We start from the raw sequence: 72,089 nt of genomic DNA, 5'->3' as shown, positions 1-72,089 counted from the left end.
TCTCTCTTCCCCCAAATCAAAATTTGTTCTCAGGAACGAATTTGAATCTGAGTAAGTAGTGCACAGGAAGGTATAAATGACTAAGAGGTTAAATCTGTTATCTCACCTCATAATATTTGCATTTTAATAGAGGACAAAGCATTCTGTATCTACTCATCAGAGTGTCACTGCTGACTACAAAAACAGAAGTTGAGTTGTTCATTATTTACCCATAATTATCATATATCTACCAAAAGGGGGAGGGCAGTTTGATTTGATTCTAGGTGGATTCAAGTAACATGTTTAACTGAACAAAGGTAGCTAGGTAGATAAAGACCTCAGCCAGGAGTCAGGAAGGCCTAAATTCAAACCCAGCCTCATATACTTACTAGCTTTATGACCCTTGGCAAGTCATTTAACTTGTCTTTGCTTCCTCAACTACAAAATAGGAATAGCACTTCTTCCCAGGGTTGGTATGAGAAAATACTTATAGAAAAAACTCAACACAATGCCTGGCACATAGTAGGTGCTTAATTAATCTTTATTTCTTTCCTTTCAGAAGAGCCAGGATGCCATAGTGGATAGGGAATTCAAAGAGTTGGGTTTGAATCCTCTCTCTCTCTCTCTCTCTCTCTCTCTCTCTCTCTCTCTCTCTCTCTCTCTCTCTCTCTCTCTTTCTCTCTTCCTTCTTTCTCCATTTACTTATTTATGCGACTTTGACCAGGTCACAACTTCGCTGGAACTCAATTTCCTTGCCTAGCTCTAAATTTTATTCTCCTAAGAAAAACCTTTCTTCTCAAATTTTCTAGTCCACTCAAATTTACAGACCATAGAATTATCTAGCTACTATCAGCAGTCATCCTTACAAACAGGAAAGGAATGGTATTTAAATGTCCAGACCATGAAATCACAAATGATGCACACATCTTAAATATGTATATTTTTAAAAATTTTGGATTAACAAGCATTTATTTTCTCACCTTCCCTCCTTCCTTTCCCCCAATTGAAACAAAAAAAAAAGAAAAAAAGAAAAAAAGAAAAAGAAAACCTTTGTAACAAGTATGCAAAGTCAATTGAAGCAAATTCCCACATGGGTCAAAATATAGACATTTTAAATATATGTAGCTTTCCAGAGGTTGACTCATGAGTTTCTAGATTTTGTACTATCCCTCTCTTGTGAAAACTCCAATCTATATTCCCTTCCACTGCCAATATACCAAGAGATACATAAGAATGAAAAGCATTGCCTAATGGTACAGCAGCAATTATTTATGGAGACTGATGGTTCTCCCATTTTGTATGCCAGGTATGTCAGTCAGACAATAATTTTTTAAGTGCCTACTATGTGCCAGACACTGTGCTATGTGTACTGGGGATACAAAGAAAGGTAAAAGGCAAAAAGCTCATAATCTAATGAGAAAGAAAATATACAGCTGATATAACACTTTCTGGACAGTCAACCAATATTCCAAAATATTTTCAAATTAATTCAATTTGGAGGGGGAGGTACAGGCTATATGGGAAGAGAGGAAAGTCCAGACTTGTGATTTCATTAGTGTAGGGAGCTCTCAATGTACAACTCTTTCCACTAATGCAGATCAGAAACTTCTTTGTAATTTTTAGCCTTAAAGTGGTTTCTCTGGCATTAAGAGGTTAAGTGACTGATCCACGGTCAACAACCAGCATATATCGAACCCAGTTCTTCCTGAATTCAAGATCCATTGTACTATGGGGTCTCAACCCGCTTCAATAATAATGTCAAATAAATTTTCCTAGGTATCTTAAGTTATTGAGTTCAGCTGATGCCACAGATCTGAAATTAGTAGGAGGGAATATTGGTCACAAGTGGTCATAGCATTGAGAGCCCAGTAATCATAACAGAGCCTCAATTCCTGCTTTTACATGTTTAAATAAATATAATCAGGGCCCTTGTCAGTAAAGTTAAATATTGGATAAATCCCTTTCTTCTTTAGGCCACTTTAGTTGCTGTTTCAGAAAACACAAATGGCTAGCAGGAATGGGACTTTTTGTAACCAAATTAATGGCAGTTAAGTGCTTCATGTTAGAGCAATTTGACCATCTTCATAGGGCTAAAATCATTGTGCAATTGTTGGTACTGGAGTAATAAGTCCCCTGTAGACCATGGTGTGAGGGCAGAAACTGGTAGCAGCCTGCATCAGCACCCAGAAATTCTGGCTGTGCAGAGTGAAATACATCCTGTTTCCCATGACCTCATTCACCATACCTTGAGATCCAAGCAATGTCAAGATTATGGCAAATCAATTAATCCCTAAAACAATCATTGTGACACCAAATTATGTAAAAGGCAAGAAGTTCACAGTATTTCCCCACTGAGAACCACAGATCATGGATCCCAAAGCAAGGGGCCTTCTATTGATAGTTACCACCATTAGTATGATAATGTCTGATGTTGCAAAAGCATCTTTTTCTGGCAGGACTGGGTTCCATTCTAGCAATACCTGAAACAAACTAAATCAAAGGATCATAGAATCATTGATTAGAGTTGCAAAAGATCTTCAAAGCCATGTAGTCTAACACCCTCATTTTGCAGATGAGAAAACTAAGGTGAAAGGATTTGTCCAAGGTACTAAGTTGCAGGGGTAGACTCCAAACCCAGGTCTTCTAGCTCCAAACCCAGATCTCTTTCCACCATAAGCCAGGAGATGGCTTCCAGGGGTGGGGAACCTCTGGCCTCGAGGCCATATGTGGCCCTCTAGGTCCTCAAGTGTGGCCCTTTGACCGATTCCAAACTTCACAGAAATGGGATTTGTTCTGACTGAATCCAAACTTCACAAAACAAATTTCATTTCTATGAAGTTTGAATTCAGTCAAAGGGCCACACTTGAGGACCTAGAGGGCCACACGTGGCCTTGAGGCCACAGGTTCCCAAACCCCTGGCTTAGACACTGAATTTCTCTAGACTTCTAAACTAAATCTGAATAGATGAAGTAACTGTTTACAGGTGCTTCACCACCAGTCATTTCCCTCCTGCAAGGTGGCAGCCTACCTCAGCAAAGACAAATTTTCTACTAAGGATTGACTCAAGTCATTCTATCTCAGGTTTGCTGAAGTCACTTAAACATGTTTGCCATGACTTCCTCAAACATAAAAAGAGAATAATAATAGCACCTAACTCACTGGGTTCTTGTGAGGATCAAATGAGATAATATTTGTAAAATGTACTTGGCCAAACCTGGCACATAGTAGGTGCTATGTAAATGTTTATTGCCTTCCCCTCTCCACTTTGAGGTATTGTAGTCTGTATTTCTGATAGCTGTTGAAGCAAAGCAGCTACTGACTCCTCTATGGTCTGAGGGCTTGGAGCAATGATGAATGGAACATTAGTATCTTGCTTCTTCTCCCTGCCAGATGAGGAAGATGACTGCCTTCCAGATCAAGCTCTAACTTGGAATACGTGAGAGGAAGGGTAAGAACCATGGGTCAAAATAGCCAGATACCAACCAATGTCCTGTGGGTTGGGAGAGAATTTTCTACTGGCATAGCAGAGTGTCTTATAATGATGTAGCAAATGATTTCAGAGAAGAGCTTAGACTAAATTAGAGTCCAGAGATGGAATGCTAGCTCGACAAGGAGGTCTAAAGAGGGAAGGATCAAAGGGGATGAATTATTGGGTTCAGCAACCTTAAGGCACTATGCTGCCCTCATTCCATCTTTAGTTCTATATGCTTTCTTTTTAAGCTGAAGAACATGGCATTAGCTCTACATCCTGATGCAGTTAGGTCAGGGAATCCCAATTTGAGGTATGCCTGCCACTAAGGGGTTGCAAGAAACATGTCAAGGGGGTATAAGGAGCATTTAGCAAATTACCATATCTTCCTATTGAAATATTGGCAAAATAGAAGTGCTAGCAAAAAAAAAATGCTGGATGGAAGAGAGAATGGTGAGGTGGCAGAGGACAGATGACAAGGGAATGCTACAGTACATCTGAAAATTGTGAAAGAAACAATTGGAGGAATGATTCCTTCTGACTGAACTAAATTAATGAAGTTTAGAAATGAAACTTTTTCACCTTGAGCTAGAGAAAATCATTCACAATGATCCAAAGAACAATGAGCTAATTGATTGCTTTTATAACTAGAAACTCTAAATTAATTTCCAATAAATTAAGTTACAAAATTATTAGAGGCATTATTACCAAACATGCTCATAAGGCTTAAATTTTCCATAACAATTATCTCTGTGGATTAGAATTATATCTTTTCCTCAATCATATCCAAACTGAAAGCTGTATATAATATGAGATATCTCTTTCAAAGACTATACTGAGGATAAAGCTGTTGGTTGACAAGAAAATGAGTCAAGGATTTCACCAATTTAATTGCCTGTATTTTGATAAACATTTAATAACTTTAAGCTATGTGTACCAAATGAAGTTTTCTTTATAAAATTAATCTTATTTTATTTATTATGTGCATATTCATGTTAAGCTCTAGAATTTACATCCTTTAATATTGAATGGTATACAGGAAGATTTACTGAAAATAAAGTTAAAGGAACCGAAAAAGGTTAGGAAGCCCTAAACTAGGTTACAATAGCAGCTGACGTTTATCTAGGCGTTAAGTGCTTTATCCATAGAACAATCATGCTATCTTACTTTACTTTTCCTCCCTTTCCCCTTGAAGCACAGATACACAAAGAAAGCATGGCATACAGGCCATGGCCACAAAGTGGGACAGGACTGTTCAATTCCACAAATATTTATTAAGCACTTACTAGGTACTGTGTACTGGGCATACAGACAAAATCAAAAATCCCTATTTTCAAGGAGCTCAGAAGGCAGCACAAAAGTAAGAAGAGAGGGACTACATTTCCTATTACATCCTGGACTTCAAACAAGTTTGACTGAATTTCACAGAACTTAGCCTCCCTGAGACTGTACTTTGGGGCAGAATGATTATATTATGAAGGATGGACTCTAATTGGTACATTTAGATTTCTGAGAAGATGGAAATATAAAAGATCTTTTCTGCTGGAGTTCCTGGAAGAGGGAGAACATCTAGCATTATGGTGGCAGTGTCCAAGAAACCAAAAAACTCTAGCATGTTACTGAGAACCCCTCTAACAGAGAGAAAAGGTGTCTAATTACAGAAGAATTGAGGCAGCCAGCTGGAAGGGTCTTTAAGAAATGACCCTAAAGACTTCAGTAGACCTTCACTCCAGCTGTGCTGAAGCCTAAAACCCTTCTGCACTAAAACAGTAGCTTTGTAAGCAATTATTTCCCAAATATTCTAAGGAAAGGGGAAAAATAAATGTCTACAGTGCCACCACACCAAACCCAAAACCTTGGGAATCCAAATTTGAGTGGCACACAGAATACATATACTAATGGATGTAAAGACTCCATTTATTCCTTGCAAAAATTCTATCAGGCTCTAGAGATATTATCATACAAAAGAGCTAGGACTAGAAGAAAAGGAACAAGCATTTATTAACCACCTACTATGTATCAGGCACTGGGCTAAGTGTTTTGCAACTATCAGCTCATTTGATCCTCAGAACAACTCCAGGAGATAGCTGCTATTATCACCATTTTACAGTTAAGGAAACTGAGCCAGAGGTTAATTGACTTGCCCAGGGTCACACATCTAATGAGTGCCTGAGGCCATATTTGAATTCAGGTCTTCCTGACTCCCCAGACCAGAACTCTAACCACTCTACCACCTAGCAATCCTTAATTTTCCTGACTCTATGTAGTTCAGTGAGCTATTCACACTGGTGTACCCAGGCTCAGCTTAGAAATAAAAAATAATTCTGAAAATATTATATTTTGTAGCTGACTGTAGATCTGCAGAGCAATGCATCTGAAAGTCATTTTCTGAATAGTTTGTATCTCTGTTAAATAATTAAGTCCCTCAAAACTTTCTTTTCATATTTTTCCTTATGAGTCAGTACAAATTCAATATTAGCATGGTTACATTGGCAGGCCTACCTTCCATTGATGTCACTAAGTTAAACTGCAGTCTTTTCCTGTTAACAAGGACATAAATAAATAGTTGGAACTGAAATATATTAATTTAGACTGATGTAGAGTAGTCATTCTGTCTTCTTTATCAAATCTGAATATTCTGGCTTAATCTTTCGGGTAGAAAAATCACATATGCTAAGTATCATCTAAAAGGCAGATAGAAATGAGAATAACTTTTTTTCACTAGACATAAAATCAATTTTCAAGACTTCAAGATAGAATGTCAAATCACTTAGAGAATAAAATCATCAATTCCTCTTCTAAGTTTCTGTAGAATGGTAACTGATCTAAGGAAGTTTATCTAGAGAGACTTATGAAAACCATGAAGTTATTTCTTCCTTTAAAAAAGAACTGAGGTCTAAAAATAATTTGGGTATAGGTGTATTTTACTTAACTCAGTGATAGCATAAACCAAATTTATGCAAATGAAATTTAATAAATTGAATCACTCTTTCCCATTTGTTTCCACTATATTTTCAGATATATTTTGGTTTTTTTACATTGCTATCTATCTGTCTCAAGATGATGAACTAACCTTACTCCTTACCAAGACCTCTACTTGTTCAAGCAATCCCATTTCATGCTGTCTTCTCCAAAACAGATTGAGTCTTCTGTCATTCCTACTCTTTTCAATCTCTCCCTTTCTACTGGCTCGATAGCTATATGCCTCCAAACATGCCCATGTTTTCCCCATCCTAAAAAATTCCTCATTTGATCCTTTCATCCCTGCTATCTCTCTTCTGCCGTTTGTAGCTAAACTCCTCTAAAAAGTCATCTCCTATAGATGCCTCCATTTTCTTTCCTTTCACTCTCTTCTTAACCCTTTTCAATCAAGCTTCTGACCTCCTTGCTCCACCAAAACTGCTCTCTTCAAAGTTACTAACGATCTTAGTTGCCAATCCAATGGCCTCTTCTTAATCTTCATTATCCTTGATCTCTTTGCAGCCTTTGACACTATTGATCACTCTCTCTTCCTTAATACTCTCTTCTCTCTAGGATTTTGAGACATTAATCTCTCCTAGTTCTCTTCCTACCTATCTAACCATGCCTTCTGAGTCTTCTTCCAGATAATGTCTCCTAGTTCTACGTATCACTCAGGGTTCTGTCTTGGACCTTCTTCTTTTCTCCCTCCAATATTACTTTACATGGTGTCTCATGAGCTCCCATGGATTTATTATCCATATGTTGATGATTCTTAAATCTACCTATCCTACTTCAAACTCTCTCCTGCCTTCCAATCCCACATCTCCAATCACCTTTCAGCCATCTCAAAGTATATGTCCAATAGACATCTTAAACTCAGTATGTCCAAAATAGAACTCATCCTCTTTCTCCCTAAAATCTCCCCCTGCTACCTTCCCTAATACTTCAGAGAGCAACATCATCCTCCCAGTCACTCAGGCTTGGAACCCAGGAGTCATCCAGGATTCCTCACTCTCTCTCACCCCTCATATCCAGTATGTTGCCAGGGCCTGTCAATTTCACCTTTGCAATATTTCCTATATGCCCCCTTTTCTCCTCTGATATTGCCACTACTCTAGTGCAGGCTTTTATCACTTCATGCTGTGATCACTGCAATAGCCTGCTGTTGGCCTTCCTCAAGTTTCCCTCTATTTCAATTCATCCTCCATTCAGCCACTAAAGTGATTTTCAGGAAGCACAGATCCAGTCATTGTCATCTCCTCACTCCAGAGGCTCTTCATTACCTCCAGGATCAAATCCACAATGCTCTGTTTGGCATTCAAAGCCCTTTATAACCTAGCTCCCTCCTACCTCCAACATGTACTCTTCAATACTACTTCCACTAACAAGACATGCATCTCTCAGCTTCCAGCATTTTCTCTGTCTGCCCTCCTGCTTTGCATGCTTTCCCTCCTCCATTCCAACTACTGACCTCTCTGGCTTCCTTTGAATCCCAACTAAAATCCCATATTCTGTATAAAACCTTTCTCAATCCCTTTTGATTCCAGCACCTTACCTCTGTTAATTATTTCCTATTTATCCTGTATATAGTTTGCTTTGTATATATTTGTTTGCATATCATCTCTCTCATTACATTGTAAGATCCTGGAGAGCAGGGACTGTCTTTTGCCTCTTTTTGTATCCCCAGAACTTAACAAAGTGCCTGAATTATGGTAGGTATTTAATAAATGTTTATTAATTGAAAAGACAGTGATTCCTAAAACTTTGCTTTTAAATTTCTTTAACTTATACTAACTTCTAACTGATATTCCGAAAGTAAATTTGTGAATCAAATTTCTGCTCTTTGTGGGGCGGAGGGATGTAATTTTGGAAAATATTCAGAAATGTATGAGTGCCAATGACTGCTATCTTTTCATTATACTATCCATAACTTTTTGTCCTTTTTAATATTGATAGATAGAATAGCTGATTCTTTTCATTAAAATTATTAATAGTGTTTTATCAAGTTCCTTCTTTGACATATCAAATAAATTGAGTTAAATAATAATCATTCATAAAACTAAGAACTATGCTTCTTTCCTCAACATAGGAAAAAAAAACCTAGAAAAAAAATTTGCAAAACAATAAACGTAAATAAAATCACACTTTTAGTTCCTTCCACATTTTGTGTATGGGTTTGCACAAGTATATACATACATACATATGCCAATGAAATCTTGTTAAAGGAGAGCTTTCAAACAGAAAAGACATAAAAAAAAACTTGGAAAGACTCATGTGAACTGATAAAAGTGAAGTGAGCAAAACTGAGAGAACATTTAAACAGTAACACCAAGATAATCAACTGTGAAACTTAGTAACTCTGATCAACACAATGACCCACCACAATTCTAAAGGACTCATGAGGAAAAAATGCTGTTTACCTCCAGATAAAGAACATATGGACCCAGAGTTCACATTAAAGCATATGCTTTTTTTCAGAACATGGCTAATATGGAAATCTGTTTTGCATGATTTCATATTTATAATGGGTTTTATATTTCTTGCCTTCTCAATAGGTGGGTGAGGGAGAGTATTTAGATTTAAAATTTTAATTTAATTCAATAAAAAAAAATTTTTAAGGGAAAAGGCATAGCTAGAAAAGACAGAAAGAAATCACCAAAAGGCAATTGTAAGCAGTCTAAGGAATATGTAGAAGAGGAGTTGGCTTCATCATTACTAGGCAGGTAGCCTTAGTTGCCTTGGTGATCCTCAGGACCATGACATGGCACTATGTGAGTTAGTCATACAATTTTTAGCCAGAGACCACTACCTTTTCTGTTGCCATACTGAATTATTATGCAACTCCAGTTCCCTTCCTCATAGTCCCTTTAAAGATGCAGACCAAAGCAACTGCCCCAGAGATACAACTTGGCTATGTATTAGGAATACAGATATGAGATAGTTTTTATAAAGTGAAAATGGTTTATTGAGGTCATAAATGAGATTAAAGAGAAATAGCAGGTTATCTACTCATAGTTGGAATAAGATAAAGAAAGTATTAAGATATTTCTGTAATAAAACTAGAGGTAGAAAGTGCCAAACTCAATCCTATGGGTTATTTCTAAGAATATGTGATGATTAGATTATGAAAAATATATATTTATGTATTACTATCCTTCACCTTCTGTTCAATTTATCAAAAAATGTGGAAAGCTGCCTCTTAGTGATATTGGTTTTCTTCCTTTTGTGACTGGAAAATTGACCATTAAAATCTTTTGGTAGTTTAGCTCTCAGAATATATACTGAACTTGAAAGTTTGCCCTTACAATCCCTGAAAGAAGAAGCATAATAAATAAGAACTGTGAAGTTCTTTGGACAGCAATGATGCAGTGCAAGTATTTGTCCAGGCACCAGTTGAAATTCAATGCTATCTTTTGTCAGGTCAGATTATGAAATAATAAAAGGGGAATGGTAGGAATGGGATAGTCCTGGTAGCCTTCATTACATTTCTTTCTTTTAAATCTGATGGCGTTCTTTGTCCTTTAGCTTTGTAACAGAAAGACTCACTCAACCATTTTATATTGATGAATAAAACAAAAATCATTGAGGAGTGTACTATGGGGAGCAAGTGTTCTTTTTCAAAAGGTAGATCAGATGACCTTTTGACTGTAAAGTCACTTTTATTTAATAATATTGACTTCAAAGGAAGAGTAAATGCGAGTAGAATTAGCTGTAATATGTAGCTCTGGAAAGTTGTTTCATTTTATTGGAAGATAATAAAACTCAAGCTTTGCTTAAAAACGCCTTTACTAGTTTTATTTAGGACTTCAAGAAGATCTAACAAAAAGTAGCAATTCATAATGCCCTTAATGAGAGTTTAAGGCATTTTTGAAATTTTCGAGTGACTTGCAAAGTTAAACCTATTTGTAAGTTTGCATTTGAAAGGCTGTTGATACCAGGAAGCTTGCCAGGATGTTTGACCACTTGGCAGTGTAATCAGTTGTTCCAGCAAAATTACTGAAGGCTATGCATGGCCTTGTTGGCAAATCTCTCTTGGTGATATGGAAGTTGTCCCATTTATGATGAAAACAGAGAAAATGCCTAATAGCATATCACTGATGCTGGCTACATGAGATAACAAGCACAAAAGTAACATCCAGTTTACTGTAATATAAGGATTATAAGCAATGTATCAGCTTCGTGGGACTTCACACTGAAAAGGTCATCTGCTTATTATTAGCACTTTGTTGCTAAAATTGCAACTCTTTAATTAGGAACAGATATTTTGTCTTCTCTTTGTTCTAAATCTATCCAGTGTCCAGTACAATGCACTAAATGATAAATGAAAAGTTTTCTATTAACAGCTGTAGTGATCAGAAATCTACTGTGTCAAGATATTAAGAGACATCCTGTTTTCCAGAGCTAAGACCCAGCAAGCAGGCTGTGCTAGAATTGTTTCTGTTTATGAAGTCCTACTATGAATCAAACTTGTCACATCGTTGCCATTGCCCTTTATTGTCAGGGCTATAGCTCACCTAGCCACAGGTGTAAGTTTTGCGAACTCCCCACAGGGGAAATGCTCTGGCACACGTATCCTTGCTTGCAAGTCATTTCCCTTTCTTTGAAATTAAACTTCTGTTAGATTCCTGTCTCTAGCCTGCTTTGTTTGGCTCTAGCCATCCACAGGTTAGAATCTGGTTCTGTTCAGTTGAAAACTGGCTTGGGCAGTTATTGACATTAAATGTGTTGCTAAAAGTAAATGAGAAGTTTGGTAATTCTTATTTATTCTTGAAGAGTGGTTTACCCAAATGACATGATTTAGTCCATTCAAAAATGCTTTAAAATGCTCCAAGGAATATAAATTTTGATCACTGAAACCTCACAAGATATCCTGGGGTTTGAGGGCTAGATTTTTTTTTCTTTTCCCAGCTTATTTATTCTATCATTTTAAAAAAACTGGGTCAATTAACTCTTTTGTCCCATGTAGTTTCATTTATGATTTCTTGAAATAGAGCTCAAGAAAACCAGGCTTTGATAAAGCCCATTGGAATGCAAATGGAGCTACTTGACCATGCCTTAAACTCAAATCACCCTGACTTTCATTGATTGGCCAGAAATAGGTCCCAGTCTAAGCCTCACTTTGTCATTGTTCGGGTTTGGATGATTCAGGTAAGTGTAAATAGCAAGTATTTCTGTTCTGGCCAAAAACTTTGAAGGAATGTTCTTTCTGGTTTTTTATTTATTTATTTATTTATTATGAATAGACAAACTAGGCCATCTTTTGCCTCATTTTTTATGTAGTCTTGAATCACTGAATGGGTGTTGCCTCAGACAAACTAAAACTTGGGAAAGACCTTAGTCCAAGATCTCCCACTGCATCTGTGGTCATCTCTAGTCATCCTTAGCTATGTCTTGCCACTAGACTCAGATGGCTTCAGAGCAGAAAGTGAGGCTGATGACTTTGCACAGCCTTGCCTCACTTAAATCCAATTCACTTGCAAGTCAAGACATCACCCTCCTGATGTCATTGGTCCTCTCTGAGAAGGAAGGACAAATAACAACAAAATGTTCCAAGGAGGGGTAGTTGGGTGGCATAGCAGATAGAATACTGGCCCTGGAGTCGGGAGGAGCTGGGTTCCAACCTCAGACAATTATTAGCTGTGTAACCCTGAGCAAGTCACTTAACCTCAATTGCCTCCAAAAAACAAATTAATTTCATTAAATGTTTTTAAGTAAAAGATACAGACCTTGAAAGAAATACTGAAGATTGTTGTGAGGTTTACTAAGTCTTTTCAGTAACATAAGATCAAGTTAATCTGTGATATGTAAGAATACTAGGGTAGCCTTGCACTAATTGGAAAAGTCATTCATAGGGACTTAAGACCTGAAAACACACCTCTAATCTTTCTCTGCTCTCGTGTCCTGACCATATTAAAAAGGAAGCACAGCTTGCTATACATAGCTGTATAGAGCAGATAGCACTTCTTTTTTATTTGTAGAGTCACTAGTTAGGTGGGTAGAATTAAAGGTGGCTATCATGGTATGAGAAAAGCCTTTGCTATGAAAAGATTCTGAATTTATACTAGTAATAGCAAAAAATGCTAATATAATATGCAGTTTTACCAATAATAAATGAATGTGATCTCTAAACAAGTTGCAAGGCTCTAAGGTACCACATCATTGATTTTCCTTAAAACATAAGAACCATGAGAAATGACACAATGTTAAGTAACTAGTGATAGGAAAAGGTACCTAGCTATTTGTACTCAAATTTTGCTCAAAAGTCTATCTCCTCGTATTCGTTTTGCAAATATTGGTAAAGGTATTAAATGTATATATTGACATTTAATAAAGACATTATTGAGCATAATTGGCTTGTATAATAAATATTCTAAGCCTTCAAGTAGTTGAAAAATATTTGTATTTCTAAATATTTAAATTTGTAAAGTATTTCTGAAATGCAGTGTTAAGTACTCCGCCTTGGTCAGGAAGCTCTAAAACTCTTTTAGGGCAAAAAGCCACCAACATCTAAGCAGATACTCAACAAAAGCCAGCATGGTACCTCCAACCTAAAATTATTCACTCTTTTGACTTTTTATTTTTTGCTGGTGTTGACTTGTAGTATTTGAATTAAGCAACTATCTGATCTAATGTTAAAAAATTATTTTAATTTTTATTAAGATACTTATTTCCAGACTACTTTCTCCTATCTCCTTAATCCTTTCCTCCATCCCCACTTATTTCTCTGTTAAGTTTGATGTATTTCTACACTAAACTCTAAGTGTCCAATTCTCCTTGATCAGTTTCAGATGAGAGTGAGGTTCATCTAATGCCCTCACTTCTGTACCCCTTCTTGTTTTGTTTACTCTTCTTCTCACATGCCCCAATAATGAAAAATGGGAAGTTCCACCCCTTTATTCCCCCCTACACAAATGCAATCCTTTTATACTTCCCACCAATTCCTCTCTTAAAACCTTCAGAATGCTCAATCCACTCTCAGATTTCTGTTTCCTTTTTCATCCTATTACTTTTTGAAGACATTAAGGCTCTGAAGGGACACTTTTCTCTTCTCCCCTACCCTCCCCCTTTACAATGTTAGCACTGCATCATCTTCAGATTACTCGAATTTAACTTTCTATGCTTCTCTTGACTCATGTTGAACTTGAATTTCAAAATTTCTACTCTGCTATGATGTTTTCATCAGAGATACTTGAAAGTCCTTGATTCCATTAAAGGTCTCCCTGTAGGATTATACTCAGCTTTCCAGGATGTTGTTTATTGTAAGCCCACATCTTTTGCCTTTTGGAATATTATATTACAAGATCCCTTTTCATGTATAGTAGAAGTTGAAAGGTATTGTGTGATCCTGACTGTAGTTCCTTGTGATTTGAACTCCCTTTTTCTGTTTCAGTATTTTTTTTCCTTATTGCAGAAACTCTGGATTTTAGCTATACTATTCCTAGCACTTTTTCTTTTGGGAGTTATTTTAGGAGGATATCTGTAGGTTCTTGTAATCTTCACATTGTCCTTTGGTTTTGATAAATCTGAGCAGTTTTCATTTATAGTTTCTAGAAAGATATTGTCTATGCTTTTGTTGTTGTTAATCATGGTGTTCAGAAGTCTGTGATTCTTAAATGATCTCTCCTTGATCTTTTTTTAGGTGAGTTCTTTTTAAAAGCAGTTACTTTACATCTTCCAATTTTTCAATCTTTTGATTTTGTGCTATTTCTTATTGTCTCAATTGTCATTGATTTGCTTGCATTGTTCTAAGTTTCAGGAAGTCTATTCTTTCAAGTAGGGATTACCACTTTCTGTCCTAACTTTTCTATTCTCCTTGCAATTCTTTCCTCCAGAACTTATATTTCATTTTTTTATCTTTTGCTTCATTTCTTCAGGAAATTCATGTAGTCCCTGAAGGAAATTATTTTTTTTTCCTTTAAGTCTCAGCTTACAGCTGTCATGGAGTACTCTCCCTTCTAGGCAGGATTTGGGGGGCATCTCTGGGTCTACAATAATTCTTATCATGATTGATGTCTTCTTCAATTTACTTATTTCTCCAGCCTTAATTCCTAGACAGAGATCCTGTGCCAGGACCAGGAGTCACCTCTTTTGCTTTTGGGTGGGATCGTTGGCCCTTTTGATGTAATATTGTGTGATTAACTGTAAATTACTTAACTCTTCTCAGCAATACAATGATCCAAAACAATTCCAAGAGACTCATGATGGAAAATGCTATTCACATCCAGAGAAAGAAACTGATTGAGTCTGAATAGAGATTGAAGCATACTATTTTCGCTTTTTCTTTAATTTTTGTGGTTTTCTTCCTTTTGCTCTGTTTCTTCTTTCCCAATATGACTACTATGGAAATATGTTTTACATGATTGTACAAATATAACCTACATAAAATTGCTCACCATTTTACAGAAGGAAAGGGAGGGAGGAAGAAAATTTGGCACTCAAAATTTTATAAAAAATAAATGATAAAAACTGTCTTTACGTGTAATTGAAAAATAAAATACTATTTTTTTTTAAAAAGTCATATTGCAAGAGGTGGAGTGAGTATAAGGTGAAAAAGCATATGCATGAGAAGTAAACAACTTGTTCCAGGAGCATTTTTTTCCCTCTTACCTCACTATAGTGGGGAGGAGAGGTGACTTGTAATAACTGTTTAGTCAAGCAAAACAAATTGCCATATTGCCCATATGCATAAATTTGCTTCATTCTCCAGAGTCCATCACTTCAGTCAAGGAATGGTAACAATCTTCATCACTGGTCATATGAAATTATGGTGCTTACCAAAATTCTTGAATCAAAGTTGTTCATTTTTACAATGCTGTTAGAGCAAAAATTGTTCTCCTGGATCTACTCACTTGCTTTAATTAAGTCAATCATGGGAATGACAATGTATAATCAAGTCACAAAAGAAATTAAAAAACCTTCAGAGCTCTAAACAAGTGTAATGGCATACATGACAGTATTCTAGTCAATAGAAAATTATGTGCAAATTGACATTACAAAGAGTATTTAACAACGTTCTTCTTCAGCAAACACAACATTTAGACAATCATGGAAAGCCAATCATTACAAGCCTGTACACAAATTGATAAGACCTTAAATTGAGGGTATGTTTGTGTATAATAACATTCCCTTTTATGTTGAAGAAAATAGATAGGTAATCTATAAAAGTCCCACTGAAGTTGAAGCCTCAAGGCATATCCTACAATAAGTTTTGAATTACTGCTTTGACTTTTCTCTTTTCATAATGATCATATGCTTCTCTTTAGAAGTCAAGTCAGCAATAGCCTTCCAGCTTATTTTCCTGCAATTAAAGCATTTGTGAATTTGCTCATAGAAAATAAACTGACTTTCAATGCAGAAGAGTATTCAGACATACCAGGTGAACTTGTTTGAAAATTTCATGTTATTCTGTGTGACCCTGGGCAAGTCACTTAACCCCAATTGCCTAAAAAAAAAATTTCATGTTATTTTTGTAGTCTTAATTCTTTACTTTTTTTTTTAAATAGAAAAGCAATATCAAACTGGAGTCATTTTCTTTCAAGTAAAATCTTGGCTTTGTAGAATTACCTCTGGGTCCTTTGTGGGTTATCTTTGGATGCTTTTTAGAAATGTCTTTTCTCTAATTTATGCATTTATGATTTCCTTCTTCATGTATTGGTTGTGGTATTCAGGAGTTTACTTTTAAAATAATTTGATTCAAATCCCAAGTGAATGAATTCAATTCTTTTTCTTTCTTAGAAATGAGGTCACTATCAGAATTGCTGGCTTCATGTGGCAAGTTCCTCAGTGAAAGCCTTATGTGGCATATTTCATCACAAGTTGCGGAACTTAAGGTAATAGTTTTCACCATTTTTATCCATATTGCAACTCTTTGGAATTAGATTTGAAATGTCATTGTGAAGAGGTCTAGAGGTTTAGAGGTTTGGGGGTGTTGCTGGGAACCCCGATATTGCAACGCAGGGCCCTGCCTGAATGAATTCAACTCAAATCTTCTAGCCAGAGGAAAAGTTTATTAGTGATAAAACACATAGGCCAGGTGACACCTGTAAGGATCAGTAGGCATAAGAAAAGTTCAGCCTTTGGAGCATGAGAGATTCTCAGGCCCTAAATGGGGGCCAGGGTGGAATTTTTATACACTGAAGTAACTTCGGGTGGCCAGAGAAGGGGGCTGGGAAAAGAGTCTAGGTAAGAATTCCGATTGGGAGGTCTGAGAGATTGAATAGACAATGGGAATAGATAATAGAGGGAACTGGAAGTGTTTTATAGGGCCTGTAATGAAGGGAACTGGAAGGCATCTGGGTGAGGTCAAAAGGTGAGGCTAGGGCTTTCAAAGGGAGATAAGGGGAGTTGATAAGGAACTGTTTGAGACCAGAGTAAGGGCTTTCTGGGCCCCATAGACAAAATGGAGCCAGATTCTTTTAGGGAGAGGGGCAAAGGTACATCTGAATAAGATTAAAAGGTAAGGCTAAGGCTTTCAAAGGGAGATGAGGGGCTGGGGCCTGTAGACAAATGGGAGTCAGATTCCCTTTGGGTCAAGGGGCTAAGATCTTGGCTTGGGCCCATGCCCATCAATTGTGGACGTGATTAAACAAAACATGTTGCCTAGAATTTTAGTTATTTCATCACTTTTAATAACAGCCACAGAATTTTAGAATGGGAAGGGACCTTTTCTAAACCATACAAGAATCAACTCTAGAATATTCCCAAGTGGTGGGTGCAGAGATAACATGTGTACAGTGATTTGCGAACTTCAAAGCTTTTTAAATGTGAACTTTTATGATGATGACCATTAATCAGCAAACAGTTAGTTACTCAGCACTAACTCTGTGTCAGGCACTAGACAACAGGGGCCATCTCCAATCCTCCTGATCTATAGCAAGCCACTGAACCCAGATGGCTCTGGAGGAGAAAGCAACTTTGGTGACTTTGCACAGCCCTCCTTCACTTAAATCCAATTCACTTGCAAGTCGTAGCATCCCCTTCCAAAAGGAAGGACAAACAACAACAAGGTCTTTGCCATCACAAAGATCTGCTATAAATATTTTTGTACAGGTAAGTCCTTTTCTTCTCTTAGATTGCTTTTGGGGAGATGCATATCTTCTGGAGGTAGTCAGCTTTACCAGATTGGTATATGGAAGTGAGAGATAAGAAGCTAAACACAAAGGGTGGGGTTTTGTTTGTTTTAAACACTAAGTAAGGGGGAAGTTCTTTGGGGCACAAAAGAAAAAGGAGGGTGGAGTCTTACACGGAAGTGGTAGGGAGGTTAGAAGGTGGTAGTTTGAGAAAAGAGTCAACATCAGCAAGCCTTACAAACTACAAAATGTTATATGAGTTATGAACTAGAAGTTGTGATTTAACCAAAAACACAGGGTTAGTGTGCAGAGATAAGGCATGGAATTTAACAGATTCCAAAGAATAAGAAATGACTATCAGAGGGCAACGTGAATACATATGAAATACTAAGTAATTTGGAGACCAGAAAAGTTCAAGACACTAGTAGGCGGAAAGTGGAGGAGCGGCCAGGAAAGCCAAGGTCAAGCATGAAGTGATCTGTAGTGGAAACTAGGGATTGGGAGAAAAGGGGATGTAAAAAGAGTAAATTCCAGGTATGGCGGGCAATCCATGCAAAGGCAGGGAGAACGTCTTTTTATGTTCCTTCATAATCAGCATTGAGCACTCTCTGGCGATCCCCGCAAAGCGGTGTCAAAAGCTTCAGCACGTTTCCTTTGGGCAGCAGTTCTTCCCCAGAAAGAGCCTCCTTCCTTGTCCCATTCTGCTTCTCGCACAGACAGCGTCCCGGGAGTGGAGGGGCCGGGAAGCTCCCCATGCAGTTCAATGCTCCCTGTCTCTCCTCAGCCCTTCCCGTAGCTTCTGGGTCACCATGGAGATGGGGATGGCAGCCAGGCTCCGCCTTCCCCCTCGCGGAGCAGCATAGGCGGGCCTCTGGTTCATAACAGCCCGGGACCTGGAAACATAGACCTTACCCTCGGAGCCGGATCCAGAGCCGGAGCCGGAACCAGAGCCGTCCACGTCAATCGCGGCAAGCCGGCAGCGTTTCTCCCACTCCCGGCGCGGCCCACCCCGCTCCTCTCCTCCGCCCCAGCGCCTCTCCCACAATGCTCCGCGCCGGGCCTGCCAGGCCACGCCCCCTATTCTCATCGCCCCGCCCCGTCCTGCCCAGAGGAGCGGACCGGGCTGCTGGCCTGGGGCTCAGTCTCGTCCGCCTCCTCTTCCTCTCCTTCGTCCTCCTCTTCCTCCTCCTCCTCTGGCTTCCTCCTGCGGCCCCCTCGGCTCCGCTCCCCACGCCGGCCGGGTGGCTGTCGGACTAGTATGTACTCCACCCTCTCCCCCTCCGCCGCGGATTCTCTTTCCACCCGCTCCCTTGTCCTCCCGGTCCCCGAGCGGGTGGGCTGGAGGTCGGGGCCGCTCAGGGAGGGGGAGATCGGGGCGGGGATAAAGGCGGAGGCGCCCGGCCCCCGGGAGGGAAGCCTGGGCCTGAGAGAAACTGCCCCGGGGGAGGGGGGGAGCGGTGCGGCTTGGCCGGAGGAGGCCCCGGATCCCTGGGAAGGTGATGCGAAAGTTGTAGTCTCCTCCTCTCCCTCGGCTGCGGGCCTTATCTTCTTCTCGGCCCTCTGCCTCCAAGTACCGTGCCCTCGCCGCCGGCCTCCGCTCGTCCTCCCCTTGCAGTCCCAAGTTAGGCTTCCCTCGCCGGCGAGGTCTGCTCCCCATCCTCCCTCCTAGCATGCTTCCCACGCCTCCTGGCCCGCCGGAGGACTCCGCTGCCCACTCCCGCCGGACCCGGAGTCTGGCCAGCCCCGCCAGCATCTCCCAGTCTCACTCCCCAGCCTGACTTCCCCTGTCCTTGGCAGAGAAAGGGGGGTTCTCCACCCTGGACGTGGGGGGGGGGGAACTATGAGGCTGGCTCCATCCTTCTTAGTTTATGATAGATTTGCAACCTGCTGCAGTCAGGTTCACCCGGTCCAGGAACTGAGATTTGGACAAGAATGCTAACAGAGGTCACAGTGTACCTGAGTCCAGGTTCTTTCAGTTTTAGTAATTAGTTTTGTTTTGTGTTTTCCTTGGCATATTTCCAGCCTCACTATTTATTCCTAGTTTGTGTGGCTGTGCATGGGGGGGAGAAGGGAGGAAATGGATTAGAGCCAAGGACCAGTAACAAACAGGTAAGGAACATAACACAAACATACGTTTAAAAAAAATAAAACTTGAGTTAATAGTAATAGCTAGCATTTATATTGCACTTTAAGGTTTGCATAGGGCTTTACAGATTTTAATCTCATTTTTTCCTTACAATCCTGTGAGGTAGGTGCTATTGCTAAAAAGAAACTGAAGCAGGCAGGTTATATGGCTTGTCCAAGGCCACAAAGCTACTAAGTGAATTGTTTGTTCTCTGTCTACTTTCCAGACTAAGTAATGGAAAAGACCAGAAGAGGGACTGACAATTGACAATACTGTTTGATTTTTGTGAGGATGATGATAATAGTTAGCATGTAGATGGTACTTTGTTTTCTCCCTTGATCTTCACAACAACCTTGTGAGATAGATGCCATCATTATCTCCATTGAAACTGAAGCTAAGAATGGTAAAATGCTTTGTCCCTTGTCACACAGTTAATGAGTGTCTGAAGCACTTTTAATGTAACAGCACAGTGTTTGGCAAATTGTAGGCACTTAATAAATGTTTGTCAGTTGATTAATTGGTAACTTATTTTACTCTTTTGTCAGTTAACAAGCATTTACTTTATCTTCCACTTTTGTCCAATTAAAAAAGCAAACCTCTTATAACAAATATGCATAATCAAGAAGTCTATTTGTTTTTCAAGACTTTGTGACTAAAGTATGTTACTCTGAATACACTGTTATCAAAGTGAAGTTGTTTTTGCTATATTAGATTGTAAATGCCTGTGATTGTGATGTGAATTTCATCTTATATGCAAGAAGTTTGTATGTAACACAATACAACCACTAAACTTTTAGTTACTAATTGAGTTTACTTGAGTAGTCAAGAGACAGTAGTCTAGCATGTAAATTACTACTGAAAGTAAATTGAGAATATTTTTTTAAAAGTTAATATATTCAAACCTTTTTCTTGGGTGGGGTAGCTAGGTGGCAGTAGATCTGGAAGATTCATCTCCATGAATTCAAATCAGGCTTCAGACACTTAACTAGCTGTGTGACCCTGGGCAAGTCACTTACCCCTGATTGCCTCGCTTTCCTTACCTGTAAAATGAGCTGGAGAAGAAAATGGTAAACCACATCCTATTTTTGTCGAGAAAACCCCAAATGGTATCACAAAGAGTCAAAGCTGAAATGACTGAAAAACAAAATTTCTCGGGCAGTTGAGGGGACTGACAAACTACTTTACTGAGCCTTTTTTCCCCAGCTTCCTAAGAAACATCTTGATAAAACTGAAACTTAGTTAAAATGATCATCAACTGAAGAAGAAAAGAAATTGGTGAACATTGGGACATTCAGGTCTTAAAATCATGTGTAGGATTTCTCTTGATCATTCTTGGTATTCCATGGGAGCACTAGCTGTTCATCACCTTTTGACTCCCTGAGTTACTGCACAAAACTCCATCTGGTTTCTAAAGCAGAGCTGTTCCCTTAAGTGAGCCTAGGGCAGGGATGGGAAACTGGCAGCCTCAAGGCATGTGTGGCCCTCTAGGGCTTTTAGGGCAGCCCTTTGACCGAATCCAAACTTCACAGAACAAATCCACTTAATAAAAAGATGTTCAGTAAAACTTAGACTCAGTCAAAAGGCCACACCTATGGAGGGCCACATGTGACCTTGAGGCTACAGGTTCTCCACCCCTAGCCTAGGGGATTCACTTTATTTGTCATACAGACAGGTATAGCCATATAGCACATCTAAAAGATATCATTTGATAAAGAAATAAGTTCTGTCATTTACTTTTATGGTTGAAATAGATTTTAAATTCCTGATTTCCTCTCTTCAGGTTACAGTTTTTACAGAAGACCATTTTTAAAAACTTCATCCATGGACTAGTATGGACTACATCTCTCAAAGTTCAGTAGTAGAATTAAAAGTTCAATCTGAACTGGCTGTATACCCTCATATTTACTTGAATTAGAACTTATGTAAGAAAAAAGATGGAAGGCTGGTTAAAGAAAGATTATGTTATAGACAAGAAAAGGACTTTTCTCTGTTTGTTAATTTTAGTATATCTCACTGCTTTAGTCTACACTGATAAGGATTTTTACAGTTTACTTGGAGTATCTAAAGAAGCAAATAGTAGAGAAATAAGACAAGCATTCAAGAAGTTGGCATTAAAGTTACATCCTGATAAAAACCCGGTAGGTGCAAATTATTTTCATACATCTTTGATTACGTTACTGAAATGATAGCTGTGTTTATAAAACTTTTAGCTCGTTTTGAATGTTTTTTATCCTATAATAAATTTAGAATTTCAAGTGATGTATATTGATACATTAGCACCCACAATGTACATTTTTCATTTGCTATATTAGAAAAGAAATACTGTATTTAATCATTGTAATAGCTGAAGAACTGTTAATAAGTACATTCAGTGGTTTATGCCAAAATATCCCCCTTATATTATTTATGGAGTTTTGTTCAACTATTAATATAAAAGCATCAGTAATGCAGCCCTTGAAGGGAAGCTGGTTATTTGAAACATTTTAGAAAATAAAGAAATTTTTTCTCTTCCATGTTGGAAGGTTGTGTGTGTGTTTGTGTATAAGAGAGAGAAAGAGAATATATTATTACTTAGAAGAAGCTCTTAACAGTGATAAAGAGTATTTGCTCTTTTTTTCCTGGTACAATTTGGAGAAAACAACTTGAAAGAGTTTATATACAGCTTATAAACTGAGTATCAGTCGAGTATATTAAGGGTATTATATGCCCTAAACTGTAGCTTCAGATATTTTTGAGGAATAAAAAACAATTTAAAGTGGATTCACAATTTACTACTTCTAATTCTTCCACTAGATTAATTTTTTCATATTTCCTTAGGGTAAAGGAAGAAGAAATCATGGGTAGGTTGTACTTTAAACAACTTTGTAATTGGGAACATTCTGATTATATGATAGAGTGAAACAATTCAGGGCAGTTTGAATTATATGTATTCACAAGTTCTACATTCTACTTTATTTGATTTTTTGTTGTCATTTGTCTTTTAATAGAATTTATTTTTACTTCTTTTAAGTTCTCAAATAAAAGTTTTCTTTCCTTTTCTATATCATTAATCTAAGCCTGCCATGTAAAAAGTGTCATTAAAATGACAACTTATACCTAGAAAGTTTTATAAGTCGTCGCTAATGAATAGTATTTCAAAGACTTATATTGAATTATTTTTAATTCTCAGGTGCATTGGTTTATATCTTTTCTGTGAAAAGGTACTATATTGTCAGATGGAAAAAGTGAACTATAATTGATTGTTGCTGCCATGATTTATGTTTTTGGTTAGGTTTTAGGTAAGGTGTCCACATTATTTTTTTTACAGGATTTAGTCTTTTTTTTTTCCACTAGTTGGCCCCATTTGGGGGCAGAGGTGAAAGTGAAATAGAGGCAGGGATGTGCAGGTAAATATTTAACATTTGGCTTTCCGGGAAGAAAAAAAATGGACACAGAACAATACTTTTAAGCTTAATAGGCATTATTAACTTTTTCTCATCACTTTCTCAAGCATAGGCAATTATTAAAAAACAATAAATGAAGCTCTGATTTGTAGATTGTTAGCTGATTTCCAAGGTGCAAGTGTTCATAATGAAAGTTAACAAACCAGTTTGAACTGGTTCCACCACACCCTTAGGTACAGTAGACATTTCTCATTTTTCTCTATCATTCTCATGCTTTGTGACTTTTGTAAGAACATAAAAATTGGTTTCAACCTTTGTCATCTTCGTTCATTTAATACTTCTACTTTTCCAGGACTTCTTGAATAAAATCTCTAGCAGGGTTGTAAAGTGATAAACCCAAGTTCATGGCTTTGTAACCTGTCTCTGCCATTTTTCTTTACTAGAATAACCCAAATGCTCATGAGGAGTTTTTGAAAATAAATAGAGCGTATGAAGTATTGAAAGATGAAGATCTTCGGAAAAAATATGATAAATATGGAGAAAAAGGACTTGAGGATAATCAAGAAAGGGGCCAGTATGAAAGCTGGAACTATTATCAATATGATTTTGGTAAGACGCTTTATGATAACTTCACAAATTTTGTAGTTCTTATTTAAGATTATTTTGAAGGCTTTAGTTTTTATTTCGTACATTTTAAAGCACCATAAAATAACTCTTAACTGATCTGTGTTTACTTTCTTCTCCCATTGTTACAGTATCATTTTATTCCAATAAAATGAAAATACCTCATTACATAGACATTATTGACATAATTTTGAGGTACTACATCTTCTAGTTATTGTTTTAATTAAAATTGTTGGGGGGTTTTTAAATCCACGGTAAGTTGATCTTGTAATATCCTAAGAATAGATCTGTTGAGACATTTCCACGAATATTTGCAAGAAGCAATTCTTCTAATAAAAGTCAGGGGTTACCTTGAATTTAGTTGTAGGATAAAGCTCTATATTAAACACTCCATCCTTCATGTCTGCCCTAATAAAATCCTGTGGTTTGAGAAAGTGGCAAAAATACAAAGATTGAGCTTAGATGAACAGAGACATAAAAGGGAAATGACATCCAAAAGTCAGAGCAAGAGAAGGAGAGGAAAGTAGAAGAAAATGGATAGATTCAGACCCCAGCTCTTAGCCACAGTACTTAGGAGTTCTCAAATGCAATCTTAGTGTGCTTTTGACATCAAACTAAATATAATTTGGCAGCTTTAGAATATAAAATAAATCAAGAGGAATTTTATGTCTAGATACTTGTTCTTCAGTGCAAGAATCTTCAAATAAATTCTCATCAGCATCACTGTGTTTAGTATCATGCATGTTTACAGTTGATAAGACTTCATAATTAATTTTTGCCACTTTGTTGAGAGGCAGCATGGCTTAGCAGTTTTGGAGCTGACACTGAAATTCACGTTCCACATCCAACACACACTGGCTGTGTAAGCCTTGTTAAGTAACTTCTCCTCTTTGTGCCCTCCCATAAATCTGTAAGTAGCATCTAGATAGTTCAGTTGATTGACGACCTGGAGTGAGACCTGAATTCAAATACAGCCTAAGATATTTACTAGCTTTGTGACCTTAAGCGGTTTACTTACCACTATCTGCCACATTTTCCTCATCTATACTAATGATTTACAGGTCCAGTAAAAAAAAATTGTTTTGTTATCGTGAATACTCCTAACATGGAATTTAATTTTTGAGATATAAATAAATTATTCATTTATCATATTGTTAAGTGATCATAATGCTATATATGTGGTTAGCATTAGAAAAATTACTAAAATATTTTAAAACATTTTTTTGGATTGAACAAATGTTAAACATGTCAAAGGGAAAGTTGTTTCATGATTAATTTATATAAAAGTTAATGTATTAAGCAGTCATTTTCAGGAAATCCTTGTATTCGAGTTTTATTTTTCACTCATTAAATGTGTTACTGATAGTATTCATTTTGGACTTTTCCTTTAGCATTTCTGTGCATGTTCTTTTCAAGTGTAAGTAAGATTTAGGATATTCTGATTTTGTAGTAATCAGTACTTACACTTCGCTTTAAGTGCAGTTTATATTTTATTTTCTAATTTGTGTGTGTGTGTGTGTGTCCTTTTACAACCAGGTATTTATGATGATGATCCTGAAATTATAACCTTGGACAGAAGAGAATTTGGTAAGGCTCTAGGAACATATAATTTTATCAGAGCACTGTGATGATGATGATGATGATGATGATACTGTCATTAAACAAAACTAATGTTGTCCACATTTTAGACAGTTTTTTATGCAGGTTTTTACTTTATGCTGCTAAAGTGGCAAACAGTTTGGATCTGTGGTCTATTTGAATTGGTAGAAGAATGAGGCAGGCAAAATGTCCATTTTTTGAAAATTACATATTTTGGAACATATCCTCATCTTTTGAATTATTATAAAGTACTTATATTATTTCCATTATCCCTATATCAGTGACATCACAGGTCCAGTCCCAATCCCACTTTAATTGTACATTAAAGGTTACATCTTTTCTTATTTATTTTGCGCCCCTGAACTATATTCAAATCAAATTTATAATTCCACCATAAATTAATAACAATGTGGCTTTGGACGTTAGAACCTTCCATTTTTTTTTATTCTGTAAATATCTTGACATCCTCTTATCTTTAGGAGAAATATAATTCATCATGATATTTATTTTTAATAGCTCAATCTATAAAGCTTCGTGTATTAGAATGCGCAAAGTACTTTTTTGGTAGTGTTTAGTTTTTTTTAGCATTCTGAAGCAGCAATTCTCAAACATTTTAGTCTTGGGACACCTTTATACTCTTGAAAACCTATTGAGGACTCCAAAGAGGTTTTGTTTTTGTGGGTTACATCTATCAATATTTACTGTATTAGAAATTAAAATTGATAAAATTTTAAAATATTTTCTAAATCATTTAAAATAACAATAATAAACCTAGTATATGTTAACAGAAATTGCATTTATGGGGGAAAAAACCCTATTTTCCAAAACAAAAAAAATTATTGTAAAGTGTCATTATTTTACATATTTTTACAGATCTCATTAACATTTTGTTCAGTAAAAAAAAAACAGCTAGATTCTAATATCTGCTTCAGCATTGTTTCTGTTGTAATATATTGCTTTAGTTGAAGTATTAAAAGAAAATCCAGCCTCACAGAAGAGTATTTTAGTAGGGAAATAACATCTTGGTATTATTATGAAAATAGTTTTGACCTCGTGGACCCCCTGAAAGGGTCTCAGGGACCCTAGGGATCTCTGGACCACACTTTGAGAACTGCTGATCTAAGTATAAAAGGATAGACATGAATATATTTTATGTATTTATTTTATTAACAACACCGCATTGTCGCACCTGATAATGTGATATTGAATATATGTCCTGTCATATAGTAGATACATAATAAGTTGAAATAATTTCAAGAATCCTCTGTAAGAAGAGTGGGTATTTAGAGGTAAATTGAGTGTCCAGTCAATCAGGTGAACATTTTTAAACTGCCTACTGTGTGCCAGGCACTATGATAGGTTTGTGGACTAAATTCAAATTGTGGCATTTTCTGTATTAAAAGTCTTCCTATAGAAAATATAATGTGTCCTATAGTCTCTTAGTGCAACTTTAAGTTATTAAGGCTTATTAATTTTTTAAGCTGTTAAAGTTGTACAAAGACTTTTAGAATACCACATATGTTCACAATCCTCACGTAAAACTAAAAGTCAAAAGTCTAGAGTTTGAGGTTTGTTTGGTTTGGTTTTTTGGGTTTGGTGGTGAGTTATTTATGTATGCTGTATTCACCACCATATTTTTGTGGGTGAAGTGAGCAAAGCCTGAGCATTGAAAAGTGGCATAGTAGATATAATGTAAACACTGAATTGGGTGTCTTAAGATGAGCTTAAATACTAGGTCTAAATCTCCTAACCAGCTGCATAACCACAAGCAAGTTATTTAAGCTTTCTCAGCCTCAGATTCCTCATCTGTAAAATGAGAGTTGTTAGAGTAAATCTTTAGAAGTTGGTGCAGAAAGATACCAAAGGATATCTTGCTTCTTTGTTATTGTTGGTTGTTCTATATTAATAAGTCAGTAAAAAAAAAAAATTAAGTACTTACTATGTGCCAGATATTATGGAGATAACAAAATGCAAAAACAGTACCTATCCTCATTAAGGTTATGTTCTGATGGGGTAAACAACGTATAACTTTATCAGTATATACAAAACATATAAAATTGCACACAAAGTTATCAGAGGGAAAGGTAATAGGGGACTGACAGATCTTGTCGGAGGTGTGCTTGAATGGAGTCTTAAAGGAAGCTAGGGGTTCAGAAAGATGGAGGTGAGAGAGGAGAGCATTCCAGGAACAGGGAACAGTCAGTGCAAAGATAGGACCTGAAGTCTCGGGGAAGAGGAACATCATGTAGGACAGCTTGGCTGGACCATAGAGTACGTGTAAGACAATTGGAAAGGAAGGGGCAAGATTGCAAAATGCTTTAAATGTCACATGGGAGTTTTATTTGATCCTGGAATTAATAGGGAGCCAGTGCTGCTAATTGAGTAAAACAGTGACATGATTAGACCCATACCATCTAAAAATCATCGGAGTGGAAAAAACTTAAGGCAGGGACACCTTAGAAGACATATTGCAACAGTCCAGGCAAGAAGTGAATAAGGCCTGAAAAAGGTAGGAGAAAGATGAGCGGAGAGAAGGGCACATATGTGAGAGATTCTGTGGAGATAGAATTGACAAGTTTTAGCAACTGATCAGGTAAGGGGATGAAAGAGAGTGAGAGCTCAAAGATGAGATTGAGATTGCAAACTAAGGTTGGCTAGAATCATGGTGCCCTCAACAGTAATAGGGAAATTCAGAGAAGAGGGATGGGTTTGAAAGGAAAGATAACGAATTTTGCTTTGGACACCAATACTGAGACCTATTTCCAGTACACTTAGAATGTTGTAATCTTACACAGATGGTCCTCCATGCCTGAAATGTTACTCCCTTCTTATTTTTGCTTCAGAAAATCACTATCTTCCTTCAAAGTGCCATTCAGATACTACCTACTATATGAAGTTTTTTCTACCCCCATTACCAATTATTATCACTTCCTGAAATTAATTTGTATTACTTTGTATATATTTTTATTTGCTTATTTATTTAAATATTGTATCTTCCCAAGAGAATGTAAACCTCATGAGAGAAGGGACTTTGGTTCGTCTTGATATTCCCCTGCACCGTGTCAGGGAAATATATAAGATGTATCTAAGAGTTATCTCCCATGTTGTTAGGTAGAACACAAACATGTCCACATAAGAATTTTTCTATTTTTCTCAATTCTAATAAGAAGTTAAAACCCAAGAATACCTTGCCACTCTAACTATATTTTACAGTGAAAGCAACTTTGTATACCCTGACTAGGAAAAGAAGAAAGGAAATGAATGATTCATTAGCATTTCCTTTGCCTTCCCTTAAATAACCATCTTCTGTCCTGACAAAGTAGAGTTTTACATGAGGGGATGTTGCAGGTGTGGCTACCTCAGATACTCAAAACACTTCTTCCAGCTATTTTAAGAAGCAATTTACTATAGTAACCAGATTTTTTTAAAAAATTGCTCTAAAATTCAAAACACAGCTAGAGAAACCGTGAACAAAGTAGTGAATCTCACAACTTACTGAAATTGGTTATTTAAATCTAAGTAGGTTGTGCCAACTAGAGGAAACCCAGAATATATTTAGTGCATCTCAAACCACTGAGTACTTCATCAAATTTTAAATTTAGTAACCACAATCAGAAAAATAGAAGAAGAAAAAAAACCTTGGCCAGGTAAATTACTCAGGTACATGAAGTATGTGTGGAATGGAAAAGAAAAAAAAATTTACTCTAAAATCATGTTAAAGTATAAACTTAGTCAACTGGCAACAGTAAGATTTTTGTCTGACATCCTTTCTACAAGCTATTAGTTCAGATTATCATTGTATACCTTTGGTATGTTTTCCCATGAGCAGTGTATGATTTAGCTCTATATGTCGTGTTTATTTGGTCTTCATAACTAACCTGAATCAGTGATACATATCTAGAATATTGTGGAATCTTTGCTTTACTGTGATGTTAAAGATTTACAAGGTCTTCAGTCTCTCACCCCTAACTACAGAACTAGCATATTTGCTGTTAACTTGTCTTCAGTCTTTCCCATCCTTAAAAATTTTTAACTTAACCATTGTATTTATTCTCCCTTTCACAATCAAACTCCAGGAAAGAGTTTTCTACACTCAGTGTCTCCATTTCTCCTCTTCATTCCTCATTCTTTCTCATTCTGGCTTCTAACACCACCGTTTGACGGATACTGTTCTTTACAAGATTATCGAGTGCTTTCTTAATTGTTAAATCCAGTGACCTTTTCTCAGTTCTCATACTTCTTGACCTTTCTTCAGTTTTTGACACTGTTAACCATTCCCTTTCCTGAAGACTCACTCTTTACTTCTGTGATACTGCTCTCTCTTGGTTTTCCTCTTACTTTTGTAACTACTACTTCTCAGTCTCTTTTGCAGCCATTTTCTTTCTGCTCAGTAAGTATGGGCATCCCCAAGGTTTTGTCCTTGTTCTTTTTCTCTAGCTACATTCCCCTTCTCAGTGATCTTACCAGATTATGTAAGGTCCATTTGTCTCTATGCATATTCCTCTCAAATCGATAGAGCCAGCCCTAATTTTGCTCTGGAACTTTAGTTCTGTATTACCAACTGTTTGTTGTACCCCTCCCCATGGGTATATCCCATAGGAATCTCAACCTCAACATGTACAAAATGGAACTCATATTTTCCCCCGAACCTTCCCCCATATTCTCTCATTTCTGTTGGTGATACCCTGATCCTTTCAGTCATTCATGTCTGAAATTTTGAAGTCATCCTTGACCCTTCTCTCTCCCTCATCCCTTAAACTCAGTCATTTGCCAAATCTTGGCAGTCTTACCTCCACAGCACCTATTGATCTTTCTTCTTTTCATTCAGAACTTCTGCTCTACGCCTTTATCATCTCTCATCTGGATTACTGCAGTAGACTCCTATTAGATTTACCAACGTCTGGTCTCTCCTCTCTCTAATCAGTCCTTTATACAGCTGCCAAGTCAGTATTCTGAAACATATTTGACTATATCACCTTTATTCAGAAATCTTCAATGATTCCTTATTGTCTCTAGGATAAAATAAAATCTTCAACCTGGAATTTGAAGCACTGCACAATTTGGATTTCACCTATCTTTCCAGACTTATTTCATAATATTCCCTGTCACAAACTCCCCCTTCCAATTAAAACTATCTTAGCTGCCCCTCCTCATGACACTCATCTCCCACCTTTTGCCTTTGCACAAGTTGTCCTCCTATGTATGTCTGGAATACACTCCCCCTCTCACCTGCTTCATGGAATCCATAACTTCGTCTTACATGACACTCTTACCAATTCCCTCTCATTTATTAGATCTCTCTTGACATTAATTTGCATTGCTTACTAGTGTATTCATTGTATCCCAACAGTAGCTCCTTGAGGGCAAGAACTTTTTAATTTTTGCCTTTGTATCCCTACCACCTGGCACAGTGCTTGGTATATAGTAGGTATTCAATAAATGCTTACTGATTGATTGAAAAAAAGACCAGAAGAATATTTTGTGATTTCATTCCCTTGTTCTAACTTTTGTAGTTCTACATCTGGAATTACCCTGGGGTTTAAAGCTACTGCTCACCTCACTATATACTAAAATGAGTCAACTGGGATAAGAGAGATTGGTTAGTATTGAAAAGGGTAAGGGAGAAAGAGAAGACATCATCTTGATATTTCCTCAGAAATCAAGACAACCTGGTGGATTCAATGCCTTACACTGAGAAAGTCAGGCAAGAAGTGTGTCATATTAACTGGTTTTTCAAAACTAAATGAATGTTTAAAATTAATTTCTATCTCATAGATTTTCTTTTTTGTGTGAGCCTGACAAACATGTAACTAAACCAAAACATTCAGGAGTCTTTTTCTTTTTTTATAAATCATTTTAATTTGGTTTTTCATGTGCTTTTTAGATGCTGCTGTTAATTCTGGAGAGCTATGGTTCATAAATTTCTACTCCCCAGGATGTTCACACTGCCATGATTTAGCTCCCACAGTATGTATTCATCTAGCATCTTAACATTAGGTTTTTCATTTTTCATTTCCAGCATTTTGTTGATTTAATCATCTAAAAATTTTATTTTGTTGTCAGTAATCTTTCAATCAGAAATAGTTATAACTCTTAGAATATGATTTTGCTTACATAAATTCAAACTTTTATTTGATTTTTTGTTTTTTTTACCTCTGTCATCCTTTTGAAAAAGGTAATGATTTAAGTCTTCTGGGAAAGAAGAAAACTTGTTTTCTTTTTTCTTTTGCCTTAGTGGAGGGAATTTGCTAAAGAAATGGATGGTTTATTTCATTGGAGCTGTAAATTGTGGAGATGATAGAATGCTGTGCAGAATGAAAGGAATCCAAAGTTATCCAAGCCTCTACATTTTCAAATCTGAAGTGGTGAGGAAAAAATTAACCTTTTTGAAACTGTTGAATGTATAGTAAAGAGTAAAATAAAAAATGCAAAGCAAATTCATAAATTTAGAGAGAATTTCAGTTATAAAACACTTGTTTTAAACACCATATCTAACTATTGCCATGATTACCTTTTGCGTTATTCTGTTAGACATTTTTTTGAAAAGTCACTACTTTCATATTTTATGATAATTTCTAGTTTGGGTTCTTTTTTCATGGTATTAAGGGTATTATTTTTAACTTTTGAATATTTTATTGCAAATCAGAATAAACCCTACTGTCTGTTTTTCTCCAGCTTTAAATGATGGTCTTACGTGGCAGTTCTTAAAAACTGTTTCATGTCACCTTGAAAATTAGTGTATGAAAATTGACCAGACTCTTATGTTTTCTTGCAGTGGCAATTTTTTTTCTAAAATAGGTCCCACAATCCTTGGAATTAAGCAAAGAAAAGATTTAAAGTTTTACCTCTTGTAGGCATACATGGAACAGCTTGTGATTTCATCTTTTAAGTGAAAATTTAAAAAGTTATCAGTTATTATACTTACTAATTAAATATATTATAGAAACTGTAACATTTGTTACTAATTATCATGTGGGCTCATGAGGTAATATATTTTAAATATAAAAAAATTTTTTACCGTTTTTAAAAATAGAATCCAGTGAAGTATTTTGGAGAGAGATCAAAGGACCACTTAGTGAATTTTGCCATGCGGTATGTCACAAGCACAGTGACAGAATTATGGGCAGGTAATTTACTTCTTTAGCTTAATCCTGATACTTGTTTATTCTTAATTTAATAGTAAGTATAATTTGTAATGGTAATATTATTGGACTTTTAAAAAATATTAGATTTTTTAAAAGCCCCTTTGTCAGAATTCATACAGGGGTCCCATCTTGGGGAAGGGTGGTTTTTGTCCAAGAAATCACACAGCTAGTTAATTCCTCACCCAAATAGTAGGTTTTGTGACAAATCACAGTTCTTTTTGCAGAATTTATTATGATTATAAGTAGTAATGTGACTAGGGCTAGAGGCTGGGGAAGGGGGTAATTAGAACTAGATTATGCAAAGAGAAAACCTCTTTTTCAAAATATAATTGGGGGAATTAAATTTTGTTTGTATATATTATGTATCACATTTATCACTTTTGAGTATTTTTTATTACTTTAAGAAAATTAGGTATTATTCTTGTTCTTGTCACTGACTCTAACATTGGACAGATCATTTAACCATACTAAACTCATTCTTAACCTTCCATGAGATAAGAACCTAATGGCTAAAAGACTTTATCATATTTAATATATGTCCATGAAACATTTTAAGATCTGTAGATGAAAGTACTTTATAAAGTGTAACATTTCCTAAACTAATTTAGTGTTTTAATAGGTAACAGTCTAAAATTAAGTGAATGATTTCATGTTTTAACTGAGAGAAGATTTTATTCTTAACAGTTAACTGAATGGGTTCAGGGCAGTATAGCTACATTTGAATGTATTAAGTAAAACTTATATAAATTTAAAAGTTTTTTGTTCTGTTTTGAATAATTTTGACACAAACGTGAAAGAAAATATTGAAATTTATTTCTGATTTTTTTTTGTGTATCTGTGTGTGTTTGTTTTTGTTAAAGGAAATTTTGTTAATGCCATCGAAACTGCCTTTGCCTCTGGTGTTGGCTGGCTCATCACCTTTTGTTCTAAGACAGGAGGTAAAAATATTAGTTTTATTATGGTGAAGAGACAATAATATTTTAGTTTAGGTGATACTTTTAAGTTTGTAGTCTCGAATGTTCATTCAGAAAAAGAATTCTAAACTTAAATATCCTCATTATTTTCTCATATGTAATTTGAATAATTCCCTTTTTTTTCCCCGTCATTGAGCACAGTTGATTATTAAATAATGGCATTTAAATGTATAATTTACGTGCTTATGTTTCATGGACAAATTTTCAGCTTAAGGGTTCACATTCATTGCCATAATTAGTTGTGCATACCACCAGTTAACATGAAGGTTGCTTTATGTTCTTGAAGGCTTTGCCAGTGGATCATAAGCCCTGGCAGGTTCTTCCATGCTGGTAAAACGTAGAAGATGGTCTCTTAGAAGATGGTTTGAGTGACAGATTGAGACAGAAGACTGGGGGCCAACCTCACTAAGAATGGGAGAGGCTCATCACTAGTAGATTGCCCTCGGTGGTGAATTATTTGGCCATAGCAACCGATGAAGCAAAGAAAAAATTTAAATAAACATTCCACGGTGATGATATGGAGTGTCAGAAAAGGATGCCAAGCAAAGAATCACACCATTTTTAGACCTATAAATATTAAACATACCTACTCTAAACATGAGATCTTTGTCCAGTGAAAAAACAAGCTGATGTACTCTGGAAGAACTGATGTACCCCAATATTGATCTTCTCATGATAAACAAAAGCAGAAAATAAAAAGAGGAATGGCTCAGGTTCTTCTTGGAGGGGTTCAAAAAGATGCTGAATGAGTTGTTGGTTTTGCCACGTACCTAAAGGTAGTAGTAAAGAGCATCATTTCATGGAACGCTTTTGGTGTCATTCTACATTTCAGTGTTCATGATGAACATGAGCAAAGAGAACACCATAAAGATAATTTTAGCCTCTATAAGAGCATCATTTGTAGAAGATTGAAGGTATAAAGAAATTCTTTAAAGAATGTGGCAAGATTTTCCAACCCATTTCATTTTGATACTGATACTGAGCAATTTTAAATGAGGAAGTAGGCACAGAGTAGAATAGTAAAAAGCACATAGAAAATGTCTCAGGTTTGAGAAACAAAAGAGATTAATAGTTTATAGGCTACTCAGAAACCTAGTGTCTATTTATCATAAATACTTTCTTATGGAAGAAAACAAAGTATTGGACCTGGCATGCGCTAAATAATAAAAAATTAAACTGACTATATCATTACTTTGATGGCCCCTTATGTGGGAATCATATCAGATTCTTCTGACCATGCTATTAGACCTAGTTAGAACAAAGGTCAGAATCAACAGTAAATAAGAAAAAAAAAAGGTTAAATATTAGAAGGCATGATAAACAATTACAACACCTTCAAACCTGATGTATTCAAACAAGCCATTGATGCCAAAAATTGAGCAATGTAAAAAGATAAGGTATGAATTTATAAAACTATGACAATTTCTTTACCTCTGTTTCAGATTGCTTAAGTTCACAGACACGTCTTAAACTGGCTGGCATGTTGGTAAGCAGGAATGAACTTTATAAAAAGTACACCATTAATTTAAGTAATATGGTTGAACTTTTGCTATCTTTACCAACAACTGAACCTCTAAAAATTTCTATGGAGATCAGTAAGTTGGCCATCCATATCAAGTAAAACTAGAAAGATAGTTATTTTACACATAGTATTTGCTTAGAATAATATCAAGAAAATAGCGAGTGTATTTTGATTCATTTGGAAGTGAACCAAATTGACCCAAGTGAAAAATAATGTAATAAATACTATGAAAATTGATTATTTCAAGATGTCTATGAACAATATTTTAAAATAAGAGCCTTAATTTCTAGTAGTCTGATTTTGCTTATTAAATAATTACTTTTAAATTTTTTTCCTTCATAGTGTAGCTTTCAGAAGTTTTCAGCTTACATATTTTTAATTAGTAAATTTTGTCTCTACTTTTCCTTTTCTTTTTTTTTTTTAACTCCCTAGGAAGGCCTTGTTAATGTAGGCTGGATGGATTGTGGCACCCAGGGTGAGCTATGTAAAAGTCTAGACATCACATCAAGTACTACAGCGTATTTTCCACCTGGGGCCACCTTAACCAACAAAGAAAAGGGCGGTGTTTTGGTATGAGTTACTTTTAAGTAATTTGTATGCGTGTTTGCCATTTTGTCAAATGGTCAAGTTGTAAAATCAGTTTTCATTTATCTATGTATAGAGCATATTGATATAAGGGAAAATTTTTATTTTGAAGTAAAATTATAATGATCTTTTTTTTATCATATATTAGTACTAAAAGTACCAGGTGCATCAATTGATACAAAAAAGATCATTATAATTTACTTCAAAATAAAAATTTTCATCCTATTTCTATTTTCTTTGCCTTATGGATAAAAAAAAATGCATTGTGTCAACATGCAGATTTCCCCTTGAGGTGTTCTGAAATTCTTGTCCTAGAACGCAGCCCCAAATCATCTTTGCTTTTTTGCCTTCCGTGTTACACTGCTGATTCCCAATGACCTTGCAAGGTCAGTCTGCTGTCTAACTTTGCTTCCTACATCCTTTATTTGGAAAATTGATTTTTTGAACCTAAGTGTAAGACTTTGTATTAACTTCATTTGACTTAATCTTATTAATCTCACTGCTTTAACCTGTCAGGTTGTTTTAAGATCCTAACTCTGTCACAGAGAGTATTAGCTGTACCTTCCAATTCATTGTAACTCAAATTTGATAGGCCTTTGTCCAAGTGATTGATAAAAATATTAATTACCACAAGGTCAAGCACAGAGCCCTAGGGCTGTCCACTTGTGAGCTCTTGCCACATTGACTTTGAACCACTAAGAGCTGTTCTGTTTTTTACAAACTCTGGACTTTCCTCTTTTTTGAAATTGTAGACAATATTTGCCCTTCTTTAATCTTGTGTTCAACAATCTTCTAGATATTACTGATGTGGCTCAGCATTCACACCTTCCAGTTTTTTCAGTGCCTGAGGAAGTAGATCATCTGGGCCTTGTTTTTGTTTTTTTAATTCATCAAGGGGAACTTGGTCTTCTCTTAGAAGTTTTTTTTTTTACTTACTTTGGAGATTAACCCCTTGCTAGCCATTCTTGTACTGTCATTTCCATTTCGAAGGTTGTTCTTTTTGACAGAGAAAACAGAATCAAAATGAGAGTTGAACAGCTCTACTTTCTCTGTTGTCAATTATCATTCCATCTATACCTTGTCCCATTTTTCTCTACTAATCTAGCTTTTTAAAAAAATAACTCATTCTGAGTTTTAGCATGTCTAACACAATTTTTACTGAACCATGCCAGGTTCTGTTGCCTACCCATCTCCTTCATTATCCTTTCAAACAATTTCCATTATTCCTTCTCAACTGAAATTGTTTTTCCTTTATATCTTCAGAATTTCATTCTTGAGTTTCTCCTATCCTTCCTGTGCTGACTTACTCTTATAACCTTAGCCTGTGAAATATCCTACTTCCCCTTATTCTATGCCCTTTGAAATTTGCTTTCCTAAAATCTAGGGTACATTTCAGACCATGACTGGATTTCTTCTCCTTCTGAATCAGAAACTCAGAGTGAGTGGGCACTTCTTCCCAAGGTTCTCATCATTTCCAGTTAAATAATTAATTCTAACAGGGGTTAGAATCAGATCCAATATGTACCTTCTCTTTCTTAGTCCCTCACCTTTTGCAGATGAAATTATGATTAAGGCGAATAAAGAAGTTATTGGTGCTTTGCTTTTGACAGAAAGTATTCTAACAGATACCTAGATAACTAAAATCCCCAATCACCACTATATTATTCATTTGTATCAAGATTTTGATCAGTTTCAAACTTTTCATCTATTTCTACTTTCTTTCCAAGTAATTTGTGGTATATGCTTAAGTGAAAAAAAAATCATTTATCTTTCTCCCTTCTTTGGCCTTCAACACAAATGCTTCCTTGCTCTCTGGTTCCTAATGACCTCATGGTAGTAGGAGTCAGGAATACCTATGTTCACATCCTGTTTCAGAAACTTAGTAGCTGGGTGACCTAGAGGAAGTTACTTAATCTCTCTCAGCCTTAGTGTCCTTGTCTGTAAAATGGAAATGATAGCACCAACTTCACAAGGTTATTGTGAGTTTCAAATGAGATAAGTAGTGTTTTGCATACCTTAAAATGTTACATAAAATGCCACCCATTGTCATCATCATTAGCTGTAGTACTACACAGCCTTTCTCTAACCTCTTACTTAATTATTATATTATGAGGTTATATGTGCCTCCTTTTGTTAGGATCTCTGGTTCCTCTTTTTGCCTAAACTTTAGCTGTCTGAAATTAAGAGGTTTTACTGTTGGCTCTTTTCTTGAATTTGTCTTTTGTAAACCTAATAGATGTCTTACCTGCTATTCCCTTGATTCTAGTTTCTCAGCTCCTTGGATGCCAAAGAGATATATTTTGAAATAATGCGCCACCTTCCAGATTTTGAAATACTCACTGCAGATTCACTAAAGGTAACACGTAATATTTAATTATACTAACAGCTGATGACATTTCAAGTAAGGGTAAACTGTTTAAAAATCACCAGTTTGTATATTCTGCCACTTTGGTGCTCTAAAGGTTTAGAAGTAGCCCAAACTAAAGAAGAACTTAAAAGAATTGTTCGTCAAATTATTCTAGGAGTGTTGGTGGTTAACCTAGTTGTTAATACCAAAGGTTTCTATGCATTTATTTCCATCTCCACCCCTACATCCTATGAAAGGTGAAAAAATTTATCTTCATTCCAGTTCCTTAACCTTAAACAATATTAATCTCTTGGTAAAGTCTTCACTAATAAGAGTTTCTTTATATTTTCATTACTTACTGACAGGCTAATGTCACCTTAATATTATGCAGGTAGTCTGTTGTATTATAACAGAGAGAATGAAGTTACAACATGAACGTTTGAATGGGCCTACAGTTTGGAAAGCATATTTGAAGTAAAAAAAATAGATAATGTGAATTAAGAGACAGAAATGAAGAGTTGATATTCACAGTTTCCCATGTCCTTTTTTGTCATTTTCAAGGATCGATTGGCTCATCATAGATGGCTGCTCTTCTTTCAGTTTGGAAAAAATGAAAATTCAAATACTCATGACTTTAAAAAGTTAAAATTTCTTCTTAAAAAGGAACATATTCAGGTGAGAAAGCATGTTTCTATGTTATGTAAGTATAATTATACTTGTGATGTCAAGGATCAAGAATGACAGATTTACTTGAAATTCTCTTTTCAAACATCCTGGTTTGGTTTTGTTTTTCCATTTGAAATTTTAGGAGACATAATTGTTAGTAGTTAAAATGCATTTCCTTCAGAAGTTGTCCTTGTGATCAGCCTGACTTTATACTAGTTTCAATTAAATATATACGTACTATGGGAGAGTAGATTTCTCTACTTTGACAGAACTTAAGCATCATCACAAATTGTTTCAACTCCTTAACAAAGAGAATTTTTTTTCTCTTTTTGAAATAAAATTAACTTTCAGTGTAAGAAGTGAAATAAATATTTGTAGAATTGACAGTGAAAATTTCTGATATCAACAAGTTTTTCAGTCTACATGGCTTCTGTTTATTTGGCATCAGTAGAAGTACATTAGGAAAGGAGAGGAATATGTTGGGAAATGAAGATTATACAAAAACAAAAGAAATCAATAAAAATGTTTATTGAAAGCTATCAAGTGAGAATAAATGGGAAACACTAAACTAGACAATTATATATTAATAGTGCAATATCATTTTAGAACATCTTCATGATTTGAAAATTTTTGTAGATACTAAGGTTTTTCCTATTAAACTCAAATGAATTTTCTCTTTTTTAGGTTGGCAGGTTTGACTGTCTTTCTGAACCAGACACCTGCCGTAAGTTTTATGTTCATCAGCCATCTGTGGCAGTCTTTAAAGGTAAAGGAACTGAAGATTATGAAATTCATCATGGTAAGAAGACAACAAAATATAAAACTTAAATTACCTTTATTTTAAGTAGTACTATTCAATCTTCATACTACCCTGTTTCATCATATCATGAAACTTTTATTTATACAAATGTAGCAATAATTCTTGCTTTTGGTTGCTTGATAATTTCATGTTCTCACCGCTATCTTCCTCAAAAACTTCAGCACTTAAGAGTTCCTTGGTGTCATTTAGTAATCTTTTAAAATTGTTTTCTCTTTAGCTGCTTCCTAAAATTGTACAAAAGTTAACAATGTACAAAAGTTGATTGGGCTGCCTCTAGAGATAATGAGTTCCCTCTACTGGGGATGAAAATGTAAAACCTAGATGACCACTTTTTAGGATTATTGTAGAAACTCTTTTCCTGAAACATTATGATTAGATTTGGTGACTTCTGATGCATATTCCAGCTCTAAGATTTCATGATTATTATGGGAAAAAAATCTCTTAAACTCTCTAAAATTATTTCACCCTTCTCTCTTTTAAAAAAAATTATTTTCCTTATACTTAATAGTTTTTACCATTCAGCAAAAATTGGGCCAACATTTTAATCTGTGAGGTGCTTGGGAGGTTATTTTGTTAGCCAGATTATCCAGGCTCTTTGATTCAGTTCTAATATGATCAGTACGGGTTCTAGGCTATTGTTGACCATTGTTTCCCATTTTTCTCCTGTATATGACCAAATTTTGCATTTGCATATGTCATCTTTACTTCATTCTCTGTTTTTTTGCATTTTAGCCATCCTAGATTTTAGATGGGCAGCTAAGTAGCACAGTGGATAGAGTAATGAGCCTGGAGTCAAGAAGAAGACTTGTGTTCAAATGTGACCCTCAAATACTTACTAGCTGTGTGACCCTGTGCAAGTCACTCCCTCTGCCTCAGTTTCTTCAATTATAAAATGTAGATAATAACAGCACCTGCTTCCCAGGGTTGTAGGGACGATCAAATGAGATAATAATGTGAAGTGCTTTGCAGAGTGCTGCTTGGTACATAGTAAGCCATCTATAAATGCTTATTCCTTTCCCCTTTCCCTGTGGGCATATAAAACAAAATCATGAAAAGAACATTGGACTGGAAGTTAGAAGATCTGTGTTCTAGCCCTGGTTCTGCCACTAATTTTAGTTATGTAGTTGGGGGGATAGAAGATGTATATGCCAAAGCATAAATGACTAAATTGACTATTTATTTTTCAGTCTCATAATAGATAATTGACAATAGAAAAAGCACTGGCTTCTAGAGTTAAATGACCTGGATTGAAATCCTTCCTCTGATACTTAAATACCTGGGTGACCTAAGGCAACCCATTTAATGTTAGTGGACCTTAGTTTTCTCATCTGTAATATGAGAAGATTGGACTATTTTCAGGCCCTTCCAGCTCTAAATCTATGATAGTACGATTCTGTGTCACTCTTTAACTGGAGTTCAGGTTATTAAGAATTCCATACAGAGAAGTGAGACAAAGTATAGTTGGGAATAAAATTGCATAAAACTAGAATAAAGAGCTAAAATCAATTCTTGATTAAGTTGTCATCCTATATTTAATATTTTGAATATAGAAGGCTTGAATATTTTCTATATATGTGAAAAGTTTTTGTAGCTGTTTCTTTCTTTTTGCTCATTTTCAAAGGAAAAAAGATCCTGTACCATATACTTGCATTTGCTAAAGAAAGTGTTGACTCTCATGTTGTCACACTTGGACCTCAGAATTTTCCTGACAAAGAAAAAGAACCATGGCTTGTTGATTTCTTTACACCTGTAAGTAAGTTATGTTTCTTACTCTCTTTTTTCAAGTTAAAAAAATTGTCGTATTTAATATTTTTGTTGGAATTTTTTCCTTTGTGACAAAAGCATCTTTGTTTCTTTATTTGTATCCTTAGTATTTAGTAGATGCTCAATAAATGCTTGATTGATTGATTTTAACGTGGAGTTCCATGATGACTACTGCAAGCACTGTACCCTTTGATGCAGTTGCATGTTACACTTTTATTAACAAATGAATATTGCTGAATATGCCATTTTGAGGAGTAATTTGCTTGCACGATGTACAATGGAGAAAGCTGCATTTCATAATGGAAAGGGCACTGGATTTAGAATTAGGAAGACCTGATTCCTGATTTCTGTAGCTCTTTGTGACCTTGGCCAATTCATTTAACCCTAATGAACTTCAGATAGTTCTCATATACTGTAAAATTATAGATAGGTTGTTCTGTATCTATGAAGACACACCAGTGAAATAACACGTTTGTGATTTACTGATATACAAGAGTTCTCTGCTTAGTGCATTATACAGAATAGGTATTTAAATGTGCATTGAAGAAATAACTGCTTAACTAATTTGTTACAAAAATTGTAGAGTTCTTCTGTTTTCTCCTTCCTAGTAGTAACTGATCTATTTTTCTTTCAAGTGGTGTCCACCTTGTCGAGCCTTGTTGCCGGAGTTACGAAAAGCATCAAAGCATCTGAACGGGCAGCTTAAATTTGGCACCCTTGATTGTACAATCCATGAGGGCCTCTGCAACATGGTATGGTATAAATGTAAAAAGTTGTTGAATTGTTTCCTAATCATTCGTTTCCTAAGCAGAAAACGTTACAGCAAAGGAGCTTCTTTAAGAGTTCTGTTAGTAGGAATATTTTTTCCGTGTTATCAAAAATTTGTGTTCAACATAGAAGGGTTTGAGAAATATTAAAATTAAGGATTTATAATTTGTTAAATGAATAATAAGTATATGATTTCTAAAATACATTAAGACCCCATTATTCATCATTTCATGAATTCAGATGCTCTATAGGTCAAAAACATAACTACTTTTAGAATAATAAAAGCACAATATGACATGGTTTGCCTATTATGTATGTCTTAGCCCTGGAAAGGACTTTTCAAATGCTTATGAAATTTTCTGAATAATAGATGTGATTTTATGTAAAAGGTTTCCCAAAATACAGCTACCAGATCTTCTTTTGACCTTAGGTGATGCTTTAAGTCAGGGGTGGGGAACCTGTGGCCTCAAGGCCCTCAAGTACAGCCCTTTGACTGAATCCAAACTTCACAAAACAAATTGCCTTAATAAAAGGATTTGTTCTGTAAAACTTGGACTTGGCCAAAAGGCCTTACCCAAGGCCACAGGCCCAAGGCCACAGGTTCCCCACCCCTGCTTTAAGCCTAACAAGAACTGAATGAAGCAAGATTGGATAGTGTTCCGTAAGTATTCAGGCGTGTTTTGGGAGACATTGAAATATTATCTGAGTACCACATTGATGATTCTTATAGGTAAGGAATTTGTATATTGCAGGAAATACTGGATCATATCTCACAGGTTGGTAGAGCCCTTATGAAAGATATCCAGTTCCCCATTCATTGTTTCTGTCTGTGATTTAATGATGTTAGAAAGAACTTTAAACCTAGGAGTACACTGGAAGATTTGGTTGTTAGAGAAGACTGATAGAAAAATACTTAGTAACTGTGAAAGGCAGAGAGCAAAGAGAAGTAATTAAATAAGTTAGTGCCTGACTTAAAGAAATTTGATCCAAGATATGTAAAATGATTCACTGAGAAACAAACTACATATTTTATGAGTTGACAATACCATTCAGGAAATGTATAATCAGAGAAGCATCTAACTGCAAGATTTAGCCCTAGAAGGAAGGATAATTGGAAGTGTTTTCATTATCCTCATTTTACAGATAGGTAAACTGCAACTATGGAAGGTTAAGTGACCTGCCCAAGATCACACGATTATTAAATTTGAATCCAAAACTCTTTTCATGATATTACCTTGTTTCTGACAGATTGTGTCCAACTTGCCATTTAGATTGTTACATGGCACCATCAAAGTCAATTTTAAAGGTTTTTCTAGACTGCACAGAAAATAATGAGGAAACAGAGATCCTTGACTTTCAAAATAATAAAGTAAATATTTCTGTCACCTTACCAGATGCTAATCCCTTTGAACCCTGTGACTTCTTTCAGTATTTCATCCACAAAAATGGCTCTGAATGTTGCAAAGTTGTATCATAAAGTATTGGGAATGCCATAAAGGGAAATACTTGTATAAATAGGGAAATTTGATCAATATCACATTTTTCTAAAAAAAATAATATTAAGGATATAGTTTTACTGCTTATTGATCTAATGGATTTTTAAAAATCATGTCCTTAGTTTAAGTAATCTTGATATTCCTTGCTTTCTATGCTTATTTTCTCCATGTATAAACTGTACCTCTATTAAATCCATGTATATTTTGGAAGTTCTGTTTTGGTCCAAGCAGTTGTGGTTATTAAACTCATAAAACAAGATGGATTTTGCATAGGACTATTAAAATACACATCTAGTGCTACTGCTTATGCAGTAGTGCATCTTCTCATACAGTTTCTGTAAGTTTTAAAATGTGCTTTTTATTAATGACTTCAACAATTACAACAGCATTAGAATCATAGAGTCAGAAACTTAATATTCTAAAGTTGTGATTATCACCTGAAAGGGATCTAAGACAAATCATTCTCATCCAACTCCATCAAGTTTCAGATGGGGAGCTTGAGAATGTGAACTGCTTCGTTTTTGCTTTATCCTGGGATCTAGAATATAGTAAACACTAAATAAATGCTTGTTGAATTAAATTGAAAAAATGAGCCAATCTAGCCAATTAGCTAGAATGAGTACTAAACAGGTACTCATACACTATAAAAAAGACATAGAAAAAGGCTTCAGGCAACAAGACCAGTGTAAGTATGTATTGATGGAATGAATACCCACAGTACTGAGATAATAGACCCATTGAAATACATAAAATATAATTTTTAAGAAACTTCATATTTACATTATCTTAATTTACCTTGTCCCAAAATTTATGGTTTTCCCCAAAACCCATGAAGTGTCCTGTTGCTAATTTACTGAATCTCTACTATATACACTTAATTTCCAGAAATATTTTTAATTTTTTGAATGTATAATTAACCTTGAAAAATGGACAGAGATTCTGCTATAAACTGTTCAGTGTTTAGCATACCGTCTTTACATATGTGTGTGTGTGTGTGTGTATAGCATACCGTCTTTACGTGTGTGTGTGTGTGTATACATATGTGTATGTGTATATATATATACACATACATATATGTATGTATATGTATATATACCACTTCCTTATAGTAGTCCCAAAGATAAGAATTCTTATCTTTCCTGAGATCAATAGATCACTGAGGAGTGATTTGTATTCCTTCCCTACTGTATTTTCCCTTGATGAGAATTGAGCATGTTGGATAATATGATTTGTTATTGAAATCAAAATATGACCCCTCAAAATCATAGTTGACTTAATTTCCATCAATTTAATTTTGTTTTATTTGTAAAATTTTCTTTCCATTTATAGAAAAGAATAAAGGAAAAACATAGAGAAAAATAGATAGTTAGGGTGGGGAAGAGTGTTACTATAATTACAAATGAAAAATTATGTTAGCCAGTGGACAAAGATTATAAAATAGTGTTGCGACACAGAATTGGGCACCAACAACTATTTTTCCCATTGTTCATGACTCAGTGTTAGGAACCCTTACAGACATAACAATATACTGCCCTTCATAGTCTCTGACAACATTTCTCTAAAATAAATGAAGCCAGACATCTGATCACATATCCCCTAGTGAAAGTAATTTCATTGGATCCTATAGTAGCTACTCATAAACCATGGGTATAGAAGAGCCATGTGTTCACTAAAGCTCATAGTAGTGTTGCCAACCTTAGCATAAGTAAAACATCCAGTTATCAATAGCATGTAGATAAGTACATATTTCAAACTCTTAATAAAATCAGGTAAGTTCAAACTTATAGCAGATTGTGTTAAAAATGCTAACTCTGTTATGTTTATTTGTCCTTTCTTTTCTAATAGTATAACATTCAGGCTTATCCAACAACAGTGGTATTCAACCAGTCCAGTATTCATGAATATGAAGGACATCACTCAGCTGAAGAGATTTTAGAATTTATAGAGGTATGTTAAGGTACAGTTTATTAGTGCTATTCTGCCGTTTGTGTGTGTGTGTGTGTACTTGGCTGATAAATTCTGTATAAATGTTAACAGTTTTAAGGTCTCAAAAGCATGGTAACTTAAAGTTAACTATAAATTTTAGAGCCATGTAAGGGTTCATTGTACATATTCTGTAGAAGTTTTAGTGGCAGCTACTAAAGGAATAATAGAAGTGGTAAACTTGAAAATGCTAAGCTCAATGCAAGAAGGAGGGCCCTAGGAAAAGTAACATCAGCATTGATTATATTCTTGAATAGAGTCAGTCCATCTGTGTCTAATAAATTAAGCTGCAGTGGGCTAATCCGATCAGGTGGCCACACTAAGTCCAATACCAATGTGGTGAACCCTGGAAGTAGGGAGACCACTAGGTTGTTGCCTAAGGGAGGGGCAAACCAGCCCAGGTCAAAAATGGAGCAGAGAGTTCCTGAGCTGACCAAAGGGAATTGGGTCTATGCATGGCCACTGCATTTCTAGGCTAAGTGAGCTAGGGAGAACCCAGTTGTCTTCATGTCCACCCTTCCTGTCCAAAAAGCTTTTTGCAGCTATGGGGAGTGGGGAGAAACTATTTCAATTTTGTCTTTCCACACTTACATAGTGTTTGGCACACATGTGCTTTATAAATGCTGGTTGATTGATTAAATTGACTATATATGTGTACATATAATAATTAAAGCTGTATTCTCTTATTTCTGGTATATTTAGGATCTAAGGAACCCTTCTGTAATTTCTCTAACACCAGAGACATTCAATGAACTAGTTAAGAAAAGAAAACGTGATGAAATCTGGATGGTTGATTTTTATTCTCCTTGGTGCAGACCATGCCAGATGTTAATGCCAGAGTGGAAAAGGATGGCACGGGTAAAAGAGAATTTCTTTTTTCTAAATTTAAATTTTCTTCTTATCTTGTAACCAAAATTGATTTGTCAGACATAAAACTTAAATGAAAAGCTGAAGATGAGATGAGACAGTTTTTTCCCTAACATTTTTGACCATAGCACTTGAGTGACTACCACATTTCAAACTTCTTGGCCTACTAACACAATAGATTAAGAGTGTCTAACCTTTTTGTGTGTCATGGGTGACCCATTTGGCAGTCTGGTGAAGCTTATGGACCCTTCAAAATGTTTTTAAATTCATAAAACAAAATACATAGGATTACTAAGGAAACCAATTTGATTGAAGTAAAGATAAATGTTTTTCCCATCCAAGTTCACAGGCCCCCCTGAAGTCTATCCATAGACTTCTTGCAGACCTCTTGAGCATTCATGGACCCCAAGTCAAGAAATAGAGTGATCTGCCTATTGATGTTTCATTACTATTTGAATCTGGGTTGTTGCCAGTGTCCTGTGGCTGCTACTTAAAGTATATAGCTGATATATCATGCCTTTGCAATTTTTTTCCAAACTAGTTTAGGAATTTAAAATAACAGATGTGACATTCATCATAAAGGTGTTTAGATTTGAAAATTTCATACTTATCAGGTGAACACAATAATAGTCAACTGAAATGGCTTGGGAAAGGGGAGGGAGAAAAGGTGGGTTTTGTTTTCATTAATTGAAAAAAGTAAACATTTTAATTTAAAAAAGCAGTAAGATTGGAAATTAATTATTTGGGCACAGGGCCTGAGAATACAGCTCCTGTTTCAGGGTTTTTAAGCATCTTCAAAATCTTGACATTACTGCTCTGTCTTTATTTTTTGGTGAGGCAGTTGGGGTTAAGTGACTTGCCCAGGGTCACGCAGCTAGTAAGTGTCAAGTGTCTGAGTCTGGATTTGAACTCAGGTCCTCCTGACTCCAAGGCCAGTGCTCTATCCACTGCACCACCTAGCTCCTCCCTCTACTTTGTCTTTTCAGTACATTTTTTTACATTTTAATTTTTTGAGCAAGTATAACTATTTGGGTCAGCATTGGAAACGCTTTCATTGTATTAGGTTCTCTTATTGAATAAAAAAAGTGGAACTTGTTTTCTTGTAAAAGATGAATTTAAATGAAGCAGTTAATATGAAATAATTCTGAGAGATGATGCCTATCAAAAATCAGAAAACAAAATTTTAGAAATCTTTCATTTCAACTGTATTTATTTGTCAGTTAGGCTTGCATGGTGTAAGGCCCTTGTGAGAGCATGATTTTTAATTTCTTTGTAGTGTTGCTTAAATTTGTTTTAAATTTGAGTTGTTTTCAAAATACTTGAATCATAGGTTAATTTCTCTAATTGATTTTTCTAGTTTAAAAATATTTAGAAGAAAATTTATAGCAGCTTTTTCCTTCTAATCACTTTTCAGTTTTTTGTTTATTTATGATCTCTTCTTTTTCCCTTGTAGTTGTTAAATGGTCTTATCAGCGTTGGCAGTATAGACTGCCAAAAGTATTATTCCTTTTGTAGCGAAGAACAAGTGAAGAAATATCCTGATATAAGACTTTACCCTCCAAAATCAAACACAGCTTATCAATATTAGTAAGTATTTTTTTCAAACTTGAAGACTTATGTATAACATGAATCTATATAGTTAGCATATAAAAGCATTAGTTCTTATTATTTACTATATTGGGTCAGTGATGACATAACAGCAATGTTGTGCTTATTATTATTTCATGATAGTATAAAATCTGTTTTATCTTCAACACCATGAAAGCTCTAGAAACCATCATTCTTACTCTAGTAATCAGTAATGCAGTTTTTATCCTGTTCTGTTTTCTGTGCAACAATAGGATTAGCCCTTCTGAATTCAGAATAAATATCTCACAAAATTTAGTATGTATGAAAATGCTACCCTTTTATGGTAGCTTATCATTGTTTTGCTTCCAGGACAAGTATAGGGGACAGTTAATTAACAGGAAATCATAAGATGGTAGCTTTTAGCCATCTTATCCAATGCTGTCATTTGATACATAAATAACTAACAGTATGTGTTCTTATGACATACAAGTAACAAAAGATTTTAGAGGCCCTCAGTGAGATGACATAAACTATTCTGCTCACCATCCCCATAGAGCTACCATGAGGATAAGTGAAGTAACTAGCAGTAATATATGGCTTCAAAACATTTTAAGATTTCAGATCACCACCCTGTTGAATTATTAAAGGGCCTTCAAGACTTGCTATGGCAAAAATATGTGTTTCCATTAAGCTCATCTGGAGCCTCTCTGAATACACAAAAGATATACAACATCAATTTGAGCCTTTCCAACTTGATCTATGTATGACCTACAGAAGCTTGCATGCTACCACATTAGTCTTCAAAAATACAGGGTCACTATTATACCACAATAACAACAACAACAATAATAATAATATCCAGCATTTATATAATAAGGTTTGCAAGTAAGATGATAGTAATAAAAAATAATACCCTAGTACCTAAAACTACTCTAATGCAATATTTAAAAGTTTTAAATACATCTAGTCTTCTGGTAATTAAAGAAATCCAATAGTTTGTGACTAGAACTAAGTGACGATAAATTCTTCTTTGAGGTGTAGTTTAATTTACGAAGTTATTTAGAGAAGCAGTTTTCAAAGTGTGATTTCAGGATTTCTGGAAATGCCTGAGACTCTCTCAGGTGGTCTGAAAGTCAAAAACTATTTTCATAATACTGAAGTATTTTCATTTCTAATACCATAAATGTGGATAAATATATAACACTCATAAACAAAAACTCAGGGTAGGAGGAGGGGAGTCTGATTCTCAGTAATTTTTGCGAATGTTAAAAGGACTTCTGAGACCAAACATTTTGAGATCTGCTGATGTAGAGTGATATAGAATCCTTTTCTGTAGGACTGTTGGTCCACTGATATGTGGCCGTCTGAAACAAAATGGTTGGGGCTAATTTTGAGCAGAAATACAGGGTATTCTAAGACTGAAAAAAAGCAAATCTATAAATACAGGTGGCACTATTAAAGCAGTGACTATTTTCCAAGGATGGTATAGTAAGGTAATAGGGGAAGGTAAACTGGTAGTTATTTTTTAAAATAAATTATTTCCTAAATAATAGCTCACATTACTTAACAATGAACTTTGAACATGCTTTTGTGTAACTTTTAAATATATATAGGATGCCAGTAAACATGACATGTTGTTTCATCTCTTATAGTATTTACAATGGATGGGATAGAGATGCATATTCTCTAAGAACCTGGGCTCTAGAGTGAGTAAAATCAGATATTTAAGAACTGCATGTCTTTCTCTTATTGTTATAGTTTATTAGTATTGCTTAGTGTGCATTGTCACTATGATACGCTATGTTAGGTTTATTAAAAGTGTCCAGTAAAAAGTTGATAGCATTTTTAACTTATGAAAATAAGGGAATGTTTAAATGGAGATGATAATTTCTACCCCTCCCTATGTCATAGGATTATTGTTAGACTCAAATTATAAAATATTTTATGAATAGTATAATAGAAGTTAATGTTATGTTAAAGTATTTTGAAGATTATAGTTTGGCTTACATTATTACATTTTAAATGTTTTCCTTATTTTTATATGGTGGAAAATGCTTTTGATGGCTTGCCACAGATATTTGCCTCAGGTATCCATAGAGCTTACACCGCAGACTTTCAATGACAAAGTATTAGAAGGGAAAGATCATTGGGTAGTTGATTTCTATGCTCCTTGGTGTGGACCTTGCAGAAATTTTGCCCCAGAATTTGAGCTTTTGGCTAGGGTAAGTGTTACTCAACTTCTTCACTAATTTGTGATATCTGTTAAAACCGTTAAGTAAATAATCATAGATCTCCTCTTTGGTTTGCTTTCTTAATGTTAAATGCTAAAAGAAAAATTATTTGAAGTGACTTTTCTGAAATCTTTCTTTGAATTCAGAGAAACTATGTTTCTTCCCTGCAAGAGAAACATATTCATCTTTCTTATAAATAGTATCTATGTAAAGTTAACAGGACTTTGTGCTATTTATATTGATGTTTTTAAAGTCACTGAATATATAACCAAATGTTTAAATTTTAGTAGCCATTTTTTCTCATGGGAGAAAGGAAAAATGTCATGATTTTTGCAGTTAATTTTTCTTTTTTCTTAGTATACCTTTTTCCTCTATAGCTCTAATCTTCCTACACTTCTTCACTAGCATTCTTAAATTATTTCCCCCCTTTGTCATCCCCCAGAAGGTATCCGTTGATTAAATATATATACTTAGTATAATTACTTCTTTTTGTAATACAATTATATCATGAAAATTCCAGGAAAAGGGTATAAAAACACAGTGCAGGCCTTTTAGAGTTTCCCTTCTAAGATCTCTTATTTAAATGGGCTGCGGCAAGGGCGGAGGGGTCTAAAAGAAAGCAAGTAAAATTGTTTTTCTTTTCTGACCTTTTGATATAGAAAACTTAAATTTTTATTCTCATTGCTATAATAGTAGGTACCTGGATGAAACATATCTAAATAGATATTGCTGGTATAAAGCATAGTAAGCTTTTTTTCTCCCCTGTTTAGACTATTAAAGGAAAAGTGAAAGCTGGAAAAGTAGACTGTCAGGCTCATGCTTATACTTGCCAGACTGCTGGCATCAGAGCTTATCCTACGGTTAAATTTTATCCCTACCAAGGAAACAAGGTAAGTGTAGTATCTCAACCCTCTTTGAATTATTTAGACTCAAAAACATTATTTGGGCCTTTTAAAAAGCCTGGGTCACTTCCACTCTCTAGATTTCTGTCCCTGTAATCTTTTGGAACATTTCAGTAAGGCAGTAAACATTTATTAAGCACCTCCTATGTACCTGTACTAAGTACTAGGGATACAGAAAGAGGGAAAAGATAGTCCCTGCCCTCAAGGAACTCACAATCTAATGGGAGAGACAACAAGCAAACAAATATGTATAAATAAACTATAGACAAGATGAATAGAAATAATTTAAAGAAAGGAGACGCTAGAATTAAGAGAGGTTGGGATAGGTTTCCTGTACAAGATAGGATTTTAGTTAGGACTTGAAGGAAGCTGGGAAAGCAAATGGGCAGAAATAGGGGGGGCGAGGGGAGAACATTCCAGGCATCATGGATAGCCAGAGAAAATGCCTAGAACATCCAGGAGACCAATGTCACTATATCAAAGAGTTCATGGCAGGAAATAAAGTGTAAGAAGCCAGGAAAGGGAAGAGTGGGAGTAGGTTATAAAGGGCTTTGAATGCTAAAGAATTTTGTATTTTTTCCTGGAGGTGATAGGAGCCACTGGAGTTTATTGAGTAGCAGCATGATGTGGTTTAACCTGCACTTTAGGAAAATCACTTTAGTGGATAAATGGAGGATGGATTGGAGTGGGGAGAGACTAAGAGAAACAGAATCACCAGCAGGTTACTGCAATGACCTAGGCATGAGTTGATGAAGTCCTGTGCCAGCATGATGGTAGTATAAGAGGAAAGAAGGTAGCACTTGCAAGAGATATTGCAGGGGTGAAATTGACAGGCTTTCACAACAGATTGGATTGGGAGTGGGGGAAGGAGTGATAGGAATTGAGAATGATTCCTAGGTTGTGAGCCTGAAGGACTGGGAATAAGGGCTAGAAGGATTTAGGGGGAAAGATGATGATTTCCATTTTGGATATAGCTTAAGATGTCTACTGCACATCCATTTTGAAATGCCTGAAAGGGAGTTGGAGATGTGAGATTAAAGGTCAGCAGAGACATTGGGGCAGGATAGGTAGATTTGAGAAGCATCAGCATAGAGATAGTAATTAAATCCATGGGAGCTAATATCACCAAGTGAAGTATTATTGAGGGAGTTTCTGCCCAGGACAGAATCTTGAGGGACACCTATGGTTAAACAGTATGATCTGGAAGAAGATCCAGCAAAGGAGACAGAAGGAGCAGTGAGATTGATATAAGGAGAACAAGGAGAGAGTGGTGTCCTGAAAATAATCCAGGAGAAGTGGGTAAGCAACAGTCTCAGAGGTTACAGAGAAGTCAAGAAGGATGAATACTGAGAAAAGGCCATAGGATTAAGAGACCTTTGTAATTTTGAAGGGCAGCTAGGTGGTTCAGTGAATAGAACACTGGGCTTGGAATCAGGAAGACTCTTCTTCAAGGGTTCAAATCTGGCCTCAGACATTGACTGATTGTATGACCCTGGGCAAGTCATTGTTTGCCTCGGTTTCTTCATCTGTAAAATGAGCTGGAGAAGGAAATGACAAACCACTTCAGTATCTTTGCTGAGAAAACCCCAAATGGGGTCACGAAGAGTTGGACTGGAATGCCTGAACAACAAATTTTGATGGAATAATGGTCAGAAGCCAGATTATAAAGGATTAAGAAGTGAGTGAGAGGAGAGAAAATGGACAGCTGTTTCAAAGAGTTTTCAAGCATTTTCATATGATTAGAATACACCATGATACTTCCATCTTTCACATCTTTCCCCTTCAGTTAAGAGCATTGACTCTGGATTCAGACACCTTGTGTTCAGCTTCTTTGCCTTCTGTGTGAAAGGGGGGAAAAGTTTCTCTATGTCTCATGTGCACTCTTTCTTCCCTCAAACATTCTCATCTGTTGTCGTGCTTTATCCATTGTGTCCTTTTTAATGAATGTAGTTAGTATTTAAAACTAATTTAAAATAAACATGTTTCCATAAAAAAAATTGAAAAATAAACAATTATTTTCTATTTTGTAGTTCAGTTTCCTCTCCTTAGAATGTTGATTCATTGAGAAGGATAGGAGCCATATTTTATGGGCCTTATTGATGATATCTATTATGCACATTAAATAATAATTATAATTTAGATCTTCAAGGTTTGGTCTTGGCCCTTGAAGAAAGTATAGTATAGTTAAAAACTAGGAATCCAATACCCACAGTCTAATCCCAGCTGCAATCACTAATTAGCTATGTGATCTTGGCCTTAGCTATGTAATTTTGAATTTAACCTCTTTGAGTTAATTTCTGAGATCCCTTCTCTCTTAAATATTTTATAAAAAAGTTGTTTATGTGACATTTTTAAAAAAAACAGCTAGTTTTGTTTAATGACTTTGTGATATCAGGGAATAGGAGAAGGGAATATAATTATTTCCTTTTTTATTCATACTTGAAAAGTGCCTAATTACATACCCTTTCCCTGGTGGCACTTTCCCAAAGTATAAACATAGTGCCTAGGAATAACAGGTCACCCTCTTTAGGGCTTGCCTGAAACCCCAGATGTTTTAGATGATAAGGATCATCCAGAGTATAAAAAGCAGTAATCATGACATTGTCATTTGTATGTTACAAATTTAGTTGATATTAGTTAACTTGAGTTTTAATGTATTAATCTTAGATATTTTTATTATAGCTTAATGATAATGAATTTCCTAGGTTTTTTTAAAATTATTTATTTTTAGTTTTCAACATTTACTTTCATAAGATTTTTGAGTTTTAAATTTTCTCTACCTCCTACTTCACCTCCCAAGACAGCATACAATCTAATATAGGCTCTACATATGCACTCATGTTAAGCGTATTTTCCCATTAGTCATGATATAAAGAACAATTAGAATTAATGGAAGGAACCACGGGAATGAAGCAATAAAACAAAACAACAAAGGAGAAGGAGAGCAAATAATATGCTTCCATCTGCATTCAGACTCCATCATATTTCTTTCTCTGCGTGTGGATAGCAATTCCCATCATGAGTCTTTTAGAGTTGTCTTAGATTCTTGCATTGCTGTGAAGAGACAAGTCTGTTAAAGTCAGTCATCAAACAATGTGGCTGTTACTGTGTACAATGTTCTCCTGGTTCTTCTCGTTTCACTCTACATCAGTTTGTGTAAGTCTTTCCAGTTTTTTTTTTGAAGTCTGCCTGCTCACTATTTCTTATAGCACAATAGTATTCTGTTATGTTCCTATACCACAACTAGTTCAGCCATTCCCCAGTTGATAGGCATTGAATTTATTAGTTTTAAAAATAGGTTGAAAATTTTGATTCATTTATTGCATTTTATTCCCAGCATTTCTTCATGATATCCATACTAAAGTGGGAAGTCTTTTAATCTGTGTATCAGTTCCACCAAACTTCCATCTGGCATGTTAAGCTAAGAATAATTGCTTACCTTTGATTTAGACAACATTATTGTTAGATGAATGTATAACAGACCCTAGTGTCATATATAAAAGTTAGTAATGGTTCCATGTCAGCCTAGGAAGAAACAGCAAATATTGCCCCTTGGAGAAATTTTTTTTTTAACATTTCACTAGGTAACTCAAAGAAATCCTGTATTAAAAGCAATAGTAGCCTGCTTAGTTAAAGATCTTAAAATTTATAGAAATGGGGACAACATAGTTTATAAGACTTAAGTTCAAAATTATAAGACCCACATCATTTTTGACACTAAAAAGCATGATGCCTTTCTGAATAGCAAGTTTATATACTGACTGCTATGTTTTTTCTCTCATCTGTGAAAAATCAAGGGGTTTTGAACAAATTACCTCTGATAAATTAATTTCCTAATTTATAAATTTCCTCATTTATAAATACCTTTTACATCCTCCTCCCCAACTCCCCCACCCTCCCCAACCCCAACAAAATACATGCATACACTTGGTTAAAAATTAGTAACAAGGGGCAGCTAGGTGGTGCAGTGGATAGAGCACTGGCCCTGCAGTTTGAAGGACCTGCGTTCAAATTCATCCTCAGACCCATAACACTCACTAGCTATGTGTCTCTGGGCAAGTCACTTAATCCCAATTGCCTCACCAAAAGGAAAAAAAAAAAAGAATGAAGGAAGAAAAATTAGTAACAAGAGTAAGTGAATGCCTTGTAGGACTAGGCCACCTGACCTATTTCATTCAAGCTTTGCTTAAACCAGCTTTGCAGATAGAATGAATTCTGTACTTAACAGATAATTTAATAATTTATTTCTCTTTGGCTTTGAAAGGCAAAATTTGAAGTTCCCTTCCCTCACCTCCTATACTCTTCCCCACTTCCACCACCCCTCTGCACCCCTTTTACCCCTGTCAAAAAAAAAATATTGCTTCCTATCTCCATTGCCTATAGTTAATTCTTAGGGGTATCGGAATAAGTCTGGAGGTTTCACTACAATTCATTGACTGGCCTATAATTAGTGCACCTGTATCAACTGCCCAACTGCCTGCTCTAACCTTATTTGACCTTTACTCCTGTATAGCCACTGATGACCTCAAACTGACATCTTCCTGTTCTTCTGAATCTGTTTAATAAGAGCACTGACTTTGAATTCAGAGACTTTGTGTTCAGATCTTGTTTCATACTAACTACTTTCAGTGGGCTGTTCCCATATTTAAAATGGCAAATAGTAAATATAACTGTTATTTTAATTATGTTTTAGTCTGAACTTAACCTAAAAAACAATATTTCTGTACACACAATGCAAAAAAAAGGGTGCTCTATAAAACCATGAATCTCCATTTCATACCATTTCCTTTTTTAAAAAATTCATATATTACTTTTGAATGGACTTGTAGAGTATTAGGGACCTCAAAATCCTTGAGCCTAGGCTGTGATATTCTGAATCTGAGCACTGAAGCACCACATTGTTACTGTTCTTTAGGATTTCCAAGGTGTCTTCCATAAGATTTTCTGACCACCCTTGAAATTTCTCAAGGAAGCCCTCCTCTCTTGCAGTGTCTGGACATAGCCTTATAGGTCACATGGGTATTTCGTGTCTGACTGTGTTTGTGCTTTCTTTGCTGGAGGATCTCCCTTCCCTAGAGGGCCCTTCCTATCCTATTCTAGCTGACTTTTTATTCAGTAATATGATTTTCCTAAAACACAAGTCTTAATTGTATCACTCCCTTATTCAGTGAACTCCAGTACAGAAGTAAGGAACCTTTTCATTTTGGAAGGCTGCATTAATATTTAGCTATAATCAAATAAGGCTGCATTCAAGAAACTTCAATTAGATATACTTAATAATTTCAAAAAATGAAAACTATTTGTTAATTTTAAAGTTAACTAATCTTTTAATGACTTTGTTGTATCTGTGTTTTGTTGGAAAGCATTTGAATATTTGGTTGCAGCATGGAGGTCCACAGTTTCAGTTGATCTCATAGATGATGGTTATCAGTCATTGGTGTCCTTAAGGGCTTCTTGATTTGGGTTAGGTAGGAGAATAGTTTTGCAGCAATAAGTAGTTGAAAAACAAGAAAGCATTTTTCAGGCATGTTGCCAAAGGCGTGGCTATTCTACTCCATTTTTCCATATTTCATTTGGATGTTTCTTAGAATCAAACAGTGACTTTTAAAATGTCATCTCCCAAGAGGTCAATCAATTCCATCTGTAGTTCTTTAGGTACCTTGGTGATATCAACTAAATGAGGCTGAAATGCTAATTTGAGTGTGATGGCGTGATTCTCAAAGTCAGTGAAACTTTCATTGTATTCTCTAATTAATAGGTCTGTAATAGCTGCGTATTCTTAAAATGATTCACATATATCATCCTGCTCATCAATGACCTTTGCTAACTGGGGAAGATATTCATCCAAAATTTCCTTTTCAAGAAATGTTTTGAAAAAAAGACAGCTTTTTTTCAAAATGGATTTTTTGCCACATATCAGATATAGACTTGCAAAGAAATATTCAAGTCATTTTCATTTGACATGATATCACACAAAAATGCAGTATTCCTATGGAAATCTTCTTTCAATAATTCACATTGCTGATTCTGTTCTACATAAAATTTAATTATCTGTTCTCGCAGAGATAAAATTTTGGCTAACACCTGTCCCTGCAATAACCAACACATTTTAGAATGAGTACAGCAAATCCACACTGAATATGTTATCATTCAACTTTATAGCATGTTACGAAACTGATAATGCTGTGTTGCATTTGCACGAATATAGTTAACAATATTTATAACTTGTTGCAAAGTATCACTTAAAATAGTAGCTTTTAGCACAGAGATTTTGCTGATGCAAGATACAGTGAAAAGAAATGAGAGCATCTGGATCTGTTAATATTCTTTTTATCTATGCAATAAACTCTTCATGTTTTCCTGTCATGGAAGGTGCGCCATCTGTACATACAATCACGAAATTTACCAGATTCAGTCCAACTTCATGACATTTATCTTGAAAGTTCTTGAAGATATCTATTCCCCGTTTTCTGTTTGCAAGAGTGCCCAAAGAAAATCTTCTGTTATGAACCAAATGAAGTATAAAACCTTCACCAAGTCAGTAGTATCAGTTGATTCATCCAAAGCAATTGAATAATATATATTTTCCTTTTGAAGTATTGCATGAAGTTCTGTTAAGTTGAAAGCTAATTCATGCTGCTGATCAGTTATGGTTCTCCTTGAAAGAAGCAGTTGTTTGTACTTTGAAATGTTATTAGGGTCTAAGCATCCTACAACTTCGACAGTGCATTCTTTCACAATTTCTACATCACTGAATGGCTTTCCCTGCTATAAGCTACTTTATAAGTTGCTTCAGTGGCATTATTTACAGGTCTTATAGCTGCTTGAAAGAATTTTCTTTGCTTTTGCTTTTCATCTTTTAATTTTTGCAGTACAACCTTTCTCACCTCTCCCTCTGATATAAAATATTTGTGGTCCTTATGAGTGTTATGATACTGATGAGCATTGAATTTCTTTAATGTTGATATTGCAGTATCACAAAGCAAGCGGATCATCTTTGGGAGAAACAGGATAATATTGCAATTCCCAATCCTCATTAAAAAATCTGTTTTCTTCGTTCAGCATTCTCTTGGTCTTCTTTGACACAATGGGCTGTTAAGCAGACAGAACTGAAAAATACTGCTGAGCCGTGCAGCTATTCACAAATTCCACTTCAAACAGAAACACAGTGCACTATTGTCAAAAAGCAGATAACAGACTGGCGTACTCAACCCCCAGAAACTTGCCAACCAGCCTTGTTTAGTAGTGGCGCCAGTCAGGTGGGGGAAGTTAGAACTAAATAATTAGTGTAGCAGCCATCATTTTAGCCCTTATGGCTTACTAACGTTCTAATTATGCCAGTCGATATGGGAGGATTATTTTGTTGAAACTTAATTTATCCTTTGGTATTTTAAATGTGTTCATTTTTAAAATAAAATAAAAATATTAAAGATGGACAATAATGTATTAGTAGAAATTAAAGGATTTGTTCTATAACATTCAGATTTAGTCAAAAGGCAGCACTTGAGGACCTAGAATGCCACATGGCCTTAAGGCCACAAGTTCCCCCCCCTTCTCAAGTAGCTTCCTATCACCTCCAAATAGAGCAAGTAGAAAATGCTCTGTTTGGCATTCAAAGCCCTTCATAACCTAGCCCCCCTTTTACCTTTCAGTTTTCTTACGTCTTACTCCCCAACATGTACTCTTTGATTCAGTGACACTGGCTCTCTGGCTGTCTCCAATGCCTGGAATGCTCTCCCTTCTCCACTCCAACTACTGACCTCCCTGGCTTCCTTTAAGTCACAACTAAAATCCCACCTCTAAAGGAAGCCTTCCCCAACCCCTCTCAATTCCAGTGCTTTCACTCTGCTAATTATTTCCTTTTTATCCTGTATATAGCTTACTTTGTATTTACAGTATGTGTTTATATGTTGTGTCTCCCATTAGACTGTAAGCTCCATGAGGGCAGGGATTGTTTTTTGCCTCTTTTTCTATTTCTGGGGCTTAGCATAGTGGATGGCACATAGCAGGCATTTAATTGATGTTTATTGAATTGAATTGATGAAGAAATAATTCACTCTAGTTTCTCTTTGGATTTCTAATCATTATTTGATCTAATGTGAACTTCAGACCAAATAATTTTTGCTAGAGTAAGGTATATGTGATCTGGGCAATCACCTTTCTTTTTAGGAAGCTATCTTGACAGGAAGTTTAAATATAGGCCTTTTGTGGACTTTCCTGAGGACCTTGCTACCATTTATAACGTTTTTATGGGTAAATATTTTCTTATTTCAAAAAAATTGACTAAGAAACAAACTTTTAAAATACAACCCATTCATATTTTGGCAACTACTCTACCTTTTGGCCCTAAATGCTACTTCATTGAGTAGTTAAGAAAAGATAATAATTAAGTGATTTTCTTTCAATTTTAGAAAAATATACTTGGCAAGCAGATAGATGTCAGAGATGCAAAAAGTATTGCTGACCTATTAGATGAAAAATTGAAAGCTCTACAGAGTAAAACACAGAGGGAGAAATCTAGAAACAAGGTAAGAAATAAATACAATTACCTAAAAGTTGTCATTTGTAAGAAGTTTTACTAAATGTTACACAAGATCCGTAGTAAAATAAGCAAAACTATCTGAAATACCAAAGTACTGTAGACTTTCCATTTGAGAAGTATATCATAATTAAAATATTTTATATTTTAAAATACTGAGAAAGTGATCTTAAACCATCATGAAAAAAATTATAGCTCCCCACCATTAACCATTCATTCTTTGTTCATATATATAAAACCAGTTTAACTGTAGTACATTTATCTCCCACTCTATGATATTCTAATTACAAAACTTTATCATGGGTCTGTATTGTACAGCTCACTGCCCCTATCTGTGTTGCATTTCACCAAGCAGTACGACTTCTAGTTTCTTTCCTTCATGGAACAGTTCATTTTTTACCTATACTGAATGTAGGCTTTGAAATAGATTTTATGACCAAGTACCAGCATTATATATCATTCTAAATCTGAAAGATGGGGTGGTGGTTATAATTTAAATCTCCATGGTTTCAGTGGTCAAGAAAGTACTTTCCTTCCATCTTCATAGTGTTACTTGATTATTTTATTAGGGACTTGTGATTCATCTTTGCAGGTATTTTCCTTTTTTTGATAGGTCACTATATAATTAATTTTGCAGATAGTTTTTTAGAGACCATCCTGGAGCTAAGCTGATGATGTGCTTCTCAAAACTTAGCTGTGTTCTTCTGTGAACAGTGGAAAAGTGGGCTGCCCATACCTTCAGCCTTTACAGTTCTGTAGAACCTGTATCAGTGTGTTCTCTGGTCATCTTCATGCCGTACTGGGCACAAGAATAGGACTTCAGTGGAAGTTCCATTACAGTTGTCTCAAAATGTATTATAAGACCATACATGTACCATATTAAATACATTTTAAATGTACTCTATCAAGTGTAAGGCAGTACAAAGATTTGAATTAAGGGGAAAAGTGTGGTTCCATTAACGATTTGAAATTCAATAATTTCACAACTGATGATGTATTTCTATTTAGCATTGGGGAAGAATTTTGAAAGTTTAAATGTTGAATTTTTTATTCTAGACTAATTGCTTTTACATTATAGATTTTCCTTTCTGTTTATCTGTCCTTTTTTTTAATAGGATGAACTATGAGTGAACTTGAAGATGGAGCAAATATAAAGAAAACAGAACCTGTGACATCAGAAGACCTCATACTTAGAATGTTACTACATTCATAGTAGGAATAAATGAACATTATTTGGACTAATGATTGTGCTGCCTGAATTCTGTACATATTTGGTGCAGAAGGCTTCAATTTTTGTGGTAGGGGAACTTCTGACATGAGATTGAACTCTGCTCCACGTGCATTATTCCAGAAATACACAAAGGGGTTCCTTTTAATCTTATGATCAAAAGTTTAGAACTGGGATCAGATGGAGTTTTGTGATTTTTTTCAAGCACGCTGTATTCTTCAGAACGCTATCCCTACCCATAAACTCCATGTGAAAAACTACTCAGCATGACTTTAAATATTCAGAAGTGCCATTTTCATAAGATCATGCTATTTAATAACCAGGCTCTTTAAAGTGAAGAGATCCTGAATTATTTCATCTCCATCCTTCTAAAGGATAAGGAATTTTTTTTCTCACTTGGGAAAAATAGTTTGCATGAAAGATTCACTCATCTCCCAAAGGCAAAATGATTTCATGGGTTGTTTTATATCCAAACATCCAAAGAAGTTATGTTATTAGTTTGGCTATGGAACTGTTGCTAAACAATTTACTTAATCAGGTGTTCAAAATATACATGCATTTTTAAGTTTATTTTATATCTTAAAACAAACTTTAATTGTGATGTATGCATTGGAATTCGAAGCATTTCCCTAGATTTGTACATCTACCCATTGAATATTTTATGCTATTATTTTATGCTATAGAGTATTTCCAATACTCCATAGTACCATTTTGTCAGACATTTCATTGTTTGCGTTGCAAAAAAATCACTTTCCTGGTTTGTTTTCCTCCTGCTTACAATGGTATTACAACTAATTTTACGTTGACTATTAATTTTCTACCAGAAAATAGTGTTTTTTTCAGACTAGTGTTACTGATAACAATAATTGAGATTATTTTTATAAGAAAATTAAGTGGATAAACAAGAAGAAAGGGCATAACCACTGAACTATCTGGGATCAAAAGCACCTTTTAAAAAATAGTTAACGCCAAATACAGTGTGAGTAGGATCTATGTCTCCAATATAAGATTATATGAAATGATAAAACTCTGGTCTTATCAAAGGAAATTGTCTCTCAGCTGTTCTGACGCTATCAGGAAACATCTCAACATAGTTTCAGGATCAGTATAAGTGAAAGTGTTGAACTTGGAGTCAGGAAGACTTGGGTTCAAATCTGCCTCTATGACACTCCTTAGCTACATGACCACCAGCAAATCACTTAACCTCTATGAGGTTATTCCTACCTTCCTCGTCTATAAAGTGCTTTACTACCTACAATACAAAGTTGTGATGCTCAAATGAGATCACATATGTAAAAACATTTTCAAATTCCAAAGTACTATATACATGGAAGTTTTTATTGTTTTAAGCTTTTGCTTTACTATTTTAGCCCTATCCTGTTTTCACTCCCTAATTCCAAAGGTGTTTCCTGAGAAATAGTAATAACATTTGTGCTTAACGTTTGACAAAGTGTTTGACATACATTCTCATCTGATAATCAGGAAAACCCTGTGAAGCAATTTTACAGATAATGAAGTGAGAAGTTAACTTGTTCATAATGACAATTGGTAATAAGTGGAAAGGAGATGACTTAAGGAAATTCTCTTGCAACTATAATATACCCAAAGAATCACAACTGTTTTACTTTTTTTTTGATTGTTTATTAAAATTTTTTCTCTTTAATTATTACCTCATTCTATGCCTTCCCTGGAAATCAAACATCTGTGTGTATATATAGCTGTTCAATAACTTCAGGACAGTCAGCACTATTGACATTCATTTAACAGTGACAATTTGAATAGATGATCAGTCCCGTAGTGGGTGACTTTCATTTGTGGTAAATATATTTTTCATTTCTAATATAAGTTCGCATAACTGACTTGTTATTGCAGCACTTCTGAATCTGGAATACCTAAAGAATTAATTGATTCATTTAGTATTTATTGAATCTATCAAACCTTTAGCACTGATGGGGCTACAGAAGAATTTTTAAAATTAGATATACTGAACATTCTTGGAGTCCTAAAGGGGACTATACACATAGGAAATCTGTAACCCACAGTTATGGTAATAAATTTTTTACTCGGATTGGTTGCTGTTCCAATGACTTATGGGGAAGCTAACAGAAAAAAAAAAGCATCATTGATTGGCCTATTAGCATATGCCAGTAGTACTTTTCCTAAAATTCTATAGGGCTAAGCTACAGATTCTTAAAAGCTACTACATTTGTATCTCAGGACTGCTTAATGCCAATTCAAAAAAAACAGTGATCACCAATGTTATAACAGACTTTCCAAGAACTGATAGAGCTAAAGATTTTTTCACTTCCAGAAGTGTATATTTATGTACTCTTTCCTGGTAGCAGCATCAGTCAGTGGGAAATGCTATTTCTGTGGTCAGCCTCTTAAGTTAGTACTTAAAGATACCTGAAATTATGCTTATTCCTATGAACCAGACTTCATTCTGTTACAGTGGCTGTGGGAATTGAATGATTGCTAAACTCAGATTGTTTTCCTCAGTTATTAATTATCCACCACAGGCTGAATTTGAAACAATGCATCTAGGTAAAACTAAATAATTGACTTTTTGTTGCAGTTGATATTAACCCATTCCCAGTTTCCCAGAATTTTTTGTCTTTTTATATGCTTTGGTTTCAAAAATGTGTGATTATGATAAAAAATAAAATAATGTTTTTGTGTAAATAACTTTTTGCATTTTATTGTTTTTTACTGTATTTTATTTTGTTAAACTTTTCCTAATTAACATTTTTTATTGTTTTATTTTCAGTTCCAAATTCTCTCCCTTCCCCCACCCATTGTAAAGGCAAGAAATAAAAACCCATTACCAATATGAAGTTATGCAAAACAGATTTTTGTATTAACCATATGGGGGGGGTCAAGAAAAAGAGGGAAAAATATGCTTTTTCACTTTTAAATCCATCAGTTCTCCCTGAAGGTGGATGGTATTTTTCATTATGAGTCCTTTGGAACTGTGGTGGGTCATTATGTTGCTCAGAGTTGTTAGTCTTTCAGTTGATTATAATATTGCTATTAACTGTGTAAATTGTTTTCCTGGTTCTGCTCACTTCATTGCATCATTTCAGATAAGTCTTCTCAGGTTTTTCTATCCTCTTTATCATTTCTTACAACACAATAGCATTCCTATCCACAATTTCACAATCATATACCATAACTTATTCAGCCATTCCCCATATGATGGACGTCCTTTCAGTTTCCAGTTCTTTAACACCACAAAAAGAGCTACTAAAAATAATTTTGTACATGTGGGTCCTTTTACTCTAATCTCTTTGGGGTACAGACATAGTGGTAGTATTGCTGAGGCAAAGGCTGTGCACATTTTAATATCTTTTGAGACTAATTCCAAATTAGTTTTCAAAATGTTTGGAATAGTTCGCAGCTCCAGCAACAGAGCATTAGGTGTGCCTATTTCCCCATGTCTCCAGCATTTGTCATTTTTCTATCATTGCCAGTGTGATGGATGTGAAGTGTTACTTTTGGTTTTTTTGCATTTTAGAAGATTGTTTTTTTGAAGTAAGATGTATAAAGTTGGTGTCTATTCCCTGGAAGTGCTTAGAAAACAGGACAAATTCTCAAGTATAGTTATTTTCAGAAAAAGATACTACATTGTTCCCCATGGAAATCAAGTTCAAAGAATTCTGAAAAATCTTTTGACATTGTTCTTTGAAGTATCTGCCCTTTCTTGGGTAAAGGTTGATCAGAGGATCCTAATTAATTTGATGAAACTATTAGACGTGCCTTTAGCACCTTTTGGGAGGACTAAGGACCTTTTCTGGGCCTTTATTGACCCACTAAGGATAAGTAAGTCTGTATGGGGGTGGGGGGAGATGATTTGATTAACTCAGGCTACAGTGGATTAGAGAACAGAGTAAAGAGAACCAAGCACAGAGTGGGGAAAGAACCAGAGTAAAGTTGAGTTGACCTAAGTAAGTCCTTTAAGTGGGAATAAGTTAATTTAGTATGAGCAACTCCATTTTGTGACTAGTCCATCAAATATTAAATGCCTGCTATATTCCAGGCACTGTACTGAGCTCCAGGGTACATGAAGAAATGCAAAAAGTATCTTCTCTCAAGAAGCTCACAGTCTAATGGGGAGACAACTATGTGCAAAAAGTTAGGTACAACTGATGTATACAACATAAATCAGAGATAATCAACAGAGAGAGGGCACTGGAATTAAGGAGGATTGGGAAAGACTTCCTGTAGAAGTTGGGATTTTATCTGGGACTTGAAGCCAGAGGTAGAGATGAGGGAGAGAATTCCAAGCAAGGAGGATAGCCAGAGAAAATGGCCTCAGTTCAAGAGATGAACTGAGGACTCAACCACTGGAGCAAAGAATTGATCCAGGCAGAGGGTAAGGTGATGGGGGAGTTAAAGTATAAGAAGACAGGGAAGGTAGGAAGGGGTCAGGTTATGAAGAACTTTGAATATCAAAAATAATTTATATTTGATCTGGAAGAGATAGGAAAACACTGTTTCAGGGTTTTTGTTTGTGTTTGGCAGTATCAGTATTTGGACCAGTCTTTAGAAATTATAAGGCAACCCATTTTGTTCAAGGAAGAACTTTCCCATGATTAGAACTTTCTAAAATTAGAACTGGTCACAATGGAAGGTAGTGAGTTTCCAGCTAATAGATATTTTCAAGCTAAGGCTATTGACCTTATTGGGATATTGTAGATAAGATTCATGCATGGAGTGAAAAGCTGTCCTAAATGATCTCTGATGATCCTTCCAACTCTAAGATTCTCTAATTCTAAAACTTATTTGTAACACAATCCTCTCCTTCATCCACCATATTTATTAACCAAGTCCTAATACATTTTCTGTCAAATAAGTTTGAATATGTTCCTTTCTGTCCATTTCTTTGGCCAACCCCCAATTCAGGCCCTTATAACCTCACACCTAGATTATAGCAAAAACTTTTTAGCTAGTTTCCATTTTGCTTATTTCAACTATGTTGACTTTCTCAAATATAACTTTTGTCATGTCACCCCAGCTTCAACTCAGAAATAATCCAGTAACTCCCTTTTGCTACCTCCATTCAGCAAGTCATAGCACCGTAGAGTGCTAAAGTTATAAGGGCCTCAAGAGATGATCCATTCTAACTTCCTCATTTTACAGATGAAGAAACAAAGGTCTAAAGAAGCTAAATGATTTGCCCAAGGTCACACAGCTAATTAGCTGCAATCCAGGACTTGGGCAACTTTCAAATCATACCTCCTCCATGAAGTCTTCCCTGACTTCCCCCATCCCTCATCAATTTCCATCTCTTTTGAATTACTACTACACTTATAGTAATTGATTATATACTTCCTTCCTTGCATATATAATAACTACATGGTATTAGTTACTATTATTTCATATCTTAGCTTCCCAACTAAATTGTAAGCTTTTTTAGGGAAGGCATGGTGTCATTATTCTCCTCTATTCTCTACAGTGCCTTGCACTATGATAAGCCCATAGCAGGCCTTTATTTAAATGCATTTTGATGAAGTAGAAAAGGTTCTGAATAACAGCTGGAGAGCATTCTGCTTTTTTAGTATATAACAACATAATACCCAAAATTAGATGTGACCAATCAGTTTTGGCAAGAAGAACAGTTAACCAGAAAGCTGGTCAATGACAGGAGCGTTTTGCAAACAGTTATAATGAGAATTTCCATTATTTTATAATTCTTAGATTAATAAATGGTGCCCATCGGTCTAATTAGCACCCACGTGGCTCAGATTCTCTTTTTAAAACTAACATTGCGATTTTTCATCATGTAATTTTCTAGACAACTCCATAGGGCAAAATAGTTACATATTTTTGAAAAGGATCAAATCCAGATTCCTTTAAGTTGTCTTCATCATGCCTTTTCTTATAATCAAACTCCTATTAAGCAATGTCAGACACAGTAAACTGCCAGTAGATGGCAGGAAAGTTCAAGGTCTTCTTTTGTTGGTTTTTCAGGTATATAGTCTTCGAGGGGGTTGTTGAGAATATGAAAATATTTAAGATGTAAAGGTTACCAGAGTTGGTATTTCATGATGCTTTGAAAATGATAGAATTACTTTCTAATCTCAGCCAGCTCTGTTTCCTGAACCAGAGAACTGCTCACAACCTAAAATAATATTTGTTTTCTCTATTTATTCTTTATTTCTTTATTTAGTCAAGCACCAATATTAGAATCACCACCAGGGAAGTTGGAAATGGAAATTACCTTCAAAGATCAGAGCCTGTGACCTAATCATAGAAATATGACCCAAAAAAAATGCATACACGCATATGACTGATACACATATACATACATATGAATAAACACAAAGGTTTCTTCTTTTATCTATGGAAAGATAAGCATAATTACAGCTATGCACAGATATGCATATATTTCAACATTTATTAAATGCCCGCAGTGGTCTCCTAGGACCTTAGAGGCCCTTAAAGAATATGCAATTTAGTTGGGTATGACACAAAGTGCCATAATATTAAAAAAAAAAAAGTTAAGTGCATAGAAGTGGTACAAATAAAGTGCTACAAAAGTTCTGAGGAGAGATTACAGCTATAGGTGAGGGAGACAAAAACAAAAAGTCATAGAAGGTTTAATCCTCCTTAAAGAGGAGGAACCTAAGCTGGGCTGCTCAGTTCACAGCACAAGTTCACAATATATTATTCAGAAAAATGGTTAGGATTTCAAGACGTAGAGGTATTCATGTGACCCCTGTAATACATGGAGTATTAGAGACAGGGAGAACAGTATGAGCAAAAATGTTGTTCTTGTTCAGTTGTTTTCAGTCATGCCTTACTCTTCATGACCCCTTTTGGGGTTTTCTTGGCAAAGATACTGGAGTGGTTCTCCATTTCCTTCTCCTGCTCATTTTACAAATGAGGAAACTGAGGCAAATATGGTTAAATGACTTGCCCAGGGTCACACAGCTAGTAAGTGTCTAAGGCCAGATTTGAACACAGGAAGAGGAATGTTCCTGACTTGAGGCCTGGTGAGCTATCCATTGCACCACCTAGCTGTCTACATAAGCAAATGTACAGAGGCAGGAAAGAAAATAATGAGATTGGAAAATATGCAATATGAGAGGAGCAAAGAGCATGTAAAAGAGTTAGGCTGTAAAGTGAATGTGGAGTAAGATTTTGAAAGGCCTTGAACGCCAGGATAAGGAATTTGAACTTTATTTGGTAGAAAATGTGGGAGGGATTTTTGAAAAGAAGAGTATCATGATAAGAATTACACTTTAGAAAGATTTCTGATGTTACAATGTATGGAATCAGAAAGGGAGAAAGAATGTTCTAAGTGCCATAAACTCCTATTTATCAAGAACGATTTGGGAGTTTTCTGAGTAATTGGTTATTTTAGCAGATAAATATAGAGATAGATAGATTAGATAGATAGATAGATAGATAGATAGATAGATAGATAGATAGATAGATAGATAGATAGATTGTTTATAGTTAGAGATAGATATGGAAAGGATCTTGGAAGTGGGCTTGGACACTCATAGATAAGGTCCTTGAGGACAAAGATTGTATGGCACTGAGTAAACCCTTGCTCAACTGACCTAGTGATAAATTATTTTCTTGTCTGTAGAATAAAAATCACAATACCTGCTTTTTGAGCCTGATGTGACAATCAACTGAGAAAACATACTTACAGTCTTTTGAAAAGTTAAAATCCCCTATGTAAATGTAAAACATGATTTTTGTGTACTACTTAGGGAGGAGGATGCTTCTTTGTGACTGTTGGGAATCAAGATCAAGAGGAGTTTACTATAATCAGAGATAGGAAGAACAATCACTACTCACGTTTACTTACCTAAATACTTTCCTTGTCACCACTTTTATGAGGTAATTTGCACAAGTATTACTGTCCCACTTTTAAGCATGAGAAAATATCTCCCTTCACAGCATCTCTCTTATAAGTCTTCTCTCCTTTGACTCTGCCACATGGATAGGCTCCCATCACATCTTGCCTAGACTACTGCGATAGCTTTCTGACTGGTGTCCCTGCCTCGTCTCTCTCCACTCCAATCCATCCTCCACTTGACCATCAAATTAATTTCCTTTGTACCTCAAATCCTCACAAAAGCTACAGAAAAGTTGTGACTGATCATAATAAGATGAAACTGTGCTATAACATTGCCAAAGCCCAGAACTGAATGTTCATATGGAGTTAAATAGAAAGAAATGCTCAGTTCACAGCACAAGTTCACAATATATTATTCAGGATTATGTGTGCATTAAACATGAAATATGCATTTATAGTTTAAAATTACATTAAAATATTATTATATTTTGTTCTTCACATGTGATTAGTACATCTTTTGTTAATTAGAGTATATATTGAGTATTTACACTGAATAGGTCCCTAGGGTGAAGGGTAGTTAGTCGTACCAGAAAGGGGAGAAGAATTATGTAAAATGTTATTTTCCATTTCCTGCAGAGTGAAACAGTCTGTCCTATCCCTGATCTGAATTGTTATCTCAAGGGCATAGTAAGGAGATAGACATCTTCTATTTATATCAACAGAGGCCTAGAAACAAGCAATTTCTAACATTACCAGAGAAAATTCTGAGTGGGAGCATAACGACCCAAATATACAATTTGGGAGGAAAACTCCAAGGATTGAATACAGCTGTGGGTTACACTTAGTAGATCAATGTTAGAGAGTTGACCAAGACTTAGAGAGGTTAAATAATTTGCCCATAGTTGAACAACCAATAAGTGTCAGAGGTTAGACTTCAGCCCAGATCTTACTCACTACAAGTCCGGCAATATATACATACAAACAGACACATGCATCAGTGCATATTCATACATGCACACGTGTATATCCCATACATACATATATAGGAAATCTCTTTATCACTCCATAAACATGTTGACATGCTATAAAAATATGTTTTATATATAATATGTAACACATGTAACCCTTGGCTCAAAGGCCATTCGCATAAGATCCTTCTCACTGGGGGAGAGCTTACTTGAGGAAGGAAATTGGTGAGAGCTGAAGAGGAGGGAGATCCTAGTCGTCTGGCTTCCAGCTTCAAGAGAGAAGTCACGCCATTCTAGACTCCCTTCAAGTATTTGAAGGGAGAAAGACTCTGGGAAGAAGCCAACTTATAGAGAAGGCAGCACTTTGCCTGTATCCCTATCCTCAGCATAATCTCATCAGAGACTTAGAGGAATTTCCCCTTGGGTGAGATCTAAGACTTCCTCTTGTGGTTGAGCTGAGTTATCTCACTTCCAATGGGTGAGCTCATTCACTCTATGTATTGTCTGGCACATATTATCCTCTGTCTCCCTTCTCTGATTTCTTTGCTATTTGTGTGGACAGATGGATTTATTTGGTATTTGCTATATGGGTTCATTGTGGAAATGGCATCTAGTGGAAAGGGAATCAGGTCTTGAATTTATAGCCTGAGACCCTCCTCCCTATTAAGGAAGTGATCAGGAGCACAGCATGACCTTTGGAATTATTCCCCTCAGACTAACAACATTTAAAGGAACAGATAGATATAATTCTAGCCCAGTACACTTTCTCTCTGTCTGAGGACCACAGAGTGGCCAGCCTCTGCCCTCAACCTCTTAATCCCCCTCCTGGCACGTATCAAAGTCTCCCTTAGAGAAAGCTTAGAGGAGGAGACTCTACAGATATCTATTCTTGCCTCCCTGCAAGACACCTCTAGACAAATACATGTGGACACACATAACCTACATAGGAAAAACACAGTCTTCCCCCTCATATACACCTTAACACATGTAGTGAAATATATTTAAAATATATATTAACATATCATTTAAAAATATATTTATAAAGAAGACATTAGGTTCAATTATGTCTCAATACCTTTACAATAATAACATTCCATGATTACATGAATTTATCAGCCATTTTTCAACCATACTAACTTATTGAGGAGAGGCTACCTGAAGTTTTAGCAATTTTAATTAGTCATTGAACATTCATTCTCATGCAAAAATCTTTATTGTTTTTCTGCCAAATGACCAAGCCTGAACTGAGGCTAGCAAAAAGACTATCACAATGTCTAACCTATAAGAATCAGTAATTGCTGCTTTCGAGAAGCCTAGCGTAAAATCCAGAAGGCTTCTCTCTGTAGGTCTATAGGAAATTGTTTCATAGATCAGAAGGAAAGAAAATGTGTGGGAAATTGTGAACAATTATTTTATTTCTATACAAGAATAGTTGGTAAGCTTTCTAATCTTTTTATCTGTTGATCAGGCTGGGTAAATCAGAAAGCAATGAGACATGAAGGATTCCTTTATTTCATGTAAATGTTTTGGGGTTTTTTTTTTTAATAACAGGAGAATAGTACATTCCTTTGTGTCATATTCTTTGGGCCAGAGTCTGATTTCAGATAGGAAGCATGCACTGGCAAGTCTCTCAAAAGACCACCACTGGGTATATGTCTGCAGATGTGCAACACACATCTGGGGCTCCCATCCATATGGACAGATTAGACATACTGATTGCACAACCAGTGAACTTTCCCCCTTTTCCTTTATCATCCATTTCCCTTCTCAGAAACTCTCTTCTGGATGAACTCCCTGTGCAGGGGAACTAACATGGCTGAAGTGAAGTCAGTTCTGAAGAACAGGAACAGAAATACTCATCTTCTTACACTGAGAAGAGTAATGGACCACATTAAAAAAAATTCTAGTTTTTTCCCTCTTGTGAAGCTATGGATTTGGAATGATGCCTCTCAGAAAAACAAAGAGCAAAAGGGGCAGATCAGTGTCCCAAGACGTTGCATTCCTATCACTTTTCACAGGCCCAAAGTAGAATTTCTAAAACTTTAACTGCTGGGTGACTTGGCTCATACGATTCAAGGACTTATTCCACAATGGAATGTTGCTTATTCAGTCCCGAGCACCCCTTTCTTTTTGTAGTTATTGTTTAATTCAGATTTGGTCTACTTGCATAATCATTTGTTCCATTAAAAAGTACTGGATCTAGCTGTGTGACCCTGGGCAAGTCACTTAACTCCAATTGCCTTTAAAAAAAAAGAGTACTGGAATTTTCCTGCCCACGGTAATGATTGAATACTTTTCTAGCTTCCAAATGTTATAGATGTCCTCATTTATATTTTATTTCTCTCTTTCTCTCTCCCATCTCTCTCTGTTTTCTCTGTTTGTGTGTGCATATATATATGTATGTATACATATATACACATATATATTATATGTGTATATATGTGTGTGTGTGCACATGCACATGTACTAGAAAGGTAAACCCGTCTTATTTATTTTTGTATTCTCCCCCGCTCCCCGCCCCAGGCCCAATACAGTGCCATGCACTTAGTAGGTTCTTAACAGAACCATGTAACCAGCATGAGATAGCACAAGGTTTTGCCTCAGACCACTAATATGTGGGCATACCCCTCCAACTCCTTCTGTTCTAACTACCGTTTAAGCATTTCATCTCTTCATACTCCAGCTACCATATA

General features: G+C 35.6%; 1 protein-coding gene across 1 annotated transcript; it reads left to right on the top strand.

The window, feature by feature from the left end:
- The first annotated feature begins 18,646 nt into the window (after positions 1-18,646).
- DNAJC10 (DnaJ heat shock protein family (Hsp40) member C10) lies at positions 18,647-60,629 on the top strand. Its single transcript, XM_078146946.1, is given in 24 exon segments — positions 18,647-18,734; positions 21,384-21,741; positions 23,430-23,595; positions 25,147-25,197; positions 31,094-31,176; positions 31,445-31,479; positions 31,481-31,574; positions 32,243-32,336; positions 33,215-33,292; positions 34,771-34,814; positions 35,283-35,420; positions 37,702-37,791; positions 38,344-38,457; positions 39,133-39,247; positions 40,890-41,017; positions 41,668-41,784; positions 45,142-45,243; positions 45,982-46,137; positions 47,600-47,733; positions 49,368-49,421; positions 49,790-49,937; positions 50,717-50,836; positions 59,260-59,376; positions 60,503-60,629. Coding segments are annotated over 23 exon segments (2,394 nt in total). The 5' UTR covers positions 18,647-18,734; positions 21,384-21,537; the 3' UTR covers positions 60,515-60,629.
- Positions 60,630-72,089: the final 11,460 nt, after the last annotated feature.

This window comes from Phascolarctos cinereus, unplaced genomic scaffold (assembly GCF_003287225.1).
Source record: "Phascolarctos cinereus isolate Bilbo 61053 unplaced genomic scaffold, phaCin_HiC Scaffold_726;HRSCAF=1367, whole genome shotgun sequence".
Lineage (NCBI taxonomy): Eukaryota > Metazoa > Chordata > Mammalia > Diprotodontia > Phascolarctidae > Phascolarctos > Phascolarctos cinereus.
Note: the sequence above shows the minus strand (reverse complement) of the source record. Positions and strands in the feature narration are given on the sequence as shown.